The sequence below is a fragment of the Leucopleurus acutus genome (assembly GCF_964270905.1).
Source record: "Leucopleurus acutus genome assembly, chromosome: 10".
NCBI classification, from domain to species: Eukaryota; Metazoa; Chordata; class Mammalia; order Artiodactyla; family Delphinidae; genus Leucopleurus; species Leucopleurus acutus.
In genome coordinates, this window is record NC_139153.1 from 77688997 (window position 1) to 77749944 (window position 60948).

The 60948-nt window shown below is 37.2% G+C and overlaps 2 protein-coding genes across 3 annotated transcripts; one reads left to right on the plus strand and one right to left on the minus strand.

Moving 5' to 3' along the window:
* Window positions 1–17222: 17222 nt before the first annotated feature.
* Window positions 17223–44770, minus strand: MMUT (methylmalonyl-CoA mutase). Of its 2 annotated transcripts, XM_082848900.1 has the most exons (13): window positions 44617–44770; window positions 40826–41250; window positions 39251–39618; window positions 35658–35815; window positions 34749–34920; window positions 33007–33255; window positions 30498–30609; window positions 28974–29089; window positions 27013–27128; window positions 25291–25422; window positions 23990–24137; window positions 21440–21607; window positions 17223–17676 (listed from the first exon to the last, which is right to left on the minus strand). In XM_082848900.1, the coding sequence occupies exons 2-13, from the start codon at window positions 41208–41210 to the stop codon at window positions 17548–17550; spliced, it is 2253 nt and encodes a 750-aa protein (XP_082705026.1). In that variant the 5' UTR covers window positions 41211–41250; window positions 44617–44770; the 3' UTR covers window positions 17223–17547. The 2 variants fall into 2 exon arrangements, with proteins under 2 accessions (XP_082705026.1, XP_082705025.1); XM_082848899.1 differs by lacking the exon at window positions 44617–44770 and having other exon boundaries at window positions 40826–44116.
* A 113-nt stretch (window positions 44771–44883) lies between these two features.
* CENPQ (centromere protein Q) lies at window positions 44884–59991 on the plus strand. The gene is made up of 9 exons (XM_082847165.1): window positions 44884–44960; window positions 49119–49261; window positions 50021–50075; window positions 51356–51476; window positions 52065–52133; window positions 52682–52811; window positions 57736–57855; window positions 58010–58084; window positions 59182–59991. The coding sequence occupies exons 2-9, from the start codon at window positions 49160–49162 to the stop codon at window positions 59311–59313; spliced, it is 804 nt and encodes a 267-aa protein (XP_082703291.1). The 5' UTR covers window positions 44884–44960; window positions 49119–49159; the 3' UTR covers window positions 59314–59991.
* Window positions 59992–60948: the final 957 nt, after the last annotated feature.

The window sequence follows — 60948 nt, forward strand, 5'->3', positions numbered from 1 at the left end:
AATGCCCGTCCAGCAAGATTCAGAAGCATTTCCTCTCTCAAATAAACACGTATCCAACCATTTTAAATTTCCAAGAAAATAAAAGGCAGGGTTTGATTTAAAATGTGAGAGGACGATTATCCTGCATTCCTCTGGAATCACAGAATGAGCTCCTTCATTCTGAACAGCACCCTGGGAGACAGCCTGGATGTTAAGTAGTATCATCCTGTCACCAAAAGACCAATGTGTCCAATTATCAGGAGCACCTTGCCCTCAGTAGAGCATAACCTGAAAGGTAACAGAGGAGAGCTCCTCAGCCCTGGGGCCAGGGTTTCGTGACCTAAACTCAAAAGCGAATTCTGATCAGCACAATATGAGATGTCCAGCTCTCTCCCTAGTGTTCTGGGAAGGCTTCACTGGGCTAAAGCATGGAGCTTAAGGTAATCCATTCACAAGCATGCACTGAACACCTCGATTGCTGATTTCTCCCTGTGCTAGAAGAGCTTAGATTTGTACCTCCCTCTCACTCACCTTCCAAATCCCACCCTGGGGCTGGGGAGGGTCTCCACACTCGCTTTCCCAGTCCACGTGGGTATGTGTGTTGCGAGTGGAAGGGTGCTCTAAAGAGGAAGAATTAATACAGAAGTCTGGAACTCAGTGAGGATAAAAGGGGACCTCCGACTTTTCTGAGATGAACTGTTACTATCCTCAACCAGCAGCAGGCAATGGCTTTGAAAAGTAGAAAGAGAAACTCTTTAGCACTTGAAATATATTCATATTCATGCCACCAAAAGTCACCCTCAGCACTAACACTGGCGTCCTGTAATTTAGGTAGTAAACCTCTCCTCTGCCTACACTGTTACCCCAGAGGCACCAAAGAGGCTGCACATCAAAGTGAAAATGCAAAACAGGGTGTGATTCAGTTCACCTTATGAAATCAAAAAAACGTGCCCCTTTCACGGTATAATTCTATATATGCTTATAAATATGAATATGAATACACAACACAAAATAATGCCTTCCAAAATGTGGCTGTTTGTATGGAACAGTAAAATGAATATCTGTCATTTTGGGATGCCTAGTATGCAAACATTTTTTTCTGTTTGAGGGAGTAGAGGTGGGGTTCCATCTCTTACTACCTAAAAAGAAAAGGAAAAAAAGTGTCTTTCCCAGACCTCTGGCAGTTGGGGCATGGCTGTCAGACATAACATTAGCCAGCAGACGTCCCAACTGAATTTTTGAACCTTGAGAAAATAATACAAAAAATTTCAGAGAAAATTAAGACCTCAATAAAAAACTAGAAAGCAGAATCTATAATATATAAGAATTGTACGACATGACCAAGTAGTCTAACGTCTGAAAATCAACCAATGTAATACACCATATCAGTAGAATAAAGGACAAAAGCCACATGATCATCCCAACAGGTACAAAATAAAAGCACTGCACAAAATCCAATACCACTTCATGACAAAAAAACAAAAACCAAAAAACTCAACAAACTAGGAATAGAAGGAAACTTTCTCAAGCTGATAAATGGCACCATGGAAAACTGACCTAATATCATACTTAATAGTGAAAGACTTAATGCTTTTCCCCTAAGGATCACGAACAAGATGAGGATATGCACTCTTGCCACTTCTATTCAACATCGTACTGAGGTTCTAGCCATGGTGATTAGGCAAGAAAATGAAATAAAAGGCAACTAGATTGGAAAGAAACAAGTAAAACTATTCCATTTTCAGATAACATGATATTGCATATAGAAAATCCTAAAGAATCCACTAAAAAGCTAACTGAATAAAATGCATTCAGCAAATTTGCAAGGTACAAGATCAATATACAAAAACCAACTGTGTTTCTATACGTTACCAGTGAGCTATCTGAAAATGAAATTTTGAAAAATTCATTTAAAATAGCATCCTAAAGATCAAATTTGTAATAAATTTAACAGAAGAGGGATAGAACATACACTATAAAAACTATAGAAACATTGAAAGCGATTAAAGAAGGAATGTGTTAAAACCTAACATTTATGATACCACACATCCCGTTTTACTCTAGATAAAATCCTTATGAAGTTTTTCCGGTGGAAACCAGTGAACTTTTTTAACAGCTTTGGGAATTTTTTTGTATGATAATTTTTAAAATTGAAATGTGTGGGCTTCCCTGGTGGAGCAGTGGTTGAGAGTCCGCCTGCCGATGCAGGGGACACAGGTTCGTGCCCCGGTCTGGGAAGATCCCACATGCCGCGGAGCGGCTGGGCCCATGAGCCATGGCCACTGAGCCTGCGCTCCGCAACGGGAGAGGCCACAACAGTGAAAGGCCCGCATACTGCAAAAAAAAAAAAAAAAAAATTGAAATGTGTACACTTCAAACGAATTAAGGCTTGAGGTTTTCCAGGAGTCACCTTTTAAAAGTGTTTGTACACATTTTAATACTTCGATATTTTCTAATTTGGTTTTGTATATTTTTATGTGTACACAGTGTACAGACTTTTTTTCTTGTAAATAAAACATGTTTTCATTTGTCTAAAAAAATTTTAAAAAAGAATCTGTTTACTCAGAGCAGCTGTGGTGAAATTAAGAGTTAAGCACTAGCAGAGCATCTAAGGATGAAGATGCTTCTGACAACAGGGACTGACTTCCTGGAGGCCAGTCCAGTGATAACATAGAAAGGGATGCTCCTATTTCCAGGATGAAATTTTGGTTGTGACATGACTTCAAATTTTGGTCAGTTTTCTTAGTCTATTTCTTCGGCCCTCCCTTAAATTCAGAGATCTGTGTATTACCCTTTCAATAAATTCCATTTAGCCAGAATTGGTTTCTATTTTTTTGTAACCAAGAACCCTGACTGATATGGGTATTATTGCGGCTTAGTTTTCCTCCTCTCCTAAAGATTTAGCTTAGAAAGGAAAAGCCCTTATAATTCCTAAAATATATACATAGTTTTAGCCCTAAGTGCCATTGTTTTCCCAATGTTTAACTCATTTTCACAAAAACATTCTAACTTAATAAGAATAACCTCGTAAAGCATATATGATTAATCCTATTTTTATAGGTGATAAAACTAAAGTTAAAAGAGGTTACATGATTGTCTAAGAGAGGGTAGACCTCAGATGGAAATATAGATCTGCTGAGTCTAAATCCCGAGTAATTTCTACTATAATAAGCTGCTTCCTTAATTTTCTGTTCTTAAAGCACAAAAAGCATGTTAGCTGGCCTCTCCCTAAGGAGGATGGCATTGAGCTTAAGTAGACCCCCACACTAAAGAACGTTAAAAACTCAGCAATAAAGAAATAGTTACATGAATTACTTATATGCAGTCAATGGAATAGGAAACAGTCATTAACAGTTATGCTTTCAAAAGTATTTAATGACATGACGATATTAGTTGCAAATTTTAGGATAAACACTCAGAAACAAATCCAATTTGCAGACATATGTGTGTTTATCTGTCTTATATATGTGTGTACATGTATTAGACAGACATAAGTATTATAAAAAGTGCTAAGCATTAATAACAGAAAGATAAGGAAAGAAAAGAGTATATTGTGTATTTGAGGAGAAATAGCAGGAGATAAGCAATTATAAAGACAATAAATAGCTCTAGTCTTGGGCCTTGAAAAGACTGGGCCCATGCAATCCTACCATGCTATACTCACCAAAAACCTATTGCGTGCTCAAGTCCCTGAGAAAGCCACACCTTTCCTTTCTGTGTCAGAGGTTCCCATCACTTTTGGATTGCTCGTGGCTCTCACAGCTTCCCCAAACAGCCAAGTCCTCCCATAGCTTCCTGAATGCTGACCTCTCCTGGCCATTTCTGATATTGCACTTCTTCCAATTGAGACACATTTAACATTGAGGCAGCTCAACCTGTTCTCTTCACCCGTTGCAGATGAGCTAAAATGACCACAGGTGCCTAAGAGGCTAACGCTGCTGGAGACCCACTGCCAATAATCCTCCTTGGTGTCAGTCTTGCCATTATCCAAATCCAAGTTCACCCTGGGTGGGCATTCTTAAGAGCTCTCTCACCACCTAGCCCTGGGCACTGGAGACTTCTCTGTTGTGGACACTTTTAGACTCAGGGAGTTTTTCCAGACAGGGTTTCCATCACTGATTTGAATTTTCTCACTCTCATCTGTGTTCCCTGGTTTTATGCCTTTCTGCTCACATCTGTGTCCTCTTTCTGCCTCATTGAACAGTACGACTGGCTTTGATCATTAAGAGTCTTCACAGCAGCCGATAAAACTACTGAATTTGGCAGCAATATCAGTTATGAGAGAAGGAAGACTGGGCCCTTGGATGACTGAAACTCCATCTGTCACTCTGGGGAACTCTCAATGTTAGGAGCTGTGTCCTCACATCTAAAAGGAGGCTCCACAGGTCTCCAGCTGTGATGGGAAACAAAGCCTCATTGTGGTCAGTGTTAGGGTCATCATGCCACCACCAAGCAAACTAATAGGTCATAAAACTGTTGTAGCCACTAATGACCAGTGGGCTCTCAACACAAGCAGCCCAACACAATCACCTGATGAGGGCATTTCTCAGTCTTTGAAGCAATATTTTCTCTTCATGCCGAGAGTTAATGGCTGGCTAGGATCAAATTAGAAAGCAAAGCTTTAACAATGAAGACTATCTAACTGGTAAAATGCGTCCGATACCATCTATATTATGGTCATAGCCTGATAAACAATGTTAGATGGATTATTTTAGATGATACAGATTTTCAATGATAGCCTTGGGATTTTCTAAGGGCCGTTCCCTTAGAAAGCATACACACGATTTTGAGTGTTTCTGAGCATATCTGTGACCAGTCTTTCTGAATTTAAACTGTTATAGGGCCCACTAAATCACACAAATTTCACCCCAGGGATGAGAAAGAGGAGTAGGAAGAAGTGGAGAAGAAACAGCACTCACCACAATGAAGCAAGTGTGGGGCTGTTTAAGTAAGAGGCTGTGAAGCTCTGCATTGCCAGTCTGCAGAGTCAGCTGGAAGCACTGTCCTCAATCATGGTCTCCATTTCCCAGTGAATCTTTGTATCTTGCCTACAGCATGTCTGTTTTCAATTTAAGTCAAGTTTATTTCAGGCCTCGGGCCTGTGGAGTCCTGCTAAGGACAAGGTCGTATAATCTGAACAATCTGTCTTTGTTTTCCTAGGGTGCAATTTCTTTGCCTTTGCAAGGAGCCTGGGACCATGAGTACCCATTTTACACAAACATGTGATGAAGAGAAATACAATCAAACAGGGAGTATTTAAGAACCTAAACTTACACGGATATAGAGGACAAACTAGTGGTTACCAGGGGGGAGCTGGAAGGGCAAGATAGGGATAGAGGATTCAGAGGTACAAACTACTGTGTATAAAATAAGCCACCAAGGATATATTATACAGCACAGGGAATATAGCCAATATTTTATAATAGCTATAAATGGAGTATAACCTTTAAAAACTGTGAATCACTGTTGTACACCTGAAATTTATATAACATTGTATACCAATTACACCTCAATAAAAAAAATTGTTTTAAAAAAAGAACACAAACTTGGTCTTGACATTGTGAAGGATATATTAGAAATATATATTAGCTAGAATGCGTTCAGTGCAAGCAACTGAATACACAGCTAAAACTGGTTTAATTGGTAAGAACAGTTATTTTCCCCCATAACAAAAATTCTGGAGTCCAGGCAGTTCCAGGGTCTGTGTACTGTTGACTTAAAAAAATGTATGCACAATGTGAGAGTTGCGAGTTAAGTTTTATCTGGGACTAAATGAGGACTGCAGCCCGAGACACAGCATTTCAGATAACTCTGAGAAACTGCTCCTTTGAGGAGGGGAGGGGAAGAGCCAGGTTATATAGGAGGTTTTTCAACAAAGAGCAGGTAATTGGGAAGTCAAAAGATTACTGTTAAATAAAGAAAACCAGACATCTCAAGTTAAGGAATTTAGAGCTTTTCTATGTATGGAAAGATGCAAGAGTCTGGGCTCACTGAAATCACTCCTGTGATATGCACCTCAGCTACCTGGGGCCAGGAGCCTGTGTTTTCACATCCTGAGTTTCCTCGGGGCTCACCAGCCCATGTTGGAGGGCTGCAATCATTGGTGACTGTGACATCCTTTGTTTATTGATATGGCAGGAAATATTCCATTTATAAATATTCCATTTATATATTTATATATTCCATTCAGTAGTCACTCAATAGAATCAGAGGCCCATGTTCCATACAGCTTTCCACTCTGCCACTCTTAAATTACTGACTCTCCCTTTTGGCTCTTCTCCTTGGAGTGGCATGATCGCCATCAGAGTTCTAGACAACCACAGAGAGGCAGAAGACAGGATATTTTATTTTCATGCATTTTTCAAATAAGAGAGTTAAATATTTCCCAGAAACCACAGAGCTTATTTTCATTTAGGTCTTATTGGCTAGAATTGGGTCCCCTGCCCAAGTCTTAGCTGCTGGATAATGCAGCCAAGAGAGTATTTAGGCATCTTCAGCCTCTACGGCAGGAGGAGGATTCTGCCAGCAAGGAAACACAAAGGCGCTTGTAGGATGCTTCAGCAGTCAACACAACCCGCCACAGTACAAGGTACACTTTACTCTCAAAGAGCTTACAATTAATAATAACATCATTTTGTATGGTGATTGACAGTTCACAAAGTCCTTTTGAATAAATTATCTCACTTAATCTTCACATTGCCCTGCAAAATAGATTAAATTACCCTTTCCATATTTTTAAGGAGGAAATTGAATCTCAGTATGGAAGAAGACTAGTAATATAGTACAAATTAAGCTTCCTCAACCTTGTAAGTCTACTAGTAAACAAACTTAGAAATCACAGGGATCAACTGGAATTGGAACTAGGTAGGCAGATCGCCACCAAAAATCAGCCAATAGTCTAGGAGAAGAGGAAATGAGCAGACAAGAAAAAATGAATACCCAGTGAATAGGTAAATCTAAGACAGGGGTCATGAATGCAAGCCCTACTGAGAAGTTTAATTCTACAGTATTTATTGGGCACTTACTGTTTGTGCAAAGTTTAGACTGTGGAGAAAATCAATGTGAATTAGACTTAGTCTGTGCTCTAACAGCAGAGTTTAATGTAGCCCCAATTAGTAAATGCTCTGACAGAAACATGGAACTCAATATCTCATGAATAGCTGAGGGAAGAAGAAAGAATGTAGGCAGATTTTAGAGAGTAGGACACCACAGTCTTTTATTCAGCTCTCTTCTCCCTCCACATGTGATGTTCATTGTTAATGAGTTTATTTTCTTCCTACGCAACTATTTTTGGTTCCCAGATCATTTGACATGAACACCAACCAGCCAGGATGGATGTTGGCCAGGGTGCCATATTCTTTTTCTTTTTTTTTTTTATTTTTGCGGTACGTGGGCCTCTCACTGTTGTGGCCTCTCCCGCTGCAGAGCACAGGCTCCGGACGCACAGGCTCAGCGGCCATGGCTCACGGGCCCAGCCGCTCCGCGGCATGTGGGATCCTCCCGGACCGGGGCACGAACTCGTGTCCCCCGCAGTGGTGCAGTGGTTGAGAGTCCACCTGCCGATGCAGGGGACATGGGTTCGTGCCCCAGTCCGGGAAGATCCCGGGCCTGTGAGCCATGGCCGCTGAGCCTGCACGTCCGGAGCCTGTGCTCCGCAAGGGGAGAGGCCACAACAGTGAGGGCCCGCGTACCGCAAAAAAAAAAAAAAAAAAGAACCTAGGTTCCATCCAAAATTTCGCCTAAAGCACAGTTATTTAGCCCTACCTTTTCTACATCTTTCTAGGTTTTTTTTTCTTAAATCTGTACCAGTAGGGAACTTTGAATGAATTTGCTCTATGCAGATCCTTATGAAAATGATGCAATTAGAAACAGGGAGAGGTGCTGGAAAGCAGCAGGAAGCTCAGAAAGTAGACAAAAATTTTCTGTACGCTAATGTAAAGTGGAGTTAAACATTTTCCCTACCCTCAATATTCTTTAAAAAACTAAGTTAACCTGGCCTTACAAAGGAACTTCTAGTCTTGAGCTGATGGGATGTGCTCAGTTGAATAAAGTCTCAAATAATAATTAATTTTTTCCACTTTAAAATTTTTCAGAGATTATTCCATTCAATGGAACTCTCATAAGAGAGGTAGAAAGCAGAAATTATTAAAAGTACAAAAAACAAGCAAAAAGTATTCACTGGCATTGTCTGCTGGGAGAGGTCATTAAGAGGACATGACCACCAGCTGACTCAAGAGCTGAACCCAGGCAATCGGAGGTGCCTCACCCCCTTCCCTTTCCTTGGAATGTACGTCCCACCCACTTTTCCCATAGCCGAAGACATTTCAAGGACAATTCTTGAGAGAGCACTGTTTTGTTGAGACCATCTGGACTGAATACGTGACTGAACCCAGTCAAGGCCTCCACATAAACTTTTAAGATTCTGATGGATGGGTGTGGAGATCTACTCAGCTTACACTCATCCAAGACAAGCCTCAGGTGTAAGCTCCCTTGCCTATTAAAACTTATCACCTGCCAATCTGGAGCGATCTACCTATTTCCTCGTTCTCTCTTTGCCCTCCACGTATGGAAGCCAATTTCAGATTTCACCCACCGAGCTCCCAAGGTTGCAAACCAACACCGTCTGACCTTCAAGTAAATAGAACAAATTCAGATTTGTGGTCATGTGAACTCTGCCTGCACATGGCCCTTCAAAAAATATTTCAGGGACCAGTCCTCCAAGAGTCATTTAGTATCTCATGCAACAGTGATAGCTTATTGCATATAAAGGTGAGAATTGTTGTTGCGATGTGTACAGTTGATGGAGAATAATAGCAGCCTTCTCAGCAGCTAATAAAAGGCCATCTGGAGACACCCTTCAACACTGATGTTACATTTCATTTTTTTAATGCACTAGAGATTGCATGGAAAATTAAGTTTTGTGAAAGCCAGCAAAGTGGCATGCTGTTGCCTTTCCTTAGGACTTTGTCACTTGTATTCATAGTATTGTTTCTAAGCTGACAAGGTGACGCAAATCAAATCCATTTTTAGAACTTACTTTGGCTTTACTGTTGTAGATTTCTATATATCACAAATCCACACCTTGGAAACAGACCAAATAAATAACATATCCTATGTACTAGTGTCCTCTGGTATCTTTAGTAGTCAAAGTAAAGTAGAAAATCTGATTTTTGTTTTCCCTTCCAGTCTTAACTGAGTGAAAAATTGTGTCATTGTCTTCTTGGATAACCCACACATTTTTCTCCCTCCCTGAGGGAAGTAAAACTAACATTCTTCAGTGTTTACTCTGTCTGAGACACATATTCATATACAAAACATTCAAGGAGGGTGACAGAAAACTGAGGCCCAGCAGGACAAGCAGATGAAGTTGCCCACAATCCAACATCTGGAAAAAGGCTGAACTAGAACTTGGGTCAATCTAATGCCCAAGTCCATGCTCTTTCCACAAGTGGACATGATTCACAGAGGCTGAGCTGATACACAACCAAAAAAACCTAGAGAGGAGAGATATATATATGTATATGCAATGGAATATTACTTAGCCATAAAAAGGAATGAAATAATGCCATTTGCAGCAACATGAATGAACCTAGAGGTCATACTAAGTGAAGTAAGTCAGACAAATATCTAATGATATCACTTATATGTGGAATCTAAAAAAAATCATACAAATGAACTTATTTACAAAACAGAAATAGACTCAAAGACGTAGAAAACAAACTTATGGTTACCAACGGAAATGGGGGGGTGGCTAAATTAGGAGTTTGGGATTAACATACACACAGTACTACATATCGATATAAAGCAAATAAACAAGGACCTACTATATAACGCAGATATTCAGTATCTTGTAATAACCTATAACAAAAAATCTGAAAAAGAATATATATATACACACTGTACACCAGCTGTACACAACATTGTACACTGTGTATCAACTATACTTCAAAATAAATAAATTAAAAAAACACATGCCTAGAGAAGCCACTTGGTCAACAGAATGAAAAGAAGAAAAAGGAAATGTATTTTCATATTGCAATCAGAATCTTAGAACTAGAGGCCCCCAGACAGTGACCTCAACACACTGGCACCGCTCCCTCCCCAGCCCTAGTCCCCGGGGTGGGGTTGAGGGTTTCCTTCCCAGGCTCTGCTGGAGTCCCCTGACTGCATCTGAGACAGGAAGACAAGAGCACAGCCATTTTGGAAAAGGACCAGGGAACGCCTTGGGCAAAACAGGCCTTGGAAGCCAAAGAACAAGGGCCCTGGGGGCCTGAGTCCCAGAAGGGGGAAAAAAACAGGCTTAAAAGATTAACTTTATCTCCGTTACACTGACGAGTACACCTAGCTGCCATAACACAAAAAGCTCAACTATACATTTGCACCTTATCCGTTCCTGTGCTTTCTTGCAGGAAATTCTCCTGCATTTCTTTCCTCTCAGAGAAGCACTTCCCATTCCTGACAGCCACCCTGGAGCCCCCTACTGCTGATTAAAGAAATTATCAGTGATTATGAGACACACCTGTCTTTTGTTTTAAAAGCAACTTGCCCTGGGGAGCTGGCCCTTTCCCCCCCTGTTTTCTCCGTTGTGCACATTCTATCTCTTCTAATAAAAAGCTTTGCTTGTCTAAGAGTCTTGAGGAAGCGATATTCATTTCTACGGTATTGCTGTCCAAGAATCTGGAAAGGGCCGTGCACCGGCTCATGAAGGTATGCTCCAGGTTAGAGGGAAAAGCTAAAGGGATTCGCTACCAGATCCCCGGCGCCCGGCCAGGGTGGGGAGGGGTCTCCGTGTGCCCTGGGGGCGCCCTGAGAGGGGGACGGTCACTGGGCAGGAGGACGTGTCCAGGGGGAGCGCCGAGGGTTCCAAAAGGTAGCAGGAGTCGAGGATGGAGAAGAGGGGAGGCCTCGCGGGTGGAATCTTGAACAAACATGGCCTCGGAGCCAAAAGGGTGGAAGGCGCAGGGATGGAGGGTGCTTTGAAGCTACTGGCCTGGACCGAAACGCGTCTGACTCACCTCAGTCGGTCTTCTGAACTGCGAGGACCCCGGAGACGGCGCTAGGCAAGCGGGTCCGACCCTTCTCAGGGCCCCCCTGTCCGCAGGTGGAGCTCCCGCAAACAGCGGGACGCCTCGGCAGTGTTGGGTCTGTTTCCGCCCGGAGGGCGTGGCACATCGATTCTCGCGTTTTTTCCGGGACCAATTGGTGAGCCCTACTGTATGCCCTGCGCCCACCTCGGGGCCCAGCGGGGACCCAGACAGCCCCGACCTACCCTCCCAGGGCACACAGGCCAAGGGTTCTTAGATTCTCGTCTCTTATTACTTTCCGTTTCCCCGGGACCCTGGAAAGGCTGCGGGCATACCCAAGCTGCCCAATAAATGTGTATTGAATAAAAAGAAAAAATCTTATAAATAGAAAGCATTATACCCATCAATACCCACAATAGTTTGCTTCCACATCACCCGCATATCTTCAGTACCAGTAAGTGGACCCTCAGCAAAAATATGAAGTAAAACATGTTTTCCTGTGCATGCATACGCACACACATGCATGCATGCACACAAATACACACATACATACCTGTTAAAAATACTCAAATTGGGCTTCGCTGGTGGCGCAGTGGTTGAGAGTCCGCCTGCCGATGCAGGGGACACGGGTTCGTGCCCCGGTCCGGGAAGATCCCACATGCCGCGGAGCAGCTGGGTCCGTGAGCCATGGCCGCTGAGCCTTCGCGTGCGGAGCCTGTGCTCCGCAACGGGAGAGGCCACAACAGTGAAAGGCCCGTGTACCGCAAAAAAAAAAAAAACACACAACCAAAAAAACCTTTGTTGCCAATTTCCCATTGTTCAGGAAAACCCATCGCAAGAATGTGCCTCAATTTTCCCTTCTTCTCTGCCCCTGCCCCCATTCTATTACTCACACAAATACCCTTTTTATTCTCTTAGCTCCTTTATACTCTCTCCCAGATCAAAATGTATGTGCGTAAAAAGATCTAATATGAATTGTCAACACTTCTCCCAGAGTTACAGTTTACTCTCAGTCCTAACTAGAATTAAAGATGTGGTCTGCTGTTAAAGGAATCTCCAGCACAACTAAGCATGTGAGAAAGTATATTTGGGGGTGGCATCTTTGAAATCATCCTAGTTGATTATTTCTTCTCTTGGTCTACAAATTTATTGTCCAACTGAGCAGTGACTTCGATGAGAGTCAGAAATTTTGTGTTCTCACAGCATCATGTGGAGACTTCCTTCACATCATGTAGTCACAATCTTCCTGTGAGTTCATCTCCTGCAAACTGGCTACCATCTCCTTGAGAGGAACCATGTCGTATGTACACATTATTTTTATTTCCAAGGGCTAGAAGTGAGGCTAGCATAAAGTGTAATAATTACTATAGAAAACGTTGATTGGTCTTTCTCTGCAGGCTGCACAGTTCAAAGGGGGTTCCATGCACTATCTCATTTAATCCTTAAGACAAACATTTGACATGGGCTCTGCCGTTATGCCCCCTTCAAGGTGGAAAACAGCAGCACAAAGTATGCAGGGCTGTGACAGTGCAAGACTACAAAGTAAATGGCTCTCCCTGGAGGTGGGCAGTGCACAACCGTGCAGAATTAGCAACAGCCCTCTCAGTCAATGCTTTTAGAATCAAATTTAAATTTTCAATTGAATAGTAGGCTTTTATCAGATATATCTGTAATTCTGAAGAATAATTTTAGAGGCCTTGATACCTTAAACCAAAGAACATGTTAGAGGTAAAGACAGCCATCTGCCTAGTGTCCTTCACAACTTATTGTCCAGATAACCATTTATTCTGACAGAAAATTGTCACTAACATTGCTCTGATGACCATATGGTCTAACGAGAATGAGAAAACTAAAGGAGAGAATAGGACAGATTGTCTGAAGTAAAGATAGTCCAGAAAATCTGAGAATATCATCAATGTTACTCTACTACAAGTTTTAGGCTATTTTGGTAATAATTTAACATGAAAATGTCTCTTTTCTATAAACATATGTAATGCGTACTGGCCACGTGGAGCTCTGCTAAAACATAATAAAATCTTGTATGTCTTTATTTTCTAAAAGTAATAGCATATTAGGGCTTCCCTGGTGGTGCATGGTTAAGAATCCGGCTGCCAATGCAGGGGACACGGGTTCGAGCCCTGGTCCAGGAAGATCCCACATGCCGCGGAGCAACCAAGCCCATGTGCCACAACTACTGAGCCTGCACTCTAGAGTCTGGGAGTCACAACGACTGAAGCCTGCGCGCCTAGAGACCATGCTCCACAACAAGAGAAGCCACCGCAATGAGAAGCCTGCACACCACAACGAAGAGTAGCCCGTTTGCCGAAACTAGAGAAAGCCTGCGCGCGGCAACGAAGACCCAACACAGCCAAAAATTAAAGAAAATAAAAAGTAACAGCATATTAGAATTTAACAACTGAGAGTCAACCAATAGAAGTACACATTACATGAATTCATGGCATTTATCTGAATTGATATTTTGTCCATGGTCTCAGAATCAAAAGGATATTCGAGTAATCCTGAAAGAAGTTATTAAATTCTGCATTTCTCTTTTTTAAAGGACTTTTAACGGCATCTGTATATTGCGTTGTGTATAAATATTCCTCATATCATTCTCCGATCTCATGGTAAATGGAAAGAGAAGGTCAGTATAACAATGAGAGGTTCAAGTGCAGAGGGAGGAAACATGCCATGAAGAATTAGTAACTTAAAATGAGTTAGTGTGAATTAGGGATGGATTTACTGAATAGAATTCAATAGCAATCTCATATCCAAGGTCATAGTCTAGCTTCACTGCTAATGAATTGCTCATTTTAGCACAAACGCAGTACAGTTCATGAACAATTATCAACATTTAGTTTTATCAACCATAGATCACAATCACAAAGGATGACATTAGGTGCATCTAAGTAGATTATTAAAGAAATTTTGTTTATAGCACCTATGGGTTGCCAGAATGGGCATCATTTCGAATATTTTCAGGGAAATAGAATAATCCTGAACTTCGGGAGACACCTACAGGTAGAGTAGAAAAATCAAATAACATAAAAGGAGTATCTGAGAACCAGAAAACAATAATATTGTTTAATCAGGAAAACCAAAATAATTTTCTTTGAAAATAGTTTTGAATGCTGAGAGCATTTTTCATAATGATAAGCACAAATTATATAAGAATATCTTAGTAGAAAAAAATATACATTTTTTTTAATTTTATGTCTCAACTTTAAGGTACTTATAAAAATCAAACTTCGTCAAATGGTCTAAAGCATGGTCCATAATTGTTGGAAATGGGTCAGGATTTACCTATTGGTAGAAATAACGTTAGTTGCGATCACCATTACTATTATCATCATCATCATTTTTACTGAGTGTCTACCAAATAGCAACAAGTATATTTAGATATTCATCACTTTGGTAAGTTTTTTTTCATTTAAAATAAAAATACCCCGGTTGCACTTCCCTGCTGGCACAGTGGTTAAGAATCCGCCTGCCCATGCAGGGGACACAGGTTCGAGCCCTGGTCTGGGAAGATCCCACATGCCGCGGAGCAACTAAGCCCGTGCGCCACAGCTACTGAGCCTGCGCTCTAGAGCCCATGAGCTACAACTACTGAAGCCCACGCGCCTAAAGCCTATGCTCTGCAACAAGAGAAGCCACCCCAATGAGAAGCCCAGACACCGCAACAGAGTAGCCCCCGCTCACCGCAACAGAGAAATCCCGCGCGCAGCGACGAAGACCCAACGCAGCCAAAAATAATAAAATAAATTTTAAAAAATAAAAATAAAAATACTCCTGATAAAACAAACATGGTCAGTGCCAGCAGACATTTATGCCTTAACGTAAATGATTTTATTAGGTTCTTTCTTAAAGAAAAGAATTTTGAGTAGTATGAAGTGGGTAGGAATATACAGATACTAGTGGAGAGTGATGGTGATGAATAGCATAATCTTGTCTGTGAATATAGACCTAGAGCTGTTTAACAGCCCCCCATCCCCACCCCATTAAATGAATCCCCACTCCCTGAAATGGAAATCAGAAGAATTCATCCGGTTTTCTTTTGTTGCTTATCCCTCCTACTTCTATGCAGGTTTTGCTCAGAAAGGCTGCATCTTCGAAGCTCTCCTCCACTGCCTATATTACTATTATAATATTCATATTTATATAACACTTATATTTCCATTAAAGGAAAGGATTTGACATCTTCAGATGCCTAGAGACATCATTCTAGTATACTTCCAAAGCTGGAAAAGCTTCTAAAGCTCTGGTATTGACCAAAAAATTATTAGAAAACAAATCCTGTAATTCTGACATTTCCTAATGTTGACATTATGCCAGTGTATCCAGTCGTGAAATCACTGAACATCAAAAAAGGTCCACAAAAGAACTAAAATGGGTGAGAGGAGAGCAGATTCCACACAGCAAATACCTAAGGATCAAGAGCCTTTGTTTTTTTTTTTAAAGACAAAAGCCAGATTCTGTCGATTCAATCTTCCAAAAATAAGATCATAGTCTCTCCATCTTTGCCATCTCTGAGCAGCACCTAAGCAGCAGATAAGCTTAGATACTTAGAATTTCTGTATTATATTATTGTAACAGTCTCTCAATTCTTATCTCCAGTCTCGACTCCATTAAAAGGCATCTTCCACACAGCTGTTATGCTGAAACAAATCTCATCAGATTATTTCCCTGGTTAAAACCCTTCTATGAATCTCTTTATCTTCAGGATAAAGTCCAAATCCCTGAACTGTACAAAATCGGTCAGCGCCTACCTTCCCAGTTTCATGACTTAACATTCATTCTTGTTTAATAACAACAACTAACATTTATAAAACATGTACCATATGCCAGGGCTGTCCTAAATACTTTTTTGTTGTGTTAAAACATACAAAACATAAAATTTACGATGTTAACTATTTTTAAGTGTAAAGTTCTGTGGCTTTAAGTACATTTACATTGTTGTGCAACCATCACCACCTGAAACTCTATACTCATTAAATGTTAATTCCCTGTCCCCTGCGCTCCCCAGGCCCTGGCAAGCACCATTCTACTTTGACTCTTCTAGGTACCTCATATAAGTGGAATCATTCAATATTTGTCCTTTTGTAACTGGCGTATTTCACTCAGCATAACGTCTTCAAGATTCATCCATTATTACGTGTCAGAATTTCCTTCCTTTTTAGAAATAAGCTGAATAGTGTTCTGTTGTATGTATATACCACATTTTGTTTATCCATTCATCTGTCAGTGGACACCTGGGTTGCTTCTACCTTTTGGCTATTGTAAATGATGCTGCCACTAACATTAATATACATAGGTTAATGTACAAGTATCTTTCAATTCTTGCGCATGTATACCCAGAAGTGGAATTGCTGGGCCATATGGTAACTGTTTAATTTTTTTGAGGAATAATATCACCTTCCACAACAGCTGTATAATTGTACATTCCCATTAGCAATGTCAAAGGGCTCTGTGATAGTTAATTTTATATGTTGACTTGACTGGCCATGGGGTACCCAGATTAAACATTATTTCTAGGTGTGTCTGTGAAGGTGTTTCTGGCTGAGATTAGCATTTGAATCAGTGGACTTGGCAAAGCAGACTGCCCTCCCCAATGTGAGTGGGCAACATCCAGTCTGTTGAGGGCCTGGAGGAGGAAGGAGATTGGAGGAAGAAGGAATTCACCACTTTTTTCCATCTAACTGAGCTGGGACATCTCATCTCTTCTCTGGCCCTTGGACTGGGATTTACACCACAGGCTCCCCTGGTTCTCAGGCCTTCAGACTCAGACTGAATCACACCACTGCCTTTTCAGATACAGACACCCCCGGTTCACATCATCATTCTGGAGGAAGCCATGGTAACAGCCTGAGCACTTTCATTTCAGGGACTATTCATAAAGATCCACTCTCCTGAGTCTTAAGCCAAGCCTAGCAATAACAGGGTCATGTGTTCACGTTCAGGAAGAAAGTAAAGTCAGACCTGAAGGAATATTCTGCCGTTTCCCCACCGCCTCCCCATTCCAACTTTGGGTCTGATATAATACACTTACGAAGTAATTCTGGTAGAACTTGGCTGAGGACTACAATCACAATATAGTCCTTAATTTTTTCCAAGATAGGTATAATTATTTTACATATATGGATTACATCTTCTGGTGTTCAAGTCAATGTAAAACTAAATTAAAGAATGGGACTAGTCAGATTTTTTTTTAGGCATTGTTTAATTCTTAAAATAGAAAGTAAATAGGTTTATAAGAAATCTTTCAAATAAATATCACAATTTTAAAAAATAATACCTTTGTCTAGAGTTTCTGACAAAGTATTGAGCATACGTTATAGAGAGTTTTTAAGGATTTTTTTTTAATTTTTAAAATTAAAGTGAAACTATACATACACATTTATAGCATAACAACATTCTTATAAGTCAGGTGCTTGAATGTAAAGCTTTCAGGAGAGCACATATTAGTTGCTGAATAATTTGAAGACGTGGCTTCTTTGATCATTAGTGAAAGAATAGTTTAGAAAGCTAAAACAAAAACAGGATGTTACATAGATTGTTGCTTCTTTTCCAAACACTTCTCAATATCATCAAGCACTTGAACGGCAGCCTTTGGAATTCGAGTCCCAGGACCAAATACATTGGAAACACCAACTTTAAACAGAAATTCATAATCCTGTTGAAAGAATTTAATTAGTAGGACAATATTTCTAATTTCAAGAAAATGAAACAAAAGGACAATGAATGCTGTCCTTTCTTCTTTATCCCCAACGCCCCAAACTTTCTCATCCGGTACACTCTTGGCATTTGGGGCTGAAAACTTCTTCCTTGATCGGAACTGCCACTAGCACCACCGTTAGTACTCCAAGACATTAAAAGAACAAAAGACATCCTGCCCATTTTCCAAACACCCCAGTGTGTTGTTTGTGGTGGGAAGCTGTATGGTCCACCAATTGAGAACTTCTGAGCCCTAAACCATAATTTTCTCTCACCTAAATTTTTACTACTTGCCATTATTTGTGTTAAATTTAGCAACACATTATAGCTTTAAATTTACAAGGCTATTTATTTCCTCCAAGGTAATTTTGTCTACAGCTAGTGAATGGTGTAGTACTTTGAATTCGGCTTCGTGATGGAATTAGGTTTTCTAGAAATGAAAATTAACTCATTTAAAAAAATTCTCTGTTGTTGCTGCTGCTGTTTGTTAGTTTTACACAAAGTATGAGTGAAAAGATTCCCAGGGCACAAATACTGCTCCAGGCTTTGGATTGTTTTAACATCAGCGTATCTGTATTACGACGTGCTGTAAAGCCCTGATCCTCACCCACTAGGATGATCATACTTCCAGGACATTCTGGTTTGTGCTTATTGCTGCAACAGCTTTTTTGTTTTTTTTCCCATGAGTCTTTTTTTTTAAATTATTGAGGTATAATTGACACATAATATTAGTTTCAGGTATACAACTTAATGATTCAATATGTGTATATACTGCAAGATGATCACCACAGTAGGTCTAGTTAATATCTGTAATCCTAGTTACACAATTTTTTGTGTGTGCACTTGTGAGTTTTGTGTGTGCACTTGTGAGTGCAACTTGTGAGTTTAAGATTTATACTTAAAACTCTGTAACACACTGAGCTCTTGGTAACTCTCTTAGTTACTTAGTACTATGTCCTTAGTCCTTAGTCTCTAAGGTACTACTTACTTACTTACTTACATACTACTCTCTTAGTAACTTTCAAATATGCAGTATGGTACTATTAACTATGGTCACCATGCTGTACACATATTCCTAGGACTTATTTATTTTATAATTGACAGTTTGTACCTTTTGGCCCCCTTCACCCATTTCACCCACCCTCTACCACTGCCTCTGGCAAACCACCAATCTGTTCTTCTCCATATAAGTAAGATCATGTGGTATTTGTTGTTTCTCTGTCTGATTTATTTCACTTAGCATAATGCCCTCATGATCCACCCATGTTGTCGTATATGGCAAGATTTCATTTTTTTTATGGCTGAATAATATTCCTCTGTGTGTGTGTGTGTATCACATTTTCTTTATCCATTCATCCACTGATGGACGCTTAGGTTATTTCCATGTCTTGGTTATTGTAAATAATGCTGCTATGAACATGGGGGTGCATATATCTTTCAAGTCAATGTTTTTGTTTTCTTCAGATAAATAGCCAGTATTGGAATTGCTGGATCATATTACTTCTATTTTTAACTTTTTGAAAAGTCTCTATATTGTTTTCCATACTGGCTGCACCAATTTACATTCCTACCAACAGTGCACAAGGGTTCCCTTTTCTACACATCCTTGACGATGCTTGTTATTTCTTATCTTCTTGATGATAGCCATTCTAATAGATATGAGGTGATACTGCATGGTTTTGATTTGCACTTCCTTGATAATTAATGATGTTGAGCATCTTTTCATGTACCTGTCGACATCTGTCTATTTAGATCCTCTGTCCATTTTTTAATTGGATTATTTTTGCAGCATCCTTTTTAGTAGTACTCATTTTCATTCTTAAAAGTGATCACATTGGATGATTAATTACATGGTCATGCTAATTATCCCCCAGCTACTTCTTTTCTATCTCTATTATTTCCTTATAATATTCTTGTAATACCATAATTCTGCAATGGCACTTAACATGTGTTATCGCTATAAGCTCCACAATGGCAATGGCTCAATCATTTTGATTAACCGCCATATATTAGTGCTTTCTAATCTAAAATCTAAGAGACTTTCAGTTGAATAATAGCAACACTTTATATATTTACTGGAAACAAATAATGAGAAAAATGCATGGGTGTTAACTGATATATAATTATATTATAAAGGATACCCATGTTAACACACAAGTGTGTCATTATAGAATATGATCCTTAGTCTTTAAACTCATGGGGAAAAAAGTATGGCAAACACCTACAGATATTCTAGGTAATTTAAATATCCAGAGACTTATACAAAATATATTTCCTGAAAATGTCAGCTCACTTATATAACAGGCCTGCATTTCTTCTCAATTCATATTTCAATGCCAGTATTTTGTGCTGCCTAATTATTTTGGTTCTTAAATTTTAATATCATGCCCAAGAGCTTAGGGATTATAGACTCTAAAACTGCAATATAGATAGAAGTGTTCCACAGACAGACAGCAGTAAAGACTAAAAGCCCTTTATATTCCCAAGTAGTAAACTATATTTATGAAGATAAGAGCAAATGTGCTAACAAAAGCAGTTTTGTGTTGACTGTAACACATTAAGTATTGTGTTGTTAGAGAGAATAAGTAATACATAGCTTGGTCACCAGCCCCACATTGTCACCAATCTCACAACCTCATACATATGTGTATTTTCTCATTTCCTAAGTAGTATATTCATTATTTTATATTCTGAGTTGTAATGGAGGGAAAACAATTGTAGACATGGGCACAAGGTCACATGTCATTGACAGATTCCTGCTATATAGTGGTGAGGCCTTTATAGTATGTATGAATCATTTACTTAGGAGCAGTTTCATGTAAAGTTCTTGTAACTCAATACTTTTTCCATTCTTAGTAAAAGAAGAAAATTTGATATAATTAAAAATTAAATTGGAAATAGACCCAATTTATATCTTAACTATTTTAACTTATCAGGAAGGTGTCCCTGCCCCCTTCATAAATTAATTGACATTATTGTTACCTAGCATCCATTTCTCCTTTCCTAAGAGGAGCTACCTTTTTGTTCAAGAATCCACCTCTGCCCCATTCAGCCAATAATTTTTAGGACAGGCTGACTCCATTTATATCTGAATTAGGTATTTTTGGCTCTAAGAAAACTATTCCCCAATCAAATTAGCTTCATGAAAAAGGGGCTCTTACAGGACCATGTAATTTATACAGTGCTGAGTGAAGGCAACATTTAGGGATGGGAATAGGCAGGAAATGGACAAGGCAGTGACTCTAAAACAACAGAAGTAAGTGCTACCGACTGACTGACTAAAGGACTGGCTCCACTGCTAGGACAAGGGGTGCTCACTCTACCTCTAGGGAGGGGCTGATATAGTCACTGTGTGTTCACCATTTTTCGCTACTCCAGTTGTGAGACTTTATTACTTTTATCCTGTTCCTTCTCTGTCATTGCTTATTGAATATAAAGAAGATAGATCTCTATCTAGGTGACGAGTTTGTAGGGAGGCAACTCTCTCATACAAGCATTATATATTATGAAATCAAATTATGCATATTGAATTATAATATAGTCTGAATAGAAAACAACATGGACCACTTTTATAGAATTTACTTAGTAAATGACCTAGGAAATGATCTGGCTCTAAATCTGCAAAAAATTTTTAGAGAAAGTATATAGAAAATTAAAGGACTATGAATAAGCTACTCAGATTTCCCATCATGGTACTAGAAAATGTAGGAGATGAACAATACCTGTGGTGGTATCACCCCCCCACACATGACGAGAATATCTGGCCGTCCAAGGGCGTTGAGTTCCTTGATGAGCTCAGGAACTAGGGTCTTATGCCCAGCAGCGAGTGTGCTCACACCCACAGCATGAACATCTGCATCCACAGCCTGCTGGGCCACTTCCCGGGGAGTCTGAACAATTCAAAAGTAAAGAGACAAATCATTATTTATTCTGAAAAGTGTTTCTAAAGTGTTATACTACTTTAATCAACATTCTAAGATTTTCCTCATTAAAAATCTTGAAGTGAATATAACTTCATATTTCATCATCAAATACCAACTCATCCAATTATTATAATAAACACCAGGGCTATATCTGCTTCTAGCACTACAAACTATCAATTAGATTTAAGTCACATCAAAATATAATTCCCCCCAAAATGTTCAAGATAAAGTAGGAATATAGGCAAAGTATATATTATCTCTTCATTATAATTTTTAAAAAATACATCTGTTGTCTTCACTATCAACATTTACTGAGAGGTAACATGGGATAGGATTTATAAAGAAGTAAAAGACTGAACATAAAATGCAACATGAAAAAGTGAGCCTTAGGTTTTAAAACAGAATGGGAAAGAACAAGATGGTGGGCTAGGAAGCTCCAGGACCTCATTCTCCCATGGAAACACAGAATTAATAGTAATATATGGAGCAAAATAAGGTGAGAACTATAGAAACTAGTTAAGGGGCTACAGCACCCAGGAAAGTGCATAAACAAGAGAAAGGATGGTGCCAAGGAGGGCATGCCTCTCATTTATTAACTGATTTAACCATTGGGATATAGAAGCATAAAGGATGTTTTCAAACATTCTATTATGAATTGAATTACCAAAGATCATATCTGCTCTGTAATGAGTCCGTGACATTGCTTTGATACTGTACACATATATTTAAATCATTTCATATAAAAAGTAACTACAAGTTTCTTATTGTAAATGTAATGTAAATTGAGACAACTGGGAAGGATAAGGCCACCTGAGAAACCAATGCACAATTATAAGCACTAAAAATACTATCAAAATCTGTGAATTTTCTGAGCTGGCACGATTTTAAGGCTCATAATTTTAGCGCAGAATCAAAAGATTTTATACTCAGTAATGGATCCACATTCAAGAAGATCTCTAGGTAAGTCATACAACATATTGGTAAAACCTTGAGTCTGTGAAGAATATTAACACACAAAATTAAAACCTTTAAAAATGTGCATATTCCTGCTATTGATTTCTTAGAGGTAAGACATTTAATTTAAGCATGATTTGTTATTCATATCATACATGCTACCAAAATTGATTAGATTAAAATTCCATTTAGGGACTTCCCTGGTGGCACAGTGGTTAAGAATCTGCCTGCCAATGCAGGGGACACGGGTTCGAGCCCTGGTCCGGGAAGATCTCACATGCCGAGGAACAGCTAAGCCTGTACGCCACAACTATTGAGCTTGAGCTCTACAGCCCAAGATCCACAACTACTGAGCCCGCATGCCACAGCTACTGAAGCCCGCGCACCTAGAGCCCGTGCTCTGCAACAAGAGAAGCCACTGCAGTGAGAAGCTTGTGCACCGCAACGAAGAGTAGCCCTCGCTCGCTGCAACTAGAGAAGCCTGCGTGCAGCAACAAAGACCCAAAGTAGCCATAAATAAATAAATAAATAAGTAAATTTATATTAAAAAATTCCATTTAAACAATTCAGTTCCATGCCTTATGTTTATATAAATTAAACTGTATTTTAAATGATCAAATTTTGCAATTTTAAAAACATCAAATCTAATTTTAATTAAATCAGTCATCAGAGAACTGCATGATTGTACCTTCAGCCACAGAAAAGATTTTTTTTAATGATGTAGAATTATGGTTAACAAAGTTGGTGGTACTAAAAGACAAATTATATTTTTGCACATGGTATATAATGGGGAAATGAACTTTTGGTTATTTGAGAAATTCCTTTAGATGCCAATGTTCCTTTAGACAACACTTTTTAAAAATTCTTTTATTTTATGAAAAATTATTTCCCAAAAGCTAACCACTAAATATTGAAAATGCATTATATTTGATCACTATTTAAAACAAACAAACTAAAGCAAAAGGACAGCAAAATGTAAGTAAAAAAGTAGAATGGGAAAGTATTCAACTTAGAGGAAGACTGAAAGCAATCTAAATACAGTGTATACTATTTGTTTAATCTGAAACATATTTGAGATTCTTAACAAAACCCACCTTAAATGCCTAAGACTCTAAACACATTTACATATTTATCTACCAACACAGTTCAGGACATATCTCCAGAAGTCTGTGCTAACTCTTTATAGTAACAATTTCTTCTAGCCTCTCTAGAGTAATATTTTAAAATCCCAAATGGGAAAACTCTTATGGGAGACTATAAAGGCTGGGCCTCTTCAGGAAGATTTACTTCTTTCCTGGTGAAAATGCAATGAATACTCTTTTAGTCTTCATTCCAGTTGACCTATCCACAGTATGTAGCAATAGTACTTGAAATTCCTCCCACAGTTTTCAATACCTGAAAAAGAGGACCAATATCCACATCAAAACCAAGATCAGCAAACCCTGTAGCAATAACTTTTGCTCCTCTGTCATGTCCATCTTGTCCCATTTTTGCCACAAGAAGACGAGGTCTACGACCTTCACATTCCATGAATTTCTGAACCCTAAGGAACATTTTAAAATACAACAGTTATATATTAATTGCCCAAAGGTAAGATATAAGACTCTAATTTATTTGCAGTAAATCTTTCAAGTTTATTTAAAACATCTAATCTGTCTACTCATATTTTGTTAATATCTCTGTTTCACATTAAGAACTCCATTAAAGCCTGAGTATGTTTACCATCTCCCCCCTTAGAAAAAAATTTGAAAGATGGCACAGACTGTAAGCCTGTAACACTGAGAACATCACAGTGAAGCAAGATAAGGAAATAACAACTTTACAACTTAAGACAGTCCCCAGAGTACAATATTCAGAAATAGTTAAATATAAACTAAAAAATGCCTTCAGAAGTATTTGTACATATACGTGACTCACTAGCTGTTTTGAACTGTCCATATCTCACTTACCCTTCACAAGTGTGAACTCCCCCAAGGTGACCTCAATGTGGTATCTTAATGTATAATCAAAATACTTGCTTGCTTAAATCAATAAATTTACACCTCAGATGAAAAAGCATGAAGAAACAAATTTATTTTTGTTAAAAGAAAAAAAAATGTTCCATTTTGAAGACTTTCACCTTGGCTGTTTTGATATTTATTTCATATGAGTAGTGACATAATATTTTTCATGGAAAATTTATTACAGTGGTTGAGAAAACTAATCATCAGGAAGCTACTACTCACACTTCAGAAGCATGATCAATTTATCTTAATTCATATTTCCAAATCATGTTTGACAGTTATTTACTGTCAGCCCAGTGATGAGTGATTTTAATTTTTGCATAGATGGCAACCAAATATTTACTTTCAAATAGGAAAAGTAAGATTTTATAATTATTTGAGCAATTAAACAATGTAAATAAAACTTAAGAAAATATGAAAATGTACCATCGTAAGGAGATTGAAATCTAAGTACCTGGAGGATATGAAGCAATATCAATGTTAGTTAAACAAACATTTGCTTGAAATGAGAAACTCCTAAAGGGGACTGTGGTGAAAGTTCAAAATATTATTTTAGTAAAGCTACAGATTAAGAGGAAAGTACAAGTCAAATATTTTCCAGTGGTATATGAAAAAATTAAGCCCACCGTAGATTCATGGGGATTGTGTTAACAGAAAAGATGACATTCTGGTTTAAGAAATCTCACATATTACCTCTTGATAGCAAATGATATCTCTTTACTTTCTCCAAATTCCTGGCGATAGGCTCCACTCACCATACGATCACTAGCTTTATGCTCACCAAATACTTTTTTCATGGCATCTGTGATTTCTCCAACTGTACATCTAAAATATTAAATGGAAGTTCTGTTAACATCATTATTTGGGATAAAAATATTTAACTTAACATTCAATATAGTTAGACATATTTTCTTACCTAAGTCAAAAATAGGCTGTCAAAAATCTAAATCTGAATGCTTTCTATTGCATTCATGATAGGATCTTTCCTCAGAATACTTATGAAAAAAAATGATTCTGAATGCCTTTACTGTAAAATGACTGAATGACCTAAAAACTACTAATAGACAAGCATCGAAAGGTTACTGAATAATTCACTGCTTAACAATACAAATGGGCAAAGACCAAAATTCCTACTGATATTTTTTGATAAAAAGTAAATCTTTTAGCATATTCCATTTGGTTATCAATTCATTCAACACGTCTTGAGTGCCTAATATGGGCCAAGCACTGCTAAGTGCTAGAGATACAGTGATAAATAAGACCAAAAAAAAAAGTACCCACTCCTGCAGAATTTATCATCTAGTTAGGGAATACAGATAATGTACTAACAAATAAATAAATTAATAAGATAATTTCATATGGTAATAAGTACTATAAAGACACTGAAATAGGCAAAATGGAATGAGGTGTTTGGGAAAAATGTTTTAGGGATATTGAAGATATGAAGATACAGCTTCTGAACTAAGACCTAAATGATGAGAAAGAGACACACAAGGGAACTTAAGAGGGAAAAGTGTTTGAAAAGGAAATGCTAAATGCAGAGGCTCTGAGAAGTAGGAAAACATGTTTTATGTTCTAAAAATAGAAAGAAGGACATTGGTACACAGCATAACAAAGGAAGTAGGATAAGACAAGGTCAGAGAGGTAGGCAAGGATCATATCCAGCAGTCTTGCAGGCCATGGTTAAGATTAGGTTTTAATTTAAAAGGACTGGGAGACCACTGAAGGATTTTAAGCAGGGAAGTCATCTTATTTCTTTTAAGAAATTAAAAAAAAAAAAAAAAGGAAATTAAAACTGAAAAACAAACAAAAAAACAACCGATATACTATTCACTCCATCCCTTAAGCACTTGAAACAACTTAAAAGTCCATTATATTAAGCAATAAACAAGAAAAGCAAAAATAATTTACTTTTTGACATTATCGTATATTGGGAGAAAAGTGTTTGTGTCACTTGCTTTTATGCATGTTCTGTAAGGCAAAGCACTGACTGCCTTTATGCTGGACTATCTTTTCAGAGATGTCTACATAGTACACAGCCTTGGAAGACAGAGATACTGTCCAGCTTGGACAAAGGGCAGGTTTGCTTACTGTCCAACATAATAATGTCTCCCTAGCCTTGAAAGTACATCAAACTTCAACCTGTAAATCAGTGACACAGGTTTATTATAATAGCTCCAAATGTCCTGAGCCACAGGGAAATACACGAATATTAATACACTTCATTCAAAATGTATTAATGTTTTAAATGCACAGATGTTGAAGAAAAACAAGGTTTTTTTTTTTTTTTGGTTTCCAATATTTTCTTTTAGGTTCACATGGTTTATAGAATCAGCCTTTTATATAAGTACACCCTGAAAAACTAAACTGGTCAACTTTTAGGATTTGGAAATCTCCAAACTTACATATCCTTACCTTGCACGAGCTGCATCTACTGCAAGAGCGAGAATATTCCCATCTCCACTGGCAGCACATGCAGTCAGGGCAGTGAGACACCGCTCAGCCAAAGCTTGATCCCTGCTGGATTTGACCTTACAGAAAAGGGTAAGGAAAGGGGCCATACATGTGATTAGAGAATAAAACAGAGATCAGATTATACTCTTATTTATATCATATGGAAATTGTTCCATAATCCTAACTTTAAAAACAAAAGAAAAAAGTAGAAGAGAATAGTATGTTTCCTAGCATTGATATTCATTACATTTATTCACTCCCTCAACATTTAAGGACTTCCTAAAATAATACTAAATTCTGTATAACACTGATAATTCAGAAACAAGCAGGGCAATAATAAATAATAGTGCTGACCCTCCCAAGTAGTACATGCTACTTAATAGATTACAACTTAGGGAATATTTCAGTTATATTTTAAGTTTCCCTTAGCTAATTAATAGTCTATTGGTAATAATATGTATGTATATTGCTATTCTACTTAAAAATAATCCCGAGAGAAAAAGAGAGACAGAGACAATGAGAAATACTGCAAAAGAGAGAGAGAGACAATGAAAAGTGTAGTCAAAAACATTTTCCCTTGGGTCTTAGCTCTACTCTGCTCTGCCAACAACCTGCCTAAACAAAGTTACCTAAAATCCAATTTTTTACAAGTTTTCACCACCTGTAAAAAAGTCTAAAATATGATACTGCCTAAGATGCCACTAAAATTATATCATATCTATAAGCAGAGGTGGGTTAGAAAATTTATATTAAAGGCAAGGAGGAACCCAAACCCATTATCATTATTGAATTTCTCACTCTTACCCAAAATAAGGTAGATCATCATTTATGGTAAGTGGATGCCCTCAAGCTGTGTGTTTAAGAGAGTTTAGTACAAGAGAGGAAAAAAGCAGTTTTCCAAATATAATAAATATTGAGACTTTTGTGACCACTGGAAATATAATGCTACATCCTAAATAGGACCCTTTAAAAAATGACAAAAATGTGGGAGAGGAGTCATTATCTCCTGAATGAGGGTGAAAAAGGAAACAATATCATTAAACATCTGTCATTAACTCTAATAGAAAAAACAAATGGAAGTTGAAAGTTACACATACAGTCTAACTGGACAAAGTCTACTGGATTCTTAAAGAACATGTGAACTGAGGGGAAAAAGGTCCTATCTTAAACAATCATAGGGAAAGTTAACAGAAAAAACCATCAAGAAATTTCAACTTTCCTGCCTTAGAAATAGCAGTAATTACTAAAGCCAGAGATTAAGAGACCAAAGTAGCTTCATACAATAGAAATATATAGGTTACAGCAGTAAGAATTAATGTTTTATCTATTTTAGTATTTTATATACTTTGGTTCATCTCAGTGAGAAACTAGAAATTAAAACAGTTCTCTAGTTTCAATCTAAATATCTTTCATTCTAAACTGTATCTTACTAAAGCACTATTCAAATATATTTGAATTTTTTTTTTAATTGAAAGCAAATGATTCTTTCATAGTAGTATCAGGAACACGGAAATAAATTACAGTGAGAAGACCTGGGTTCAAATATGGACTCTGAACTTAATTTTGTTTTTAACTTTGAGTGAGTTATATAATCATCTAAGCCTCACTTCAAATGTGTAAATTATAGAAGGCATTGTTATTATGGTGTGGTTTTTAATAAGAATGTATACGTTTCACAGAGGCAGATATCATGATTAAAAACATGAGTGTTTGGTGTCAACAGACTTAGAGATTTGAGTCTTGGATGCTTAATTATTTATCCTGGGCAAGTTTCTCCATCTCCCTTTAGTTTCCTTACCTTTAAAATGCTGGGAAATAATACACACTTCATATGGTGGTTCTAACAATGCAGCAGGACAGCATGAGGGCTTGGACAGTGCCCAGCACACAGAAAACGTTCAAAATATGACAGCTGTTATTACCTTCTTAAGTTTTTCAATCTGCTTGTTACGCACTGAAGTATTATCAATTGCCAGAACATCCACAGATTCTTCTTTTTCCAACTGGTACTTATTTACTCCAACAATTACTTCAGAACCTGTTAATCTCCCAGAAGAAAATAATATGTAGATTCTATTCACAAATAACTGTCTAACAGTAATGCTCTGATCACACACATATTTTCCTTATAAGTTTGATATTTTTAAGTAGTATTCCTACTCTTAATGAAATTTCAATATAGATCAGTGAATACCAATATGGAATGGGGATAGGAGGGGAAAAGACAGGTATATATCAGAATCTCTGTAAGGGAGGGCTTTGATTATTCACCCAAACTATATGCTTTCCCAGAGTTTCTGATAAACTCTCTTCTAACACTACAAAATTAAAACTGTAGTAGCAGCTACCAACTAAGATTTATAAGGTAGAAGACAAACATGCAATGGCTTTTGTAATATTTTCTTGAATCCTCTTACAGCCAATCACTTTTAAACAAAAAATACCTTTAAAATCTATAAGTGATAAACCAGAATTACAAATTATACTTCCTTAACACTATAAATATATTTTGCCTCAAACTACCAGTTTATTACTCTAGCTAAAGACATCCCACCAAGAAAAGAGGTATATCCTACCTCAGGATATACCTCTTTTCTTATTTGCTTCATAAAACTTACCATAATCCGTAATTATTTTGTCTATTTATTTGTTTACTTGTTCATTTTCTCTCTCTCTCTTACCAAAAAGTAAGCTCTATGGGTGTAGAGACCATGTCTGTCCCATTCACAGTTGTATGCCCAGACATAACACAGTGTCTCAAATACTAAAGACTAAAAAAGTATTGGCTGATTGAATGAATAAATAAATGAACAGTCCAATGCAGAGCACAATGACCAATAATAATGTCATCTTCAAAATGGTGGAGATATCTACCCACATATATACACATAATAAATGGGCAAACCTCCACACATACTTTGTACATATGTTTGCTTATGTGCATCCAGGCATGCAAAAATACAAACACAGAGATAGATACATATAGATTCATGAGAAACATTTTATCCAAGTTTCATTTTTCTATAATTTTTGTTTTACTAACTTTATATGTTATCTTCAAACAGAAATTAATATTTCTTTTTTTTTTAAAATAGAATTTACATCATTTAATTTATTTATTTATTTTTGGCTGTGTTGGGCCTTCGTTTCTGCGCGAGGGCTTTCTCTAGTTGCGGCAAGCAGGGTCCACTCCTCATCGCGGTGTGCGGGCCTTTCACTGCTGCGGCCTCTCCCGGCGCGAACCACAAGCTCCAGACGCGCAGGCTCAGCAACTGTGGCTCACGGGCCCAGTTGCTCCGCGGCATGTGGGATCCTCCCAGACCAGGGCTCGAACCTGTATCCCCTGCACTGGCAGGCAGACTCTCAATCACTGCGCCACCAGGGAAGCCCCAATATTTCTTTTTAAATACTGGATTTCACATATAAACTTTTCTACTTTATCTTACCAGAATCTATTCTAGCTTGTCTTCGAGCAGCACATTCTTCGATTCGAAGTTTAGGTATTCCCTCTGCTACAGCTTTGGCCATTCCACCCATCTCTTCAATTTCATTAATGAGCTAACAAGGAAAAACAGATTAATAAAACTAGAAGAGAAGATGAAAATATTTTAATAAACAATACAAATGTGTTATGTTATATAATTACTAATGTTAATAAAATTATAAACTATTTTAGTGGTAAATTAATGTTTCATAAGAAAAGAAATAACAACAGAGCATTAATTAGAAATTCTGCAGAGTTAATGATGCTGTATTATATATTTGAAAGTTGCTAAGAGATAGATCTTAAAAGTTCTCATCACAAGAAAAAAATACCTGTAATTGTGTGTAGTAATGGATGTTAACTAAACTTATTCTGATAATCCTTTCACAATATATACATATATTAAATCCTTACACCGTACACAAACTAATACAATGTTAATATGCCAATTATATCAATAAGAAAAAAGATATTCTGTGCTTAAAATTATTTAAAAAGACAACAGATAAACTAAAAAGTATATTTTGGAAAACACAAAAATCTCTCGCTCAAGTCTTAGAAGCCAACTACAGATAACACTAATTCTGTAATTTTTATTTTTAATTACATAATAAAGTTTTCATGGTTACATAAATACTCTAAAAAGTATATTTCAAAATGCCATTTTATTTTTCGATTTGAGCAGCAGAATAATGATATAACTCTAGCATTACTGACATCAAGAAATACCTAAATCTTCAATCACAGCCTCATATATACATGAGACAGTGGAAAATGAATGGTGGAATGGAATATGATTTCATAGATAGGAGCAAGGTCAAACTGGCTTTCTGCTGATGGATTCAAGAAAGAAGAACCTGTACTGGATTCAACAGAAGCCAAGAATCTTCTAAGAAGCTAAAAAAGAAGGGGACTACTTGAAAATTTGCAACTACCTCTCTCCCATTCTATCAGGAAAACCAAAATTTACTGAACTAGAGAAGCAATGGACTATGAAACATCAAGTACAGGGAGAGGCAAGGATAAGATGTCTTACTGAAACAAAAACCTACATTCTGAATGATAAGATTGCAAACAAAAAGGCACACAGAGGAAACAGTGACAATACAGGATATAAAAGAAAACTTCAAAAAATATAATGATCCTCAGAAAAAGAAGAAGAGATTCTGTAATAATGAAACAACTAGTATGAATGCAAGAGGAAAAATTAGAAAACAAAAATGAGCTCTCAGAAATTAAAAATACGATATATAAATTTTAAAATATTTAAGTAGAAAGATAAAGGCGATGACTCTCCAAAAAACCAGAACAAAAACTCAAAGATGCATTATAGAACAGACAAAAATGTCAGAAATCATTTAAGGAGGGCCTTTCCTGATAACTGTAAGTTCTAAAAAGAGAAACCAAAGGAAAATGAGTGGAGAGAAATTATCAAAGAAATAATACACGACAAATTTCCCAGAGCTATGAGAACATGAAAAAGGGACCATGTGAAAAATGTCCACCAAAGGGGACAGTGCAGGAAAAAATACACACACCAAAGTACATCAACACAAAAATAAAGAAGAGATCCTGAAACTTTCCGAAAGAGACATCCTGAGTGAGAATAGCATCAGATTTCTGAACAGAAATATTGAAAGCTAGAATAAAAAGTAGGTGAATGATTACAAATTTGCTTACAAACTCCCAAATGTAAAATTTCAAACCCAGACTATCAATTAAATATGAAAGTAGAATAAAGACATTTTCAAACATCCAAAGTTTCAACTAATTCATCTCCCATGCACAATTTTTAGGAGGTGCCCATAAGACGTGCTTCAAAATAACAAGGGATAATCAACAAAGAGACAGGATTCAGGACATAGATTCAACATAGTAGAGGTGAAAAGGATTCTGACAATAATGACAAAGGGAAGGTCAAGGACAACAACGGTCTAGAGAGAAACCAGTCTAAATCAAATGAGAATATAGAGGACTTCAGGAAGGATTTACATTGAGATATAATTATATTGGTAATATGGGACAAAGGAAAGAAGGGACAAGATCCAGCTAAAATACAAAGCTACCATACTAGCAAAGCAGTAGATAAGGTCTAAAATTGATTGAATTAGAACAAAGAGTATATACATGTAATTTTAAAACATAGAGATAAAAACAAACAAAAAGACGTAGCTGACTCAGGAAGCAGGAAAACAAGCAAGTGGAGGAGAAAGAACTGCTTTTTTGTTATAGTCTTTTAACATTAGTTGTCTTTTTAACTCTTTGAAATAAAATACTTTAATACAAATGTATTTTTAAACTAAGTTTCAGTTTTAAATACTATAAAGTCAAATCTAAAATTCCCTTTTCTCTGAAACACTTTATAAATCTTGATATAAATCTATCAATGATTTGATTTATAAATCAAAAATCTATAAATCTTTATAAATCTGTAAATCTTATAAACAAAGTTTCAAAGAGGAGGAACTGACCTTCAAGGCAGCATCATAAACATCATTTGTGAGAGATTCCATCATATATGAACCTCCCCAAGGATCAGCCACTTTAGGAATCCCAGATTCTTCTTGAATAATGATTTGCGTGTTCCTGGCAATTCGAGCACTTTTCACAGTTGGCAAACCCAGGGCTTCATCAAAAGAATTTGTGTGCAAAGACTGAGTCCCTCCAAACACTGCTGCCATTGCTTCTACTGTGGTACGAATGATGTTATTGTAAGGATCCTAAAACATTTAGTAAAAGGCAAAAAATCAAAACAAAACAAGGCAACAATTGATATATATTGCAGCCGTAAAAGATGACAATGATTAAGCAGTGGCTGATGCATACTTTCTTTGCCAAAGTCTGTATTAGTCTTCAGAATATCTAATAAATTTAGACAAATAAGTAAACAAACCAGATTTAGGATTAAGAGCCAAAGGATCTAGTCTGTGCTTAGGCACTAAAACATTGCCTCTTATAATCATCTGAAATATAAGTATTTGTTGTGCTTATTTTTGTATTGCCTAAATAGTCTTCTATAAGTGCATCATGAATGTATACTTTGTCTACGTAGATTATTAACATACTTCATTTCATAATTCACTATCTCCTAATTATTGTATACCTTGAAGTATCTACCTTAATGAGGTGCACAAAACTGACAATGATTTATTAATAAATGATTAATAAAACAGATGAACAATGGACTATAAGACAAGAAATATGACTTCTAGTTCATTCTGTTCCTAACTGTGATTTGGACAAGTCATTGGACCTTTCTGAACTTCAGCTTCCTTAGCTGTAAAAATGAGGAGGCTAAGTCAAAAACAGTTACTAAAGTTCTTTCCAACTCTGAAATCTATTTTTCTCCATTTATAAGCACCTGAAATCATATTTAATATGGAGACTACTAGTTTTTATTTGTTTTTTTTTTTTTTTGTACGCGGGCCTCTCACTGTTGTGGCCTCTCCCGTTGCGGAGCACAGGTTCCGGACGCGCAGGCTCAGCGGCCATGGCTCACGGGCCCAGCCGCTCCGCGGCATGTGGGATCTTCCCGGACCGGGGCACGAACCCGTGTCGCCTGCATGGGCAGGCGGACTCTCAACCACTGCGCCACCAGGGAAGCCCCTATTTGTTTTAAATTTATAAAAGCAATGTAACTTTAAAGTTATAAATTATTTTAATGTATCAAAATAATTTAATATGTAAAGAAAATGCATGTTAAAAAAGATCACCACCACATAATTTTTTAATGAAATGAAATTTCAATAGATTACTCAAGTGATAATAGCTTTTAAATTGTTTGTTTGCATGCATGCTTATTTAAACACAACTATAATAAAAAAATTTGTATGTATAAAATCAAATTTTAATGAGGAAGATTTGTGTTAAGAATTTTAACCATTAAAATTATTTAAGACAATATTACTTAAATTATAATTTGTACTTCTTCCTCATCATCACATTTTTTTACTTTTAAAAAAGTAAAATACACAGCCGTGCAGGTAAGCTAAGATTTAAATGATTTTATATTGTTAACCAACAGAGGGGGCCAATTTTATTTATTTATTATAATTTGTGTAAAAACAAATATAAGTATGCACTACGCTTCAGAATAATTATGATTTTCAAATATTAGCAGATAAGTTCTTAAATCTGTTTCTTGACTATGCCAAGTGCTTAGAAGAAAATATATGACTTTACTAAAATTCTGCACTTTAAATGTTATACATACTTGCTCAGTAAGTGACCATCCTGAAGTCTGGCAATGTGCTCTTAGAAGAAGAGATTTAAAGTCTTTAGGCTTAAACATTTTCTCTATTAAGTGAGCCCAGAGTCTTCTCCCAGCTCTCATTTTTGCTATTTCCATATAAAAGTTCATGCCAATTCCCCAGAAGAAAGACAACCTAAAATAGTAAAGTCCAGAATTTGATTATAAAATGGAAATTAATTGTATCACATACATACACACAAAAAGCTCAGATTTTAATTTCAAGCTACTCAGTTTGAATTAAAAACAAAACATATGTACTTCAGTAACCTTAAACGTGTAATAATAGATGACTTCCGTATTTTAAAATGGAAATATTAAAAGAACAAAAGCAAATCTGTCTTGAAAATCATATTTACATTTTAATATTATTTGTCAAATGTGCCGATATAATTGTGTTCTCTGAACAGCAGAGGCCAAAATTCCTCTAATTTACCAAGAAGTACAGTAAAATTTAATTCTGAATTTTAATTATAAACAGTATTGGCTTATTCCCTCTTTATCACTCATATAAAACATAAAAAAAAATCTGGTATATTTATATATACAAATTCATTTTTATCAAAATATTTTGCAGGCTTCCCTGGTGGCACAGTGGTTGAGAGTCCGCCTGCCAATGCAGGGGACACGGGTTCGTGCCCCATTCTGGGAAGATCCCACATGCTGTGGAGCGGCTAGGCCCGTGAGCCATGGCCGCTGTCCGGAGCCTGTGCTCTGCAACGGGAGAGGCCACAACAGTGAGAGGCCCGCGTACCACAAAAAAAAAAAAAAATATATATATATATATATATATATATATTTTGCTATACACTCATAAAATGGTCCTGTGAACTTTCTTAATGTTGAGGCAATATCTGAGTTTAATTTACTCACCTTGGTGCAAATTCATCAATTGTCAGGCCAGCTTGGAGTCCGGTTCTACAGTACTCCAACCCATCTGCTACAGTATAGGCCAGTTCCAGAATGGCATCAGCTCCTGCTTCCTGCATATGGTATCCACTAATTGAAATTGAATTAAATTTTGGCATGTGCTATATAAAATAAAAAAATACAACTGTAAATAAAAATATAAGAAAGGTTCTATTAAATCTATCTTCTAAAAGACAATATTATTTTAAAATGATATTCGATTCAGATATACTAATTAGTTCATAATATTAACTGAAAATATTTAATGTTTAGTTACATTCAATTCACTTTCCAATTAAAATGGCTGATCCAATGAACCACTGTAAGGACTGTACCTGTTTTATTTTTCTAGTGAAAAAGAATCACCAACCATCATTTAGCACCAAAAGTTAAACTCTGAAATTAGCTGGCTGAGGTTAGGAATGTAACCTTTGGCCCAAGAACTGAATGATGACATCTTTAATTCCAAACTCATGACTTCGACCTCATAAGAGGTCCTAAGACCTCAAACCTTCGGGAGAATCTGCTGAAGATGTACAAATTTAATTATTATTAACTAGTTATTAATTATCTTGTTTGAATGAACTCATTGAATATGAATAAGTACACAGTGGGTAAAAAAAGAAAATGGTTCAGTGCTAGTACTATATATCAAAACAGGAGAAAATGCATGGCTTAAAAATCAAAGATTTCCGTTTGATTTACTGTGACATTTAATGCTAAGGATAATTCAGACAGGTTCCTTCTACCACAACCACTAATCCACTATCCCCCTAAAATGTCACATTAGGTGGGGTACATATCACACAGAACCTGCAGAACCAAAAAACGATTATCCTTCCAAGAATTAACCAAAGATAAAATAATAAAAACTAAATCAGACATTCATTACAGTTGGTTCAGAACATGGACTCAAGTCAGAGTGCTCAAATTCTAGTCATGTCACTTAACTAGCCAGAAGACTATAGGCAAGTTTCTCACCTTGTTATCCCTTGGTTTCCTAACCTATAAAATAGAGATAATAACTCTACCTTCCTCATGGAATTGTTGTAGGATTAAAAGAAACGATTCATCTAAACAACTTAGTACGGTATTATGCCCGTACACAGTAAGTAATCATAAAAAGTTAGCTGTTGCTAGTGTATGGTATGGATTATCTGTATTTTACATTTGCAAATATTTTATTTATAACTAACCAAGAGTTCTTGAAAAATGTTCATCACAAAAGCAATAAGGGGATTGAATTACATGGAATTGAGAGACTACTTGAATATATCTGGAGTTACAAACGAGAAGGAAACAAACATGTGCTTCTCTACTGAGAGGAGTTTAATAGTAGAATTTTTTTTAAGAATAGTAGAAACACTGGGAACATTGGAATATTATTCAGCCTTTAAAAGGAAGTAAATTCTGGGCCTCCCTGGTGGTGCAGTGGTTAAGAATCCGCCTGCCAATGCAGGGGACACAGGTTCAAGCCCTGGTCTGGGAAGATCCCACTTGCTGCGGAGCAACTAAGCCTGTGAACCACAACTACCAAGCCTGCACTCTAGAGCCCACGAGCCACAACTACTGAAGCCTGTGTGCCTAGAGCCCGTGCTCAGCAACAAGAGAAGCCACTGCAATGAGAAGCCCATGCACCCCAACAAAGAGTAGCCCCTGCTCACCGCAACTAGAGAAAGCCCGCGTACAGCAACGAAGACCCAACGCAGCCAAAAATAAATAAATTAAATAATTTTTTTTAAAAAAGTAAATTCTGAAACAGGCTATAATATGGATGAAACAAGGGCATTACGCTAAGTGAAATAAGCCAGACACAAAAAGACAAATACTGTATGATTCCACTTATATGAGGTACTTAGAGTAGTCATATTCATAGAAACACAAGGTAGAATGGTGGTTGCCAGAGGTTGAAGGAAGGGGAGAATGGAAAGTTATTATTTAATAGGTACAGTTTCAGTTTTGCAAGATGTAAAGAATTCCGGAGATGGATGGTGGTGATGGTTGCACAACAATGTGAATGTACTTAAAGCCACTGAACTGTATACTTGGAAATGATTAAGATGGTAATTTTTATGCTATGTGTATTTTGTCACAATTAAATATTTTTTAGAGGAACAACATAAAAGTTTAGTTACTTCAAATAACATACTTGATCAATATCTGAAACTGGCACTTTTATCACTTATATGAAAGATTATATAAAGCAATTTTGAACTTGTAGATGACATTAGTGTTTCACAAGGTTAAATGCCCAAGTACATAACAGCAGACTGGTACTATCCACTCCAATAGCCATTCTCTACTCTCCTCTTGTACCTGAACCATACATTCAGTGCCAAAGTGTTCTACATTTCCAATCTTACCTCTTTCTGTCAACTGAGATATAAGTGGAAGTTTGGTTTGTTCCTTCTGGAAGTTCACCTTTAATCAGAGGGGCTAGGTCCTCTCCCCACACAAACACAGCCGGCCCACCTACTTCCTTAATCATGAGCTGGCACACAAACAATAGAGAAGCCAAATGAAAGGAGGCTGGAATCCTCACGACTGTGGTGTTTCCATACAACCAAGACCTTGAGTCTACCGTCCAACTTTTTTCAGTTGAAACAGAATTGACTCCTATTTAAAGCTACTGCTATTTGTGTATGTGTGTGTGTCATATACTGCTCAAATCAATCCTCCTGTGCATGTGTTCTTGAAATTGAAAAAGGTGAAAGGCATGTATTCTATACAATTCATGTGAGCAGATGGAATCTATGAAAAGCAATAAAATTGAAAAGTATAAAGTTTATCAAATGAGGAGAGCAGGCAATGCTAGCAAGAGTTCGGAGATAACAGCAATTACAAGAGGTAAAGAGATTAGAAAAAAGCTTTGATGATGAAGGAGAGATGTGCCCTCTGCTATGAAATAATGGTCTAATTTTAAGGTAGGTAAGAAGAGAGCATTGCCAGCAAAAAGTAAAGTGGGAATGATGGGGGAAAATATAAATGAATTACTCAGAGGAAATGAAGAAGCTTTATGTTTCCCTGTAGAAGGATTGCTGCTAATATAGGAATACTATAAGAACCTTATTTTCTCACCAATCTTGGGAAAATGAACCTAGTTCAGGGGTGAAATATTAGGGACCTCATTGTGGTTACAGATATAAGTGTTATCTTCTAATCCAGTTTTTTGCAGAAATAAAGCTAATATTTTGATCCCCATCTGTCTGACACCAGTGTCTATTCACAACTGGATCTGAACTTTGGAGAGAAATAAGTGTAAATTATGAGCCCTCCCTGATTCTAACAAATATCAGAGAATAAAAATTTTAATAAAGAAAATACAGTAAATATCTACTGCCCAGATTCTCACAGGTAATGACAGACCATAAAACTAGTACATTAAAGACCAAAAAATAAAAACAATACACACACATAAAAACAAAACCCACACCCTGACTCTATACTACAACTATTACTCTGACTCAATTACCAAATTCAAATTAGGCTATGGCATTTTATAAAAATTCCTACATTCAAAGAACTACAACAAAATCTATAATAACCACAAAGGATACCTTTGCTGTATATTGGAAGATGTCAGCAATAATTTTCATGGATGGTTCTGGAGGAAAAATGTAAGTATTTCTGACCATAAACTCCTTTAGTATATCATTTTGGATTGTACCAGTAAGTTTCTCTTTAGGTACACCTTGTTCTTCCCCAGTTACTATAAAAGTTGCAAGAACTGGAATAACTGCTCCATTCATGGTCATGGAAACTGACATTTTTTCTAAAGGTATTCCATTGAAAAGAATTTTGGTATCTTCCACAGTGTCAATAGCAACTCCAGCCATTCCAACATCACCACGAACTCGAGGGTTGTCTGAATCATAGCCACGATGAGTTGCCAGATCAAAAGCAACTGATAATCCCTGCTGACCGGCTAAATATATAAAGAAAAATAATGTAGGATTAGAGTCTGACATCAAAGTAAACTGATTTTCTTTAACACTACTTAGTGTTGATTCATCTCATCACATTATACTTTTATAATAAACATTTTTTATGCTCAAAACAAACTTAAATAAAATACTTTATTTCCTACTAAAAGTCTGCTGTTTCTCATGTGCTAAAATACACAAAGCGAATTCCAGACTTCACTATAATAAAGGATAGATGGAACCAAACGTGTCATATATCTCATGTTCATCTCAAGATTTTTTTATCTTAACGATTTTTTAAAAATTTTTCATTTATTTCTGGCTGTGTTGGGTCTTCGTTGCTTCCCGTGGGCTTTCTCTAGTTGCCGCGAGCAGGGGGCTACTCTTCGTTGTGGTGCGCGGGCTTTTCATTGCGGTGGCTTCTCTTGTTGTGGAGCACAGGCTCTAGGCATATGGGCTTCAGTAGTTGTGGCATGCAGGCTCAGCAGTTGTGGCTCGTGGGCTCTAGAGTGCAGGCTCACTAGCTGTGGTGCACGGGCCTAGTTGTGCTCCACGTGGTATGTGGGATCTTCCCAGACCAGGGCTTGAACCCGTGTCCCCTGCAATGGCAGGTGGATTCTTAACCACTATGCTACCAGTGAAGCCCTATCTTAACAATTTTTGATAGAAATATATTTAAGATTCATGAAAAGAGATGGCTGTTTGTATATAGTTAACATAATTTAGTATTTGTATGCTCGCTTATTTATTTTTGTTCTTGTCTTGACTATTCAAATATTATGGGAAATAGAATTATGAAAACCATGCAAAAAACTAAAATTTGTACATGATCATTTGCTTATTCCTTTCTTGGGTCATCACTTAAACCATTTTCCCCTCCAATTCCTATCCTGATGGTTTTAAGTAAAAGCTTCTCAAAGGCAAAGCCAAGGTCTCTTTTCTTCATACAGCTTCACTTCACCTAATTCCTTTTACACAATGTGCATGTAAGTATTGTTTACTCTCAAGAATTTAGCACTTTATTCTGGGTCATCTATCTTTTTGACCATGGAAGTTGAAAAACATTCACTTTTTTTCAGAGTATAGCCTTAACTACAAAATTTTGAAGTGACTATTACCTTTATAGAAATTAACCAGCCTCCCTTCAAAAAAACCAAGATGAGGAAGTGTATGTTTGACCATAAATATTACGTCTCACTAAAATCTCACCCTTAATATTGTCCTTATAGAACTTATTGCTCTCTTCCACAGTACTAAAACCAGCATACTGGCGGATGGTCCAGGGCCTAAAGGTGTACATGGTGGGATATGGCCCACGTGTGAATGGCTTTACTCCTGGAAGTTCTTCAGGTAAGTCCTTGGTATCCCTGCTGGAATACAGAGGCTTTATGGAGATCCCCTCTGGGGTGTGCCATATTAGTTCTTCCGGGTTTTTGCCTTTCAGCTGCTTTTTAGCCAGGGCAGCCCATTCTGGGTGAAGGGGTTGTTGCTGATGCAGAAGTCGCTGCCATATAAGCCTGGAGCCTGATGACTCTTTCAGCTGCTTCAGGTGATGAGGTGAAAGCAAAAAAAGCCGACTCTTAGCCGTCAGCATGATGGAGCATGGAAAACACCCAACAGGAACAAGAACTGACCTAGAAAAAGAAACACAGTGCATATGTATTTATAAGACAGCAGCAAAATAGGAGCTTTTGGTGAAAAGGGAAAAGAGAAAGAAAGGGTGTATCAGTATGATTTCATCTCTTCTCCTCTGCTGCCCCCTCCACCTGATATTTTATAACTCTGGTCCCTCTTTTCCACAACTGCTATCATTGTTCTAGTTCTAGTCCTCTCCCTCAAGAGACTCTTAGTTGGTTTTACTGACCAATCTTACCCCCTCTCATTCACTCCACACACTGACACCAATGAAAATATGATCATGTATCACACTTCTCGTAAAATTTTTCAAAGGCTCTGCATCACGTAGAGGATCGAGCGTTGCCTCCTAACTAACTTTTTCATTCAAAAGGTTTTTATTTAACACCTACTTTATGACAGGCAGTGTTGGACGCTGAAGAAAAAAGTGGTGAACGAAACAGGTATTCAAGGCCCCCATGACCTGAGCCCTGCTTATCTCTCAGAATCACCTCTGCCTTTGACCTCTACACATTTTGTGTTCTAGAGATACTGGATTACCTACAGTTCCCTGCATACGTCAAAGTTCCGGGACATGCTCTTGCTCTTCCATCGACCTAGATACTCTTCTTTGGCTAAGGCATCACCTCCAGTACGCGGGGCTTTCTATGTGACAGGCACTCCTTAAGGACTTTATGTAGAGCAGTAATTTTAATCCTCGTAACACCACCAAGAAATAGGTACTAATATTATCCCCATTTTACAGATGAGGAAGCTGAGGCACGGAAGACCTAGCATTTAAACCTAGGAAGCATTTAACTAATATACTCACAGCCAGTCCCTGAAACTACAAGCTCAGCTAAATGGCCTCTTCAGTAATCCATACCACAGAGCTCTGTTTCCCTCTTTATACATCTATCATCTCCCACACTACAATATATTAGAACATTGTTTTTTTTATGTTCATATAAAATATTTCTTTATATATGTTTTATGTTTATACAAAACACACATATATAAAATTTCATATACTGTATATATTCTCCTCTATTCTATAAACTGATCCAACATCAGAGCTGTATATTCCTGATAATTAGCAGTCTTTTTCATCATTTTAGGTAACTAAGTCCGATTTCATCATTTTACAGATGTAGAAATTAAAGTCCAGAGAAATACAGAAATAAAGTGGCTTGATCAAAATTCCACACAGAAAAGCAGTAACTGTTCACCTGAGTTACTAAATCCTTGTCAGAGTCATATAGTCTCAATATGTAGAGCCTAGTATTTTAAAAGATTTTGAGTTGCAAATTTTATCAATATATTCATCATGCCAAGCAGTAGATAAGGCAACAGCAAAGTGAGCCTAAAATTCTATTTTCCATACTATTTCTTACCTATCAATTTGGAGCTTAAAAGAAAATAAGAATACCCAACATTTGTTAGGGAGTTGTGAAACAAAAAGACAATCCACCGGTGGGAGTATTAACTGATTTAACTATTTCCAAAAGCAAATTGGCAATACGCACAAAAGGTCTCTGAAATGATTATGCCATTCCACTGAGGGCCATCAGTCCTGGGAAAATTACTAGATAAAATACATGTTCCCTATAGTTTTACTTGTAGTAAAGAAAACTTAGAAACATCATCAATGTCTAACAATGAAGAAATAAGTGAATTACAGTATATATAAATTACAGAATTTTATATAGCTATTAAAATATGTTTAGGATATCAGCAAAACTAATCTTTGATGTCAGAAGTCAGAAGAGTGGTTACGTATGCTGACTAGGAGAGAAAGGGAGCAAGAAAGGAGCTTTGGGGTGATGGTCTTGATCTGAATTCCTATTATACAGATGTGTTGTTTGTGGAAATGCCTCAAATTTTACAATTATGATATGTGCACTTATCTGTAAGTATATTATACATAAGTTAAAATTTAAAATATGTTATGCACGGTTTCTTAAAAAAGGAGATAGGCTCAAAAAGTATTAAGTGAAAGATAAAAAACTGTAAATGCAATGTGTTCAACTAGTTAAAAAAGTGCATAGAACAAACTCGAAACAGAAATACAACAAAAACAATTCCTATTTTTCTTTAACTACAATGATTCTTATTCTATTAAATCCATGGGGTCCTTGTCATCCAAGTTCTTGTGAGCCATAAACTACAGGTACCAGCTTAAAACGTGGGTGAGAAAAATAATTAATTTATAACTGAACCATTAGGGTAGTAATGATATAAAAAGTAATCTGAAAACTGCCTGAGACTAGATTGCAGACAGATAATATCAAACTCATTTCACACAAAATACAGGTAGGGCTTTTCTAAACCTGGATAAATGACAGGAAAGAGCCTTATATTATATAAGTGACTTCCTAAAATTGCATGGCAAATTGGTAACGGTTGGAAATAGCCATCACTTTTAGATAAGAACACAACTTCTGCTGATGGCAACAGGATTTCTGCATTCTTCTCATATCCATCAAGAGAGGCTTCAGCATCCAAAGAAGCAACATGCAAAGCAAATATAATAAGTTATTGATGGTTAGAATGTATTAAAGAGCAACGATGAAGCAAGCCTGACCCCACACCCTCAAAAAATACGGGTAAAACACCTACGTACAGCTCTGAATCAAATAACTTTCAAGTTTGTTTACATGTGGTTCCGCAGTAATACTTCAAGAAAAGCTAGCTTGGAGAGGACAACATACAGCATGCCAATTAAATGTACTATTAGCATAAATAAATCATGAACCATAAGAAAATACTGGGAGAAAAATCATTAAATGATTTTAACTGTGACACACATACACAAACAGATTATTCAGAGTTTCGAGCTTACGAAGGATTGCTCTTTCAAGATACAAATGAGAACAAGTTAGTAATTTACACTTTCATGTCAACTTAGACCTGTCTTTCCCCCTCTCACCCTCACCTTCATCTGTACACAGAAAGACACTTCCACTCCCGCCACCTCTTACAAAAAACCCTCACAATCACCGCGGCCTAGACGGAAGGCAGCTGTGAAGCCAGCACATCTCTCTGAAATCTACAATCGCCCTCGGCCTAGAGAAACTTCGGGGTGCCTGGGGGGGGCCAAGGAAGATGGCGACATGGCCTCTGGGACATTAAAGGCACCTTCTATCCTGTAGTACCTCCGGACTCCCCCTCGCTGAAAGAGAGCGGTCAGTGGAGAATCTAAACCTAAGAAGCAAGTAGAGGAGAGTGGGATCCCTTCCCAGTCGTAAAGTAAAGAAGCAGGAAGTTGGGAGGTTGGGAGGAGGGAAAGGACCGAGGCTCAGAGGACAGGTATGGGGGAGAGAGGAGTCTGAAGAATGGAGGGATTTGAAAGGCTGACGTTCCTCACGGTGCACGGTCTTACTCACGGGTCGGCCTATCTCGGACCGCGGATGCGGGAGAGAACGGCTGGACCTCGGCGCCTCTAGCCCTACAAGTAAAAGGTCCCCAAAGCTGGGCCTGCGACCAAGCAAACGCAAAGGCCAGCGGGACGGAACGGGGGCGTCGGCCGATACCACTCTCTTTCCAGCCAATCTCATTGAACTCTCGCGGGAGCGCTCCCGATGACGTTAGGGGCGTGGCTAGATGCCCGCCTCTCTCCACAAGCGTTTCCGGTTTCTACTGGTTCACTTCTGGGTCTCCGCGGCTGTGGAAGCTTTTGGCGCGAATTTCTCTGAGCGCGGCACCTGGAAGGATTCAAGAGGCGTCTTTGGTGAGTAGTGAAAGCGCTTTCCCTGACGGTGGCTCCAGTTTGGGGATGAGTTTTGTGTCCGGCGCGTTGGTGGCAAACTCGGCGACTCGTGTTTGAGGAGCTTGAGGTGGTTTTCAAAGAGCAGGGAGATCCGAACAGGTGTGCCCTTCGGAGCCAGCGATTGAAAAAGTGGTATTTGATTCGCAAGGAGGGAGTGAAGCCACTCATGGTTCCTCCCCCCTTTCCCCGAATCATTGTAATCCTTGTTCTCCCTTCTTAACCTCTCCCGCAGTGAGTCGTGGGGCGAAGTGCAGCTTTAGTGATGAGTGCCTTTGAGCCTTAAGGAAGCTGCGTCGGCAGCGTTCGCTACCCCGAGGCCTCATTTGTCAAGAGGTAAACATGGTGTATTTGCAGTTTTGCCAGACGTTGTGCCCATACAGAGGTCTAGCTTGGTGGCTTCCACGAGTTTCAGCACGCTGGCAAAGAAAACAAGACAACCTAGAATATTTCCTTGTTTCCTACAGAGTAAATAATACATTCTTTACTGCAGTATGTAGTCTGGCTGCAAACTACAGTTCCAGTCTTTTTTTCTGTCCATTCCTCCCGTACACGTCAAAGCCTCTCTGAATTTTTTCTGTCCCTGAACAGACGAGTTTCTTTTGAAGTGTCCTGCCAACGGGCTTTTTTTCTCTCAAATGCTTTACTCCCTTCTGGCTAAATATTTCAAAATGTAATTCAAATGTTACTTTTTTCTCTGAATTCTGTATGTCCCCCCCAATACCCACACCAATTTGAGATATTCACTCATTTGTCTCGTAACATTTGTCGCATTGTGTATAATTGAATATACATAGGAATTGTTTTCATATGTCTCTAGCTACTACCACTAGCCTGTGGTTTCCTGTGGATCCAAAACAGGCCAAAGTTTACTCTTCCTTTTTGTATATGCTACAACTAGCCCAATGGTAACAGTAGATTATTTTATTTATTGAGTTCTTACTATGTCCCAAGTTCTAGGCACTTTATGTATTCTGTACAACCTTTTAGCTTTACAAAAGCCTTTGATATTGATACTTCTAGCTGTGGGGAAAGTGAGCAAATTTAGTTCCCCAAGGCTAAACAGCTAGTTAAATGACAGAGCTGGGATTTGGAACCTGGACAATTTGTCCTCATCCCCGGCTGGCTTTTGGCAGTGGTTCTCAACCTCGGGCAGTTTTGCACCAGTGGATGTTTGATAACGTCTGGAGACAATTTTGGTTGTCACAACTTGGAGGAGTGGGAGGGGCTCCTGGCATCTAGTGGGTAGAGATCAAGAATGTAGCTAAACATCCCACAGTGCCCAGGGCAGCCCCCATAACAAAGAACTATCCCATGCAAAATGTTAATAGTGCTGAGGTGGAGGAACTTTCTGCAGTATGGCTAATTACCTCAAGTAGGTATCAGTGAAAACAGAGCTTTTCAGACTGTCTGTGGTAAAGGACCAATTTTTTTTTTTTTAATTTTTAATCAGTCACAACTGATACTTTTGTAAAATACAATTTTTAAAAAACTGAATACTAGCCAAACCCATGAATGAGCCCTAATGTAAACCATAGACTTTGGGTGATAGGATGTGTCAATGTCGGTTCAGGGACTGTGGCAAATGCACTGCTCTGGTATGGAATGTTGATAGTAGGGAAGGGGGGGTATGCTCGAATTTTGTACTTTCTGCTGAATTTTTCTGTTAACGTAGAACTTCTCTAAAAAAGAAAGTCTTTTTTTTATGAATTATTAGAAAAATTAAACAAAAAGAAAAAACAAAGCCAGTTATTTTTTGGCCAGATCTAACATACATAAAATTGTTGTCAAATTGCCATAAAAGTTTCTAAATGAATACTTTTAATGTCTGTACTTTAAAAGACTGTAACAAACAGTTTGTAAATCAAATTTGGAGTAGCACTGAATTACATGTTACTGAATAAAGAGTATCAAGAAAAACGATGAACAAAACCAAGCTATAAATAAGTGCCAAATGAAAGAGACCGTAAGAGCCCACAGACTTTTAGAGAGCATCGAGGTGGAGTAGTTAGGAAGGCTTTCAGGTGCAGGTGGCTCATGATCTGGGAGGAGGTTGGGCACAGACTAGAGAGAGCAGCTCGGGTAGAGTATGTGCACTACTCAAAGTGTGTTCCGGAAATCCAGTCTATCTGGAGAGGGAGATGCAGTTGAGGAGTAGCGGGAGAGAAGTATGGAAAGCTTGGCAGGTCTAGATTGTTAAGGACTATAAATGTTATGGTAAAGAGTCTGGATGTTATAAGGTAGGTATTACGGAAGGATTTTTCTTTTTTTTTTTTTTTTGATTTTTTTTTGATTTTTCTTTTTTAATTAAAAAAAAATTACCTATCTTGTTCCAAAATTTGGGATTGGAAACAACTTGGTAGGGTTGTTTCCACGCAGTGTCAGCTGCAGTGTATTGGCTCAGGTACATGCGCAAGGCTGGCAATCGTTGGTGTTAGTTATTGGTTGGGAGTTCAGCTGGGGCTTTTGCCTGGGTCTTTAGTTCCTCTCTGTGTTGGCCTTCCTCATAGAGTGCTAGCTGGGTTTCAAGAGCAAATATTCCAAGCAAGGGGAAGTTGCAGCTGCTAGTCTCTTCATATTTGGGCCAGGAAACTGGTACAGAATCATTTCCACCATATTCTACTGCTCAAACTGCTGCACAGTCTGTAAGATTTAAGACAAGGGGACATATACTTCATCTCTCAATAACAAGAGTGAGAAGGAATTTGCACCATTTTTAGTCTCCTAAATGGAATGAGGACTAAATCTCAGCCTTCAATTGTTCTCTCACCTGGATGCTTTTCAGTGAACAACTGTACTGTACATGGCAGTCCTTCCAGGAGAGGTCCACAAGCAAAACTCTCATATGGATTGGTTTTTAAGTAGGGGAAGTATATGGCATGGATGTCAAGTTGAGAGAATTTGACATTTCAGGAATGCAACAGAGGAGACTGGGTGTAGAACAAGGTACCACATTGTTCAAAAGCAGGGTAAAGTGTATTTTAGCTTCCACTGCTTTTTGTAACTGATCTGACATGTAGTCTCCAAGTATGGTTTGTGATCTTTCAGTTAATTCTTTCTTTCCCACTATTTTTGTCTTACGGGAAAAAGAAAAGCTTGAACTTTTCCTTTTAAAATTTGAGAGAATAGATTTATCCAGAGTACCCACTTTATTGTTTGTCTCTAAATCTGCATGTATATTTAAATTGTAGTAATGTGATAAACTCTGAATTTTTAGAAAAGGAATGGTGACTGGTTTCTCTATATATCTAACTATATATGTCTAGAAAAATATGTATATATAATGTACACACCACACATACTTGTGTGTGTGTATGTGGGTTTGTGTTCACGTGTACTATACCAAACGTGTACGTAATTTCTTAGCTATCTGCTCTTTATGATCTAATGCAGCAGTATATATTTTATCCCTCTGTTTCTTTTAGCAGAAATGAGTTTGGTGATAAAGAACTATTAAATGGGGAAAAGGAATTATTCTAAATTTTGTCATTAACATTCTCATCCCCACTCCAGTGCCTGTTTTGTAATGTGTGAGAAGCCAGAGTAATCAGTATACTTCTGTGCTTTTGTTAAAATGCACATAACCCAGTAAAAGTTAAAACTTAACTTTTTAATTCTTAATTCCTTACGAGTGAATTTACCACATGAATTTCTACAACGTAGATTCATGGTATAATCCTAAAAATTATCGTCTCCCATCTTTGACGTTAAGTTGAATGATAAATCCATTAAGCCTAAAATAAGAAGGCCTGAATGTTATTCTTTGAGTTGACATTATCTGTGACCAGAGTAAAATAAATTAGCACTATATATTTCCATTTTCTTGGATTTAAATATAGAGATAACGTTATTGTATGGGGGAGTATAAAGAGGTGTAAAAGTGTTTTTATATAAGATTTTTTATTGCCATACAAATGGAAGAAATTTTTAGGAATGAAATTGAATTAGATATCTTTACTCTAATGAGAACCAATGTTATTTGTTTTAAAAACACACAATACTATCCCAAAACTTTCTTTATGATTTTTTTTTTTACAGGCAAATTTGGAACATTTATACGTAGTCTTTTTAACAAAATGTTTTTAATAAAACAAGTCTTTAGTGTTCTTTTTATCTTTACAGACATTTTGAAGCACTGTTATAGTTGTTCTGTTTACATCAAGATGTCTAGCAAAGCAAATCCTTCTAAGAAAAGGTCTCAACATTTAAAAAGAAATCCAAAAAGAAAAATTGATAATGAAGAAGCGGAGTTTTCAGAGAAAGAGGTAATGAAATATCAAGTTTATCATTCAGGACTCTGATTAGAAGTATCTGTTCTATGTAAAGGAGTATGTGAAGACTAAAGGTCAGCTTTACTACAAATTATAGTAATTCATATTCCACATATATTGTTATATGGGAGCTGTTGCAACATGGGTTGTAAAAGTTCTCACATAAAAATTGTTTACCTCAATTTCTAAAGATATTGATCAGAGAATTCTTTAGGGAAGAAGTGCGATGGGGCATTGCTAAGGTGTTTAAATAGGAAGACTGGGAATATAGTATACAGACTCTATGGCATTCATATGTTAAAAGACAAGAGAATCTGTCAATTGATGGAGGAGATTTTTATTAACATAGAGAAAAATTAGTTTCGGAGGAATTAGCTTCTTCCTACTGTAAAAGAAATAATCAACATTTTTTCTCTATTTACCCTGTATTAGACAATGCCTATATTTGTTTTTTAGGAAAAGTATATAACACTATTTCACAGGCAAGATGAGTATGATTTCTTTAAAACATTCTTTGACACCATATGAAATTCTATTATACTTTATCACCATTGTTCAGGAATTGCTTTAGTATATCCTCTGCTTGTGATAAATACACATCCTTTTTCATTAGAAGTAGCAATATACTTTTTTTCTGTCTTGCCAGAAGATATATGAATTCTCTCCAACATACATGACAAATCTATTGCAATAGCAGTATCTTTTCGTCTAATGTTTAATTCTTTGTGCATGCACATGTGTTTTTCCCTCTAGGTTAGAAACACAGCGAAAAAAAATAAAAGTCATCCAAAACACCTGTCTTCTGAAGGTATTCCTTTTCTATGTCTTGTTTAACCTATCTTTCCCAAGCTATCTATATTTATGAAAAAATTCTCAGCATCTTGTTTATGAGTTCTGCATAAGCAAAAGACAGTAATAAACAGTTCATTCTTATTTTTGCAAGAATAAGTAGTACTGGTTGGTCAGTTCTTTTGGTCAACTGAAATTTTACTTACCACCTGTAGCAAAATACTGTGTAGGGCTCTAAGTTGAAAGGAGCAAGAGAAATTCAAAGTGTACCCCAGTCTGAATTATTACTGATTTGTGATATACAGACACACCTACTGACTTCTCTTTGAGACAAATATGCTTCTCTTTTGCCACCACTATTTAGATTAGATTGGAACCACTAAGTTTGTCTGGAGTAAATTAGTTTGGAATAGTCATCTTTACTTAAACATCACTTCAGCATGGAAGAATTTTCTACCTCTCCTCACCCTAGACCAAGTTAGGTCCTCCGGTTTTATACTTCCATAGTGCACTGGACTTTTTCTTTTGTAATACTTTGCATACCTGAAATGTAATTATTTAATCTCCCTTCTCTCCAAAACTAATCTTCATGTGAGCCAATAGTGTACCTCCTTTGTTTATTTTTTTAAATTTTTTTTGCGGTACGCGGGCCTCTCACTGTTGTGGCCTCTCCCGTTGTGGTGCACAGGCTCTGGACGCACAGGCTCAGCGGCCATGGCTCACAGGCCTAGCCGCTCCGCGGCATGTGGGATCTTCCCAGACCGGGGCACAAACCCTTGTCTCCTGCATCGGCAGGCGGACTCTCAACCACTGCGCCACCAGGGAAGCCCCTTTGTTTATTTTTTATAAGTAGAATAATATCAACAACCTAGTAGACACTGATTATCTGTTTGTGGTTTGGTTAATCTCCTTCGTTTCAGTTGCCATCCAACATTTGGCAGAAATCATTTTCTAGTCTTCTCAATGAAGCCCTTTAATTCAGGTCATTTCTGAGAACCAGACTTTTGTGTTGAATCCTAATAGTTGTAGCTTGGTTCTTTATTTAAGATTGTCTTGAGTTTGTATCCGCCATATCACTTAATAGTATTTTAGTTAACATAACAATAGCATATTCATATTCAACACCTGGCCTGTTATGGCTACGCAATAAAAAGGAAATTAAATAGTTTATACAGCTTCATAGTATTGGTTCTGATAATTCCATTAGCTCTTTTAGATAAATTTATATTTGAATCACTTTTTAAGTAAAAACATACAAACTTCTAGAAAAACCAGAGTCTCTTCTTTCACCGGTGACAGGACAAGCAAAGCATGCTAATCTAAAACAGGTAAAGATCGCAACCCACAAGAGAAAAACCTGGCAACCTCTTTCGAAGAGTAGCAGAGAACATTTGCAAACTATGATGGAATCAATAATAATGTGAGTATGAAATTTTTTTCCATTTCACTCTTTTTATTTCTGCTTATATGTTTCCTATAGACAGTATCCTTTTAAATGTTATTATCTACTTTATGGTGATAGGGTGTTTTTCTCTTTTGCAAGAAGATTTATTTAATGTCTTTTGATGGCCTTAGCATTCAGCAAAAATGTCTTTATTAATTTCAGAAACTTGGAATTTCATCAGTGGAATAAAATTGAAATCTTTGCTTGATCTGCTATCTACAACTTTTTCTGGTGAGGGATACTTTAGGAAGAAGTTAGCTCAAATTAACACTTTATGTGGAAGCTAACATGCCAAAAAGAATACAGAGACAGGATTCTGCCATCAGGGAGCTGAAATCTATCAGAAGAGTCAGGCCTATAAATTAATTACAACAATATAATGTGATAAAAAAAACTTAGATTATTCCTCTGCTTTAAATGTATTTAACATAAAAGAAAAAGTGATTGATTCTGCCTGGCTAGTAAAAAGGGGTACTTGAAAGATATCAGAGAGAAAAAGTAAACAGATTATACTAGTTATGTTTCAAACTAATATTTATTCATTCCCTATTTTTTCTCTTCTAGAGCAATTTTGAGTAACAGTATTAGAGAAAATGAAAAAATTCAATATCATCTGAACTTCCTAAAGAAAAGGTAATACAGTTATGCAATTAAAAAATGATTGAAATATAATTGAAAGGTTAAATGATGATTTGTCAGGAATTTGCGGGGGTGACTTATTGCTAAGATTAGCCACTGTTAATAAAAGAACATTACAGGGCTTCCTTGGTGGCGCAGTGGTTAAGAATCCGCCTGCCAATGCAGGGGACAGGGTTTGAGCCCTGGTCCGGGAAGATCCCACATGCTGCGGAGCAACTAAGCCCGTGCGCCGCAACTACTGAGCCTGTGCTCTAGAGCCCACGTGCCACAACTACTAAAGCCCGCGTGCCTAGAGCCAGTGCTCCACAACAAAAGAAGCCCCTGCTCACCACAACTAGAGAAAGCTGGCGTGCAGCAATGAAGACCCAACGCAGCTAAAAATAAATAAATAAAATAAATAAATTTATTTAAAAAAAAAAGAACATTACAGCCCTTGGGAGTATGAGGGAAGAAAAAAGAGGATGACAGTATTTCAAACAAAAAAACAAAAATGATACTAATGGTACTCAAAAATAAAGTTATGTTTTTATTCTATCCGTAAGATTGCTGCAACTGTGTGAAACCCTGAAAGTCCCTCCCAAAAAGCAGCAAGATTTAACTCATGTGTCAAGTCTACTGAAAATGGAAAGGGCACAGCACAGAGCTAATGAAGAGGGTCTGGCATTATTGCAGGTATGAAGTTTGAACAGGGAGTTTTTCTTTAGAGGGGAAGGGGGAAAAGACCAAAAAGTTTTTTAAATTGTCATGATATTCTTCTAATAACAAATACTAGATCTTGGACCAGGTTTTTCATTAACTTTTATTTTTAACAAAGCAAAAACTTTGCCTGAACTTTGGGCCTCTAAAATTAAGACTATTTCTAATATATTTGTAATTAAGTAGCAGTCTTATTTTTTTCATCAGACTTTAAATATCAGATTATAGGAATTCATCACTAAATGCTGTAGCATTTCAAAACACATTATATTAGTTTTTCTGTCCTGTATCTGCTACTTTATTGGCAAGAAGAACACAATCATCATCATTACTGTTTTTATAATCATTATAGATAACATGTAATGAGGGCCTTCTATGTTCTAGTCACTGTTCAAAGCACTTTACAGTTATAGCCCTTAATGACTTAAAGAGTCCTGTGCTATATTTCACATTTTACAAGTGTGCAAAAGAGACATATTGGCATTTCTAGCTGAACCTTAGAGTGCTCACAGTTATGATGCAAACCTATTAGTCCGATTTCAGGGCAAGTGATTCTTAATCATTATTCTGTAGAAGATAGTGGGAGATAATATTAGCTGTCATGATAAACTGCAGGCTTTTAATTAGTGGATACTTGAACAATTAAGAAAAGCAGCCTCGGGGGCTTATTAAATAATTATTAAAACTAAAACAGATTGGAGCATATATCCATTTGCCATTTTGAAGTAGTTTGTAGATATGGTCTTTGTTAGCAACTCAACTTTGTAAAGCAGTAAGTTTGTTAACCTTTGTTAGTAAATATGAGGTGGTGGTAGTTTAAGCAAGGAATGCATCCCTAACGATTTCTAATAACTCACCATTCACAAATAGGTCATTCCAGATTTACCATATGATTGAGAATAACAATGAAAGGATTTATTTGTGAGCAACAGCTCTACATATATTCTAAATTTATAGAGTGGTATTTTTTAGTGGTTGCCTCACTTTCTTCATTGTATGCGATTGAATTTAACTTTCATCCCAATGTTACTACTTTGCAAGAGTATATTTTCAGTACTGACACTAGCTCCCCCAGTTAATGAACAGTTGGATAACATTAATATGGGTTATTTTTTAAATTTCAGCTTTGTCTAAGATATAATTGACAAAATTGTAAGATATTTAAAGTGTACATCATGGTTATTTGATATAACTATACATTGTGAAAGGATTTCCCCCATCTAGTTAATTTCCCTTGTCATCTCACTTTTTTTTTTGGTAAGACCATTTAAGTTCTACTCTGTTTCAATTATATAATACAGATTTCAGTTATGTAATATCAGTTATAGTCACCATGTTTTACATTAGATCTGCAAACCTTATTCATTTTAGCTCCAAGTTTGTATCCTTTACTAACTTCTCCCTATTTCCCCCACCCGCCCCCAGCACCTGGCAACCACTTCTGTACTCTCTGATTCTATGAGTTTGACTTTTTTTAAAGGTTATTTTAAAAGGTTTTAAAGTATAATAATGGTAAATGTTATTTTAACATTTAATATTTGCATAAAGTACTAAATCAGAGATAGTAAATAGTCTTTAATCAGAGACAGTAAATGATAGTGTGATTTTCGTAACGCTGGGAGGCATTTGTCTTTTACACCTAAAACTGGATCTCCGTGTGCCAAAAGCATAAATAGACTTAAATGGAAAAAACTGTTTTTCTATACTCGCAACACTTCTGACACTAAATTTGTGGGGTTTTCATACCAAGCAATTCTCCACTTCTCTGTGGAAACCAACTGGGTGTCCTACAATTCAATTCTAACACTAACTACCTGGAGTTAGCACAGACCCCACAGGTTAAGGGCTCAGTCCCACAGAACTGCCCCCACTTCAGATGCCAGTGCAAGGCCAAGCGTCCTGTACTTCTGACCAACCAAGTATAAATCGGGGCTTCCCATGACCTCCTCCTCCGGTTTGATAATTTGCTAGAACAGCTCACAGAACTCAGGAAAGCACTTTATTTACTATTACAGGTTTATTATCAAGGATACAACTCAGGAACAGCCAGAGGGAAGAGATGCATAGGGCAAGGTATATGGGAAGGGGCACGGAACTCCTATGCCTGTTCAAGCATCTCCATGTGTTCACCAATCTAGAAGCTGTCTGAATCCAGTAATTAGAGTTTTTATGGAAGCCTCAGCATGTAGGCATATCTATTATTAACTAAATCTCCAGGCCCTCTCCCCTTCTCAGAGATCAAGGATCCAGGCTGAAAGTTCCAGCCCTCTGATCACAGGATTTAGGTTGCTCGGCAACCAGCCTCCATCCTCTATGAGTTATTCATTAGCATAAATTCAGATATGGTTGAAAGGGGCTTATTATGAATCACAAAAAGTGCTCCTCCCACTTCTGTCATTCAGAAAATTCCAAGGATTTGGAAGCTCTGTGCCAGGAATCAGGGATGAAAATCAAAGGTATATTTCTTATAACATCACAACAGTCTAATGTTTGCTTGACAGTCAGTTACTCAGTTGAAGCACTGTTGGCATTTGGGGCATAAGAGTTCTTCATTGGCATAAGAGTCTTTGAACTAGGAGTTTGTAGGTTTTATCTGTCCAATGTGCCTTACTTAGAATGGCTTTTTCGCACTGCAGCCTAGAGTTACTGCTGGTGATGACCTTCCAAAACCTGTATCAGTAAGAGAAGTTGTGTTCATGCAACAAGGACACATTCATTGAACTCTCACTGCTGGTGCTAGGGAAAGGCAGTGGTGAACAAAGTCTTTTAGAGATACCGAGAAGATGGTATAGGACCTTCTGGGGCATAGTTTTTTTTGTTTGTTTTTTAATTCATTTAATTAGTTAATTAATTAATTTTTTACTTTTGGCTGCATTGGGTCTTCATTGCTGTGCGCCGGCTCTCTCTAGTTGCAGTGAGCGGGGGCTACTCTTCATTGCAGTGCGCGGGCTTCTCATTGTGGTGGCTTCTTTTGTTGCAGAGCATGGACTCTAGGTGTGCGGGCTTCAGTAGTTGTGGCACGCAGGCTCAGTAGTTGTGGCTCACAGGCTCTAGAGCACAGGCTCAGTAGTTGTGGCACACGGGCTTAGTTGCTCCGCGGCATGTGGGATCTTCCCGGACCAGGGCTGGAACCTGTGTCCCCTGCATTGGCAGGCAGATTCTTAACCACTGCACCACCAGGGAAGCCCTGGGGCATAGTTTTTAATCTCTCTGGATCTCACAACCAGAGTTAACATAAGAAAATATTAGAAGAAGGACAAAAAGTAACATTTCTACAGACAACAAAAGCATGCCAAAAATATGTGTTCACAAAACAGATGAATGCTAACCTAATTTCCCAAGTGAGCTGAAAGAAATTTAGAAAAAGAATAGAAGGTATGAAAAAAGTCATAAATATTAGAAATAATAAAAAATGAAGCTATGGAATTCAGGAAAGAATTAGAGCTAAAGGAAAAAAACTTTTAGTAATGCAGACTAAATTAGAAGGAGCAATAAGCAAATGAACAGAACAAATAATACTTAAATAAAAGGTAAAGTAAGGAGAAAATTTTAAGACTCAAAAAGAAAGAATGACATTTTTTTAAGGTATTGAGAAAAAGTGACAAATATAAAAGTTTGGCAAAAAAGACACAGCATGGGTATGGTATGAATACCCAAAGAAGATAACCAAAGCAATGGAACAAAATTAATTTTTTTAATTATACTGAAAACTTTTAGTTCTTATTACATTAACCCTTTCCTTTATTCAGTGCTATTATTCATTCCCTTCTGTAGTGTGTTGAATGGTGGCCCACCAAAAGATATGTCTAAGTCCTAAAGCCTGGAACCCATGAATGTGACCTTATTTGGTTTAATAAGTGTAGCTCACAGACCCAAAGTCTTGGGTACTCAGGGATTAGCACACTATTCCTATAAGGGCCAGGTGATAAACATTTTACTCTTTGTGAGCCATGTATGGTCTTTGTTGCATAGTCTTGTTTTGTTTTTTAACCATCCTTTAGAAATGTAAAAACCATTCATAGCTCTTGGACTGATCAAAAACAGCCTATGGGCAGTTGCAGACCTCTGCAGGTACCCTTTTTAATGGTTACTAGAAGCCATAATATATTTGTTGAGGAAAATTACTGTAGTTGACGGTAAAAATTCGACTTCCAGTATTTGGAGAATGATGTAGATGTGAGTATCAGCCATATCGCTCCGCAGGATTTAAGAGTTATTATTTCTGTATGACTTCTGTGTGGCTTCTTTACTTGTTCCCTGATCCCCAGGGGCAGTGCTATCCTTGGCTGTTGCTAGGACTAGATTTGAAAGCAGTGCAGTACTTAATACCATTTAGAAACCTGGAAGCTGGCTAACTCTATGTGTGGCCTGCAATCCGTACACCCCTGATATCATTATACTCATTTCATTCATTTCTTATTTTCTCTTTGTTTTCCCCCATAAGATATATATATTTTTTTTAGGTGGGAAAATGCCACTCATTTTCTATTACTATCTCTGCCCTAATGTTCAGCATTTCTTTCTTTTGGCAAATGAAAATAGCACTCAGATGTTCCTAAATTAGAGTTAGAGTTTCTCTGCTATTACATACCGCTAAAGGAATGCTCCTGTACCTGTTGCCATCAGTCCTTGGGCTCTGCTAGATTCACACAGGTCTTCCAGGATATCTGATGCCCGCAGTTTTGGTAAGTTTTTGAGGAAAGCTTCACATACATCTTTGTTCCATTGGTAAATCAATTTCTAGGGAGTCTGTTTTCTGAAAGAAAAATTATCAGTTTCTTCCAGAAGTGTTTCAATATATAAGGTGTTTTTAAAATATGTATGTATATATTAATAGCTGTTTGGGTTTCATTTAATAGTATATTTAATTTAAAATATTAGCTTTCTCTCTCTGATGCAGGAAGAAACAGATAAAATAGTGGAGACCGTAGAGTCAATGACTGGGGATATTCACAGCCTAAAGAACAAAGTTCATGTTCTGAGAAGTGAGGTAGAAGAAGAGGAAAGGAAGGTAAAACAGGTAATTGTTTAAAAAAAAAGTATCGCTAGAATCTGGATATAATTTTTCATGATTAGATTCTACCCAGACAGCTTTTGAGTGTAATAAGAGAAGTCAGCCTTTTGAAATAATCTAGCTTTATGAAATAATCTGTAGCTTTCTTTTTCTACTTTAGATGTTTCAAATAGATAGTGAGGTACTCTCTCTTCCCGAACTTTCTCAGAAGAGTCTCAAAGCACCCATACTTCAGGTAAGTACCAATTTACCATATTAACTGCATCACCAGTTACGAATTGTATATATGTATAATCGTTATACATATAAGTGTATAAGTATAATCATTCTTGTCAATAGCGGTATAGCATTCCATTGTATGGATGTGCCATAATGTGGTAATTTGTGAAAATGATGGAAATAAATAATTTTTGCTACTACAGGTAATACTAGGAACATCCTTGCGCATATATCTTTACACATTTGTGCAGTCATGGCTGTAGGACGGGTTTCTGGAAGCAGATCCTGACAGCTGCTTTTGTTTGTGCTTCTGATAATGGCATGTGCAGCTTTTCCTAAGACAGTTCTGTGTCCACATTTGTGCAGTCATGGCTGTAGGAGGGGTTTCTGAAAGCAAATCCTGACAGCTGCTTTTGTTTGTGCTTCTGATAATGGCACGTGCAACTTTTCCTAAGACAGTACTGTGTCCCATTTGGGTGTACACAGCACACTGCTAACTTACCTTTGCAAAGGACTCCCATAGGTATTAATAGTGTAAGTGTTTACAGTGGTAGAAAGGCTTTACGTTTCCCCAGAAAGTAACAAAATTTTCCTGTCTCAAATCTACCTAGGGTGAGAGGAATGGGAATGGGCAGAGGGAAAACAGAATACCATAGATTTAAAAGTAGAATGGCAGTGAGTTGATGATAATTGAAACTGAGTGAAGATTATATGAGGTGTATTATACCATTCTCTCTAAATAACATACATATAACATTTTTCATAATGAAAGGTTAAAAACTAATTATATGGGTAAAGGTGGTCAAAAGGTACACACTTCCAGTTATTTATAAATAAGTCATGGGGATGTAATGGACAGAATGGTGACTAGAGTTAATACTGTATTGTATATTTGGAAGTTGCTAAGAGAGTAGATCTAAAAGTTCTCATCACAAGGAAGAAAAAGTTTGTAACTGTGTTTGGTGATAGATGTTAACTAGACTTACTGTGGTGATCATTTTGCAGTGTATACAAATGTCAAATCATTATGCCGTCTGCCTGAAGCTAATATAATGTTAATATCGATTATCAAAAAAATAAAATTTAAAAAATGAATTATTGTCATGCTCACAGAAAGAAATTTTGATGCTAATTCCAAACCAGAACGCTCTTCTGAAGGACTTAGATGTTCTCCATAATTCACCCCAGATGAAAAACATGTTAACTTTCATTGAAGAAGTCTATAAAAGACTGGATGCCTCTTAAAGAGTTTATTGTTTTGTTTTGTTTGTAGATTGTTCCATATGAATTTAATGTTTACGAATTTGTAAAAATGTTATTCTACGTGATATTGCCGGGGCTGAGGCTTCTTCAGGATTCTTGTAATATGCACTTTAAAATTAACCTCTATAAATCTACCATTAACCTGTATACATCTAATGTAGGCCTTGAAAACTGTTTTTATCAATTCCCACATCTAGGAACTCACATTTATGTTGCTGTATTTCCAGTTATTTGCCTTAAACCCTAAAATGAGAACAGCCACAATCTGATGGTTTATAATGGCTGAATAGAGTTCATTTATTGGTTAGTGCAGAGGAAATATGATACTGTGACTTAACATATGTAAAGTGTTTATAGTGCCTAGCACATAAACATGTAAGTGTTTGGTATCAATATTGTTTTTTCGCTGATGACTTGCATTTTCTGTCTGGTCATGTGGAACTCTAGAAGTCCCCAAATGCCTTTGCTGTTTTACGTAACTCCCTAGACTTTTTGTGGCATAATTAATATCTGCCAGGTGTCTTTAACTTTAGAGGTAGCATGAACATTTTATTTCTTTGGTTAGGTTAGTGAATAGATGTTGAATATTTATTTTCTACTCTCATCAGAGCATACCTTTATTTCATAAAATTGTTAAAAACAAACCCAAGTTCATTTATTTCCTTAAACACCAAACCAAAAAACAATCCCTTCTTTCTAAATCTTTTCCCATTGCGATAATAAGCATATACACATGAAGAAATTATCACTTAAATATATTAAAAATCATTTTTAACCAACCACAGTATATTGTCTGGGTTGCTTTTATCTGTTTATAAAATAAAATAACTGTAATTTAATTACTTTTCTGTCTAACCTAGAATGTTTTGTCAGTTAATTTAGAGGGTGCTATAATTTTGTTAATGCCCTCCAGGCTGAGACCACCAGGAAGACAGCTTCAGTTAAATAAGTTGGATTTAGTGCTCACTGCAGTGAGGGAGACCACACGTCATGGGGAACCCTGGGCAGCTCAGCAAAAGCATCAAAAAAGAGATCTTAGGAAATAATGGTCAAAAAGGACCTTAATGGATCTTAAGGGAAATAAAGTCTTCGAGAAAGGAAACCTATAGTGCAGCATTTAAAGAGAACATTACAGTATATACTTTGGACTGTCTGCTACATGCCAGGCAAAGCAACTAAAGGAAAAAGGTTTCACAACATGTCTTAAAACTTAAAAACCCTTGTGTTTTTAGACTGGCAAGTAGAGCCCCAAATCACTTTTATCATTAACCATGACATTTATAATTGCTTTTGGTGGGGATGAAGGAGTTACATTAAGTCTGCTGTTTCCCTCAGAACATCTGTTTAACAGCTGATTGAAAGTCAACAGGAATTTCAACTTACCACTGTTGCTGAGGGGTAGTTCTCTACCATGCATAAACTGGTCATACTACCCTCTTGTAGCTTTGAAAAGTACATAATCTAATTTTGAGAGACGTACAGTATCTTCTGGCAGGTAGCAGGCAACATACACAATATTTTCTTCAAAGGTTGAATTGTGGTATACTCTTTGTGAAGAATTTAAGAGTTAATTACAGACCCAAATAAAATTGAAATTCAACTGCAAAAGGTCCCAGT

Coding starts and splice junctions, on each gene's coding strand:
- MMUT (XM_082848899.1), bottom strand. CDS start 41,273: ATGCACTGTGTTTCTTTTTCTAGGTCAGTTCTTGTTCCTGTTGGGTGT. Junction 33,256..34,748: donor GATGGTCACTTACTGAGCAA/GTATGTATAACA, acceptor TAAATGTTTTAG/GATCCTTACAATAACATCAT. Junction 25,423..27,012: donor GTAGATGCAGCTCGTGCAAG/GTAAGGATATGT, acceptor TTAATATTTTAG/ATGTACAGTTGGAGAAATCA.
- CENPQ (XM_082847165.1), top strand. CDS start 49,160: ATGTCTAGCAAAGCAAATCCTTCTAAGAAAAGGTCTCAACATTTAAAA. Junction 49,262..50,020: donor CGGAGTTTTCAGAGAAAGAG/GTAATGAAATAT, acceptor TTTTCCCTCTAG/GTTAGAAACACAGCGAAAAA. Junction 52,812..57,735: donor AGGGTCTGGCATTATTGCAG/GTATGAAGTTTG, acceptor TCTCTGATGCAG/GAAGAAACAGATAAAATAGT.